We start from the raw sequence: 72,089 nt of genomic DNA on the forward strand, positions 1-72,089 counted from the left end.
TATGATTCCACTGACATCAATATTGGAAAATGGATTTGATTCTTTCATTTGTTGTAGTGTCTAAATTTACCAAATCAGGAAAGTTCCTCATCACCCAAGTTTCAATTGGACCGAAACTTGGAATCATGCAAGTTGAATAGTATAATGAATCAGAACTTTCAAGCATTGGAAAATCAAGACTAATTACTTGTTCACATGGATGTGTGAGTCAAGTGAAGGACTAAAGGGATCGAGTACACATTCTTGTGCACTAGTCATGTCCACCACAAAGCTCGTTAAGACTATTTGATTTACTAAAGTTTAGTAAATATGGTTATACTTACAAGTTTAAGTATAATTCTGAAACATTGGAAAAGTCTCAATGTATGGCAGAACGAATGGGAAGAATCAAATTAGGTAGAAAGATAAAAGTTTCTCAAATCTGAAAAGATGGGAGAGTACTTTAGTATCATGTTTGTGATCATCTTAATGATTTAGAAATCATATCACAATTAGTCCTCTAAAGGTCATCTTAGTGCATTCTTATGACTAAGAAGAGGAGTCATGAATTGTTGAAATGGTTAGATCAGGAAGATGAGTCATACTTCGTTCCAAAACAATTCTTAGAGTCATACTCCAAGATTGTAACTTGAGTGACATATCTTAAAGAAAGGTTTAAAACACTTGTCAAATGTAAGAGTAAAAGTGTCCTACTCTTGTACATTTGAAATTGGTAAGTTGTGATGTTTTGGATAAAACAAAGACCAACTAAGGCCAATTGTGTGAAGTGTTTGTCTTGATAAAGAATCCGCACTATCTCTTGAATATTTGGCAAGATAGTCTTATATGTCAAGAGGATAGTGAGAGTCTAAAAGATCCTAAAAAGAATTTCAATAACTAATCAAGAATAAAACCTGAGGTTCTTCACTAGCACACGACTTGAGGTTTATAACCTATCGTGTTGACATATTCTGTGCCCATTCCAGTTAAAGTTGGCTTTACATAGGAGTTCTGAAAGTTATCAGTTGGTTGCATAACAACTTGGAAGCAATGGCAGGCCCTGTACTGCCAGGTGGCAAGAAGTTAAGATTGCATAAGTTCAGTCCATATGAGTTTGGATTTGTCATTATCCTTGTCTTGTGACTATGGTTTTGACGATTCACATGGATAAGAATACATACACCATAAAATCTAAGGGTCATAAGGTTTCTCTCCTATTCATGAAAATGATGGTGAGGAAACACTTCCACCAAGTAGATTTGAAGCAGATGGCAAAAGGTCTAAACAATTGAGACTATGATTACGGCATCCCTTTTCATAGTTCTGAAATTGTTTAGACACACATGCATGCTATCTAAGGAAAGGTGTATGATTTTGATAAAGTTTTATCAAAGCATCTCGTATCAGAAATCTGAACTTTGGTAAGAAAGTCAATAAAGTATTGATTTCTAGAAGTCCAGCTGATTTCTGAGTACATGTCAAAGCTAGTGGGAGCATAAGTGTTATTCTAATAATCATCATGTTAGTGGGAGCATGATAATTATTGTTAGTGTTGCAAGTTAGCAATGTTAATTATAGAAAACAAAAGTTTCAATTCGTGAGGCTGCAGGGATTGAAAAAGTTGTTTTGCTATAATTAAGGGAGAGGATATACTTCATTTCAGTTCTAAAGGCTTAGATTGAGACCTTAATCATCTTTAGTCAAGAATATATATATATATATATATATATATATATATATATATATATATATGAATTTCATGTTGGATTGGTTCAACTTAAGGAAATTCTATATATTGCGTTCTCAAAATTCGATTATGATTACGACATCCCTCTTCATAGTCAAATTTTGAAAACATGGCAAATAAAAATATTGTAGCAAAAGACTGGTCTAGAATCATGTCTTTATGTGAGACATCATGAATCGTGTACCATTTGCTTTGGGTACAAGATCGATTGCATGTGCTATAATATTTGTCATTTCTAAATTTTTCCAAATGCCCAGAGGCATTAAGAAGGGAAAAGGTCTAGAATTGGATATGACTAAAATGATTAAGCAATTGTCGAGGACAATCTGAGGTTTACCAAAGATTGGTTGCTCAGGGACAGTTGGAAGTATAGTGCTAATTTTGGAAGGACCATATTGACATATTCTGAAAAGAGGCATCTCTTATTCAGAAGTGATAGTCAAAATGAGAATATGGAGTTGTCTCCATAGGTGGAAGTTATCTGTGTAAGATTAGAAAACTTAATGCAAGAAGCATGTCCAAAGCAATGTACTTTGAATATGAGACTTAGTTTCCATGGAGTTGATCTCCATTGGAATACCTTATAATGACTGTTGACAAGTCTTTGTGACTTTGTACATATTCATTATAGGAGGGTCAGTGCATATAAGTTTAAAATCTAAACAGATTTCGATAAATGATAGGAATTTGAAATTCTTACATTTTTCGATAAGGATTTGGGAGTGTGAAATTAGGATCATTGAAATTATGTTCAATTGGTTTATTTCACAAAGTAAGGATCATAGACAAACATAGAGTGCATACTTGGTGTATGGCAAAGTTATTGTTTAAGAAAAACATAGTGTACATGCTTGGAGCATGGGACAGCTAGTGTTTTTAATTCAAGTATAAAGTTGATAAAACCGAAACAATGAATAATGAGTAATCAGTATGGTGATAAATAAAAGTGTTTATTTATATTCATAGGGTTTGATACCATATTTGATTCATTTATTCTTGTGTTTCACTTTGCATGTTTTGACTTCCAGAATAACTAAGTCGCTCTTCCTGAATGATTAAGTTATTCAAACCATCCACAGTCGGTCATATGTTGGAAGTAGATATGAATCAAGACTGTCATGGGTTGGTTTGTAGAGGTCCAAGTTGGTGGACAAAGTGGTGCTACAACACTCATGAGTGCTCATAAGTTCTGAGTATTGGATTCAACCCGCGCTCATTTGAATCACTTCATGGATTTTATCACGAGTGATCATGAGACGATAATATCTTATATTCTTCAAACCTAGAGATATTAGTTGTTACTATGAGTTGGTTATACATTGATTGCACGAAAAAGCATTTGGTTACTCGATGTTATAAAACGTGCCTTTGTGTATGATTCAAAAAGTAGTAGAACAAGCCATATGAGTCGAAGTTTATCCATTCCTTTTACCTTCGGGATAAAAGCGATATCTGTGGGCCCCTCGATGATTTAGCGATGACACATGTGAGTGCTTGGCCAAACCAGGACTGATTTGATTTGTTCAATCAGTCAGTCATCATAAATCGAAAATCGGGAAACAACAAATGGACAGAGAGAATGATTATAATCCATGTCTCAGTCCATATGATATCTAGAATGGAGGAATATATGATCCCTTATCTAATGGACAAGTCATTGACAAGGTCAGAGTTCGACAGCGGCTTTAAGAGCTACGATTGCCAGTTAGGTTTTGAAGCCATACCCAATAATAGTTTTAGACTTATCCAAGTGGGAGACAGTTGGATTAATGTCTAAGTCTAGAACTATATTTGGTATGTACTTAACCCGACCCGACATGGTCCATTCGGGTTGCACTTCACCGGCACAATTTATATGGATAGTCTTTTGAGAATAGTATATTTATGATTTATATTAATATATTATAAGTTCTAATATATTAATATGGAATCATATTATTTAATTAGTATTGATCAAGAATTAATTTAGAATTAATTAAGTGATCAAAAAGAACTAATTAAATATGGACTCTTAGATATATGGAATGGGCCAAGTTCATTTAGGTTGGGCTAAGCTTTCATGGATGGTCCATGGAGCTTTTAACCCATGGATCCTATGTAAATGAAAGGTCATGGGTATTAGGGTTTACATGGATGTAACCCTAATCCTCCATAATATATAAAGGGGTCCTTGGCTCACAAAATTGGCACAAGTGTGTGAAAATAAGAGTGGGCCGATTTTAGTGTGCATACATATTCTCTCAAGTTCTTCCAAGGTGTTTTGGTGATTTGTGATTCCATTTGAGGCTTCCACACTATTGGGGCTAAGCTCTTAAAGCTTGAAGACATCAAGCTACATCAGAAGGTATGTCATCTAACTAGAACTTTGTAGTATAGGTGCTTCATAATATGCTAGTTAGGATGAAACCTTGGAATAGTTAATATTTGCATGTATAATAGAGAAAACATAGATCCAAGGTTTATAGGGTTGCATGTACACCATAGGAGTGTTAGAATGCTCAAAACCCAATAGTATTCCCCCCTAAAAGTATTTAAAACAGTTAAAAGATTGATTATAGGTGTATGAACTCACCTTATGTGGGTGATTCAATTGCAGCTTCTCGTAAGGATGAGATGTTCCACGAATGAAGTCCCGAGACATAAATGAATCCTTACTGACATATAATGACATATATTGGCATGAATATAGGGTTTAGAAGCAACTACACGCAAGGAAACACCCTCCGGGACTAGGAAACACTTGGATTAAGTGTTAGAATCACATGTGATTCATGTAAGGGGAGTTTACGACTACAAAATGGAGTGTGCGGCCATGGGTGTACGGCCACACATGATAGGGAAGCTTGTGGGACTATTGCTCACCAAGTATTGAAGCTAGATTTGCATTTTGGAGGCCCTTTTGGGGTGTTTTGAGGGGTGTACGACCACACATGAGTGTACGGCCGAACACTCCTTTTGATCTTGAGTTTTGGTCATTTTTAGGGTGTTAAACAAGTGTATCTAACATGTACTAAGCATAGGGAAAGAGTACTTACACTATGGAGGCTCAAAAGGGTGTTCACAACCACCAAGAACAAGTGTGTGTTCTTGGTGAAAGATGAAGATCTTGAAGATATACCCAAAAAGATGATTTCCATGGATGAAATGAAAGGGTGATACATAATTAAGAAGGATAACCACACAAGGATGTAAGAATCACTTACGTTTATGAAGATCTAGGATGAAGAACTCGATGATACTTGAGAGAGAATCCCATTTCTTGAGTAAGGAGTGTGAGAAATGACTAGAAATGAAGAAATACCCTATATATGTGGGTGGGTGTACGGTCATGATGGGTGTACGGCCGTACACCCATGTGTACGGCCATACACTCCCTTTGATAGAGTGTTCGGCTCGATTTTAACTCGAATAACTTTTGCAACTTAATCCTATACCCAATGCTTGAATGTACTGAGCTTAGAACCCTTAAACAGACTCTAAACAATGCTAATTGATAGTAGAAACGAGTCTGACTCACGGTTGAATTGAATGGCTGGACTTACGAGGCAAAAAATTTCGGGATGTCACACTCTTCCGGTGCTCTTCCTTCATAGCCTCAATCTGTGCTTCTCGAATCTGTTGTAAAACTGGAGTAATCACTGTCGTCCTCAGACAAATATTCCTGATCAGAGTCGTGACCAGCTTACGGATAAGGGCATCGACCGCCATATTGGCCTTCCCCGTATGGTAAAGGATCTCACAATCATAATCCTTCACCACATCCAACCACCGACGCTACCTCATATTCAGATTCAGCTGATCCATCAAGTACCTCAGGCTCTTGTGATCCGTGTAAATAGTACAATAGACCCCATAAAGGTAATGTCTCCAAATCTTGCGGGCAAAAACCACAACACCCAACTCCAAATCATGTGTCAGATAGTTTGCCTTATGAGGCTTCAGCTACCTCGAAGCGTAAGGACTAACACGACCCCTCTGCATCAACACCATGCTAATCCCGTGATAGACACGTCACAATAAACCACAAAATCCTCAACACCCTCAGGAAGGGTCAGTATCGGTGCCTCACACAATCTCTGTCTTAGGGTCTCAAACGCTGCTTGCTGCTCAGGCCCCCAACAAAAAGTGGCAGTCTTCTTCGTCAGTCGGGTCAGGGGAACCGCTATCTTGGAGAAATCCTGAAAGAATCTCTGGTGATATCCTGCCAACCCAAGGAAGCTCCAAATCTCAGATGGAGACCTCGGAACCTCCCACCTCATCACGACCTCCACCTTGGCCGGATCGAACAGAATACCATGCTGGTTGACAATATGCCCAGAAACTGCACCTGGCACAACCAGACCTCGCACTTGGAGAACTTCGCATAACATATCTACCTCCTCAGGGTCTCCAACACCTCTCGTAAGTGCTCCTCATGCTGCTACTGGGTCTTGGAAAAGACCAAGATGTCATCGATGAATTCAATCACAGACCAATGCAACATTGGTCCGCACATGCAGTTCATGAGGTCCATGAACACGACTGGAGCATTGGTAAGCCCGAAGGGCATCACCACCAACTCGTAATGACCATAACGATTCCAAATAGCCATCTTCTACACGTTGTCCTCTCAGACCCTCATCTGATGATAACCCGAGCATAGATCAAACCAAGACGCACCATGAAGCTGGTCAAACAAATCATCAATCCTCGGGATTGGATAACGGTTCTTGATCGTTTAGCTTATTTAGCTCCCGGTAATCAATGCACATCCGATGCGGCCCATCCTTCTTCTTCGCAAACAGGAACGGTGCACCCCAAGGCGCGCTACTTGGTTGGATGAATCCCTTGTCTAACATCTCCTACAGCTGTGTAGACAACTACTGCATCTCTGGTGGAGCTAACCGATATGGTGCTTTGGCTAGCGGGGCCGCACCAGGAACCAAGTCAATGCAGAACTCCACCTACCTCTCTAGAGGCACCACGGAAAAATCCAACGAAAACACATCCAGGCACTCCTACACAATCGACACATCATCAACCGACGCCTTATCCTTCTCCCGCGTATCTATAACATAGGCGACGAAACCCGAACAACCCTAATGAAGATAGCGCCTGGACCTAATGGCTGAGCATCATACCAGCCCACGCTAAGCAGCCTCTCCATGGACCACCAACTCTCCCCCACTTGGGGTACGAACACGTACCATCTGGCGCTCACAATCGATCACTGGTCCATTGGGGCTCAACCAATCCATCCCCACTATGGCCTTGTTCCCTCGTAAAGGAATAGGAACCAAGTCGATCGGATACCGCTCGCTGAAAATCTGTAGAACACAATCCCAAAGAACCCTCGATACTCGAACGGATAGATCATCTGCAATCTCAACCTTTAATGGATGATCCAGCTCAGCCGGAGCTCCAACAAACCCCTTGCTAAGCGAAGAGACTTGAAAGATTGGGTAGCCCCAAAATTAAATAATATCAATGCAGAGATACCGTTCACAAGGAACGATCCTAAAACAAAACACAAAATATCAGCAGAGAAATCAACATAAATAAAGAGTTAAAGAGAAAATACGTACCCATCACCACATCTGGTGCAACACGCGCCTCCTCGACAGTCAGTTGACAGGCTCTGCTCCTCACAACAGGCGCATCCGCTTTGTCTTAGCGACTATCTGTAATTTGTAGGGTCGCTGGAGTAGGTGCTACTACTAGTCCTCCTAAGGCTAGACTCAGGCAGTTGGCCTTCTTGTGACCCCTCTTATTGTAATGAAAGAAAATTAAGTCTGATGTCTATGTGGTGGTGATAGTAGCAGTACAATCCTTGCTAAAGTGCTCTGACTTGCCGTACTTGTAGTAGCCCGAACCACCCGTTCTGCAAACCCCATCATGCGACCTGCTGCATTTACCACAGCAGCTCGGGCACTGCTGGCCCTTCAACCTAGATTCGAAACCATTGGGTTTCTTCTATGAAACCCCAACTATCTGCCCAGGCTCCACCTTCCTCTTCCCTATGTGCTCCATATCAAACTATCGCTCCCGTACCCTGGATATCATGTCATCCAAAGTCAGGCAGGCATAAAAAGTAATGAACTCCCTGATGTCAGATCTCAGCATATCATGGTATCAGGTCTTCCTCATCTCAACATAACGAACTCCCAACCATTCCCTCTCTCTTAACATGCGGTGATCTCTGTCACAGTCTCAGTCGCCTGCCTCATGTCAAGAAACTCATTGGCTAACTGCTGCACCTCTATAGCTAGTGCAAACTTTGCTCGAAGCCAGGTCACAAAATCTGGCCAGGTCATGGACTCAATGGCCGGGGATCCCAAAGCATAGCCGACCTCCTCCCACCAATCTCGAGATCGCTCCCTCAAACATCCTGCAACGAACCTGACCTTTGACCCTTTGGGCCAGAAGCTCGTCATCTGAGCACACTCACTGTTAGCTATCTAAAGCCTGGCTACGATGGGGCCCTTCACCCTAGAGAAATCTGGTGCCCCACATCCCCTGAAATCCTTAAAGGAGAATGTACGGGTCCCAGACTGGCTAGCGGCCATATTGGCCATAAAAATGCAAAGTCTATCCTCCATCAGCTCCATGATACCTTCCTTGATCGACCCATACATCACAGGGGTCGCATCAATGATGCCTCTAGTAATCTCATACGCAATGAACTTTCGTATGCCCTCATCAATTGGTTCGAAGCCCATGCCCGAACTAGATCCAAATCCTGAATCATTCGCTCCATGACATGTCATCACCGTACTAAAACATAACCACATATACAATTAACATACACACGAGAAGGTACACACTCTCGAGCTCCCTAGATTCACAGTGATCTTCCTGGTCTCGGATATAAATCCTGTGCTTTCAGTAGTGTCGGCTCAATACTACCTTGCGCACCTATTTATACCCTTACCAAGGACTACCCCGACTCCTCCAAGTCACTCTTCCCAACTGATACATTTCTCAAACTATAAGGCGCCCTATGCACCAAAGCATCTCATAGGGACTCCCTAATATTTCCTTCCTCACCCCTCTATGTTATCAGCTGCGGAAGGAACTTCTACAAATACTGCCTAACTATTGCATGAACACAATTACATACTACTAGTACTAGATAATTCTTCGAATGATAGGTCCCACACTACAATGGTTGGACTCAAACAAGAGCTACACAATAGAGTTAAACCTATCCTTCTAAAATTATTCAATCGCAATAATATATAACCCAACTTCTTGATCCATAAATTAGCTAGTACCAACAGAATTTCCTAAAGCACAAAACATGCATCATTCGAGCATCAGGCAATTCAACTCAAAACATACCCTATATAGGCCATCCTAACAAGTAACTGATTTGATACTAGCATCCAAATCTAAAAGCTCATGCAGACAGGCAAATAAAGGCATCTCTCCTAAAAAAACATAACTTATAAATCCTTGAATATTTTCAATTACACATAATATGTACTCACATCCTATTTTTTTGGTTGATATGCATATGAGTTTGAATGTTTTCTATATCATCATACACTTAAAAGTGTTCTATATCAATGGTATTTATTTCCGTCGTTTTAAATTTATATATAACAAATTCGATTCCTTAAAATATTTTGTACGCGTCCGTTAATTATGTCGAATGTGATGAGCTCAAACATTTTTAATGAAATTCAATTTTGATACAAGGATTTCTTTGAAGTGTTGTTTAAAGTTCCGCGATTAATTGTTTTGGATTCGATAGATTTTCACGACTTTCATTTTCTCGATATTAAAAATGTCATAAAAATGAAATAAAATAATATACCATAGTCTGAATTCAAACATATGCTCAAAAATAGTTTATGAGGTTCGTAGTTATTCCAAACGAAGCAGTGCTCTGTTTGTTTAAGGAAAATCAACTGATTCTATAACTTAAAATGGGCGTAACTTGTTCATACGATTTCCGTTTTGGACGTTCTTTATATCTAAAGAAATCAGGAGAACGTAATCTCTTCAAATTTCTTATCCATAACTCTCAAATATATGTAATGTAAAAATTTATTTTTAACGTCACAAATATAATTTAATTTTTGGTGATTTTCGATTCGATCTTCAAGGATAGATGGTTTGAGCAGTTTGAGATGTTCTACAAGTAATTATGAATATTATATCTTTAATATACTTTATAAATATAAAATCACACACAATTACTCTTTAATACATAATGATTCGCGGTGGTTTGACCACCAGACTCTAACAAAATTTTACCAATTGTTACATTATTGACAGCTGGTTATTGGTCATCTTAAATAAACACATGCTATATGCTGCGAGAGATGCGAAAATAACCACTATCAGTGATATTGCTAACAGTGGAAGAGGTAGATTGAATTAGTCCTTGTATTGGAGATTAATGAGTTTCCCATGAAGATTCCTTTGCTAGCTTTAGCTTGAAACTTTATCAATTAATCTATCTAGTTTAGCATAAAACAAGGACAACCAAAAATACAAAAATAAGATATGTTTATGTATAATAGGTAGTATTGACTGCTTCAGCCTAGAACTGCATGAGTATATTAGCTTCATCTAACATAGTTCTTCTAGCTTCAATGAGATTCATATTTTTCCTCTTAATAACATCATTTTTCTCAGGGTTCTAACTACTGAGAAGTTTTGAGACATCCCATTTTTATTTCACAAAATTCTTCTAGGGTGACATTTCTAAATTATGTTTCATGATCACTTCTTAATTGCCTTACCTTTTTTTTCCGTAAATACTTCAGTAGATTTGATGAATGAAATGATTTCATCAGCAACATCATTTTTGTGTCTGGGGAACATTCCCCATGTATACCTTTAGAATTCATCGGCTATGACTAGTGAGAATCTTTTACCAGCTTGAGTTTGAACACGGACAGGACCAAATAAATCTTATGAAGAAGTGGAAGAGGATAATCAATTGAGGGGCGTTGCTTTGACTTGAAGGAACTTTGTGTTGTTTTCCCAACTCACAACACTCACATAGTTTGTATTTGACGAAGTTGATTTTAGGAATGCTCCTAACTGATTCTTGATTTGCCAACTTGGATATTGCTTTAAAGTTGAGATGGAAGAGTCTCTTGTGCCATAGCTAGTTAAGATTAGACTGAAACCTTGAAACAAAAACACATCTTTAAAAATTTATCTATAAAAAACAAATATAAAATATAGATTTCTTCTTTCCTGTTAGCACTGAGAAACACATGTTTGTTATTGTCAATCACAAAACCTTCTTTTTGTTCAAATGAACTGCATAATCAGCATCATATAAATGGTTGATAGAAATAAGATTATAGTTGAACTACTTAACATAAGAAACATTATAAAATTGAAAAGAATTGCATTTGAGGGTGCCATGTCCTTTTGTGAAACATTTGTTGTTGTCTCTAAAGGTGACACTGGGACCATCTTCTTTGACAAAACCCTCTAGAAGAGATTTGAAATCGGTCATATGTCTTGAACAACCACTGTTAAGATACCAAATATGGTCATGTACCTGGCACCACAAACAACTAATTAGTTTCTTTTTTTAACCTATTTAGAAATGGGTTTGGTTAAGGCACATTTAAGAGATAGACAAATGTTATGGCATTATAAAGGAAGACAATTTTGTGAGTAATCTTTCTTGATCCATTTACCATAACTAAGCATGGTATTATCATTTCTCTTAGAACCTTTTACATCAAGACAATCATGAGTTCATGACTTCTATTACCATATTTATAATATTTTCTAGCCCATGCCTTTCTTTTAGGTTTTGAAGGTTTAACTTCAGATTTTTGATGTAGACTTTCAAATTTGTTTTCTTTTTAAAAATTCAGGGTTAGAAGGGACATCATCGTTCTTTGGACGATAATGGTTTTGGTAACGATCACCAGCAGATACTGAGTCGGTAGAAAATATATTAGATGTCACTGAATTGATATCCCTTGATGAGTCATACGCATTAGAAGCGTTAATTGACACAATAATGATAAGATTGCCAATTATTTCATTTAATGCACAATGTTTTCACTATTTGTAACTATAAACTTAATAACCTTTTCTCCACCAACTTTGAAGTTTTCTTGAAAAATACATTTCATTGATGGATCAATAGAATATATTCATTCTTTAAGAAAAGTTTTTCAAGAGTTTTCAGGTTTAAAATATTTATTAACATGATCTAGAACGCTAGTATCAACTGATTTAACAAAATAAGTCTTACAACCTTGAATTAGCTCATTATTTGTTGGAAATTTAGGTTCATCTTTGATTTATTCAGAAAAATTAACAGCCTCTTGGAACTTTTCTCCAATGATTATATGAGCCTGAAAAGAGATTTGATCATTTACAATTTATGTGACTCTTGATTTTCAAATTATAAAACAATCTCATCATTATAAAACAATCTCATCATTTTCTTTAAGATAATCTTGATTAAAGAACTCTAAAATTTTAAGTTATTTTTTCAAGTCTTGCCAATTTAAGGTGTTTTTTATTTATTTATTTATTTATTTATTACTAAATCTCCTTTAAAGAAAGTTGATATTTGTTATGGAATTTTTTTTTAAAACTGAAATTTTTCTAAACCAAGACAGAGGTACTCAAACGGATTAGATTTTTCATTATCAAGATAACTTATAGAATTTTCATCCTAATAAAGGGAAAAGTGATCCCAGTTCTGATTTCCATACTTTTTTGTAGCTTGATCAAGTTTTGCTTCAAAGGAAGTTGAGCTGGTGCTTTTACTAATCATCCCAACCTTAGACATTAAGCACATAATATCTTCCTTAATCTTTTCTTCATCAGTGGAAGGATCTTCCACTTCCCACTTCTCTTCTTCAGCTAACAAAACTTTGCATTTAAGAATTTGCATATTTACACTAGCGACCAATATTTTGTATTTAACCTTATAAGACTTACTTTTATCATCAGCTGTATTGGTCGTGCAGTCTATGGGAAAGTGTCTGGTGTTAGCACACTTTTAGAACTTATCAAGGGATGAGCTCTTGTCATTATTTGAAGATGAATAAGCAGTAGAACTCTTCAGTCTGAAGGACCCTTGAACTGTTTCACAATCAAAATTACTTAGAGCAGTTGACTTGTCCTTCTTGATATCTTTCATCTCTTTGATACTCTCTTGTCTCTGAGCCTTACTTTGCTTATGATTTCTAAGATGTCCAAACATACTTGGAAGATCCATAGTCTTTATCTTCTCACTATTCTTTAAAATATCAACATGATCTTGCTAACTCTCACTAAGAGAATCAAGAAACTTGTGAACCAATACATCATTTTCCTTTGTGATCTAAAACTTTCTTAAATCATTAACTAAGCAGTAAAATCTATTGAAAGTGTTAGTGAGAGACCCATTCTTATAAGCAAAAAATACTCATACTTATGTATGAGGGAGTTCTTCACATTGTTCTTCACCTCATCAGTGCCTTCATATGTGACCTTGAGAGTCATAATGATCTCCTTTGCAGAAACATAGTTTTCTACCACACAGTAGACGTTGTATGGTAGAGCAACACCTATGTTCGCCCTAGCACAGAAATCAAGATTGACTTTCTTCTTTTCTTTTTCGGTCTACTGATGGATTGGGGCTCTTAGAGTAAATGGTTCTTTTTTTGTCTCAATGATAGGCCTGAGAGGAACGTAAGGACTATCCTTCAAGATGTTCATCATGAAAAAAATCCATGGTTTCAAGAACAATTGGTTCTTTGCTTAACCACATTCAAAAGTTGTTTTCATCGAAGGTAGGAGACTTATTCAAATAATTACATTTATAGGAGGATGATAAGGAAGATAAACTTGATGAATCCTCCAAGAGGATCGTATAGATGATCTAAAAACTGGTATGGTACCAGTTGTTGGACCTAAACCAACAAATTCAACAAGTGATTAATACGAATAAGAACGGTAACAAGAAAGGATAATGAAATCAAACTATATTTATTAAAAAGTTTCAATAACCAACAAATAATCAGATAACAGACTCTGATTATAAACACACACTTGATCGATAACATTTTATACAATAGTGTGTGTGTGTATATATATATATATATATATATATATATATATATATATATATATATATATATATATATATATATATATATATATATATATATATATATAACAGAAGACCTAAAGTTCTATCTTAACATACAAGATAGATAAACATGAAACACAATCTCATACATAGTGGAAGTCTTCTTATGGAAAGCTAATCTTCAAAACAATCCTTAATACATAAGGATGTTATATGCATTCTTTAGGGTTGAATAACTACACTGTCACACCCCCAAACCGGAACGGCAGAAACGTTCGGGGGCGGAGGAGGTCATGTACAATATCACAACAATTGTATAATAGTAATCAAAGCAACAAAAACCATCGTATTAATAATATAAAGTTTACATTATGTTCAAAACATTTCATGATTTACATTAAAACTATAACAAAAGATACGATGTAATGCTACTATGCTCCGTTTTCGCAACACCTGAGAAGGTACCTGTCTACTAACATTCCAGAGAATACAAGTGGTTTGTAAAAGTGTCAACATTAAAGTTGGTGAGTTTATAAGTATTTTTGTTATAAAAAGTATACTTTTTGTTCTTCGGAAAAGTTCGTCTGTTCCTCCAGAAAATCCTATATTTTCTTAATGAGTAATATGATCGTACTCGTTCCTTCTACGATTACTTAGTGAATACAAATTATATATGATTCAGATCGAATAGACAGTTGAATGTGTGGATCTGCCCTAAGCCCACAACCAAACAAGGAACAGGAAGTAAGGCGGAAGTCACACATTCCACTGCCCATCAGATCTTTATTATATATAATTCTAACATATTCACTAAGTAATCACAAAATTAACATTAATGATTCTTTTAAATATGATGAATATGTTTCTTTCAGAAAATCCTATATTTTCTTCTATAACTGATAAGTAGTTTTAATGCCATAAAACCAAACTGTACAAGTGTTGTTGTTGTACTATATAATAGAATACCTAATTTTAGTTCATAATAAAACAATAAAAGAATTGTTTTATATATTGTTATGTTTTCCTTTATTTTAAACCGATATGTTGTATTTTTACCCATTGAGTGCCAGCAGTGGGCAGCCGCTGCCCTCCTCCAGTGAAGACGCGACCTGTATTCCCCACTGCGACCACTCCGTTCGCTTCCCGTCTTCATACCGTTCCACCGCCGGAAGCTCTCGGTAAACCCTATATTTCATCCTTGTGTGCGCGAGGTGGTCGTCGTTTTTTCTGCCGGCCTCGGCCGGCGTTTCTGTTAACCTCAGTGGTGTCAGCCACCAAGTGGGTGGTTGAGAGTAGTCATTTCATGTTGAGTTTTTACAAGTGTTGTTGCTAGAACCCGTGAAGGGTGTTGGCCGGAGGTGAGGCGAAGCACCATGGCAGCCAACCATGGTGGCTACCGTTTTTGCCTCCCATTTTCGCCACCAGCCACCATGGGAGGTGGTTGTATGTGTACTATCTGTGTGTTTTAATGGTAAATGCTATATCGGTTTTCTTGGTCAAAAGTGCAGAAGATCACCACCACCACCACCACGGGATGGTGGCCGCCGTCGTGAGCCGCCATTGACCACCACTACCCGAGGTGGTAGTAGGTGGTACCCGACCTAGTGGAACCCTAATGGACCTAAAAACTTAATCTTGGACTTGGTTGGCTTGTGTTTGGGTTGGAAACCCTAATTATGGTTTAGAAAACCCTAATTTTGGAAGATGTTAGTTTTGGATTGTCGGGACCCGCGTTTGGACCAGTAGATAGATGTATGGCTTATGACTAATTACATTATATGATTGACCTAGTAGATTGATGGACTTAATGGATTAAGTCCTTAATGGGTTAAGTGTCTCTAATTAACCGTAATCGTCATTTTATGTGAAAACCCTAGTTTTGTTGGGTTTTGAGTTGGGCCTTTTCTGTTGGGCCTAGATGTTTGGACTATTGATGGGCCATCCAAGAACAAGTATAAGGACTAGAATATTGAATTGGACTTTACGATAAGACCCATTGGGAAGGCTTGGGCCCAATTTGGAAAATTGGGCCATAGATGGGCCGTAACTAGGCCTTGATGATTACGAGATATTGGACCATTGGAATGCCAAGTGTTTGGACCAGAATAAATGGTTGAGCCCTAGTCCCTTCCTAAGCCTTGGATACAAGTCTAGATCACTTCCATGAAGAGTATAGGACCTTAAACAACAAAAGAATCAAGAACACTTGGAGTTTACGGCCAAGATAATCACCTTGGGCCGTAAACTCTAAAAAGTGGTGCAATTGTGCCACTATTACTTCCTAAGGCTTGTACTTGATCATAGGAAACTTAATCATGACTTGTAAGACCTTATATCACAAAATGGTACAAAATACCATGAGTTTACGGCCGTAAACTTATAGGGAAATTACCATGGGCCGTAAACTCAAGTGATACACCCATATGGGCCATAAACTCCAATGAGAGGCCATACTTCCTTTAGATGCAACCCTTTGGTACTTCTAGCACTTGAGATAAAGTGTTTTCCATGTCCTAGGGTGTCTTTACTTGATTAATTAGTTGTTAATTGACTAATTGGATACATATATGTGTCATTATATGTTAAATAGGATCCGTGTGTGTACTTAAGTCTTCACTTGACACTTAGCATCCTATACCATCCGTTAATCCAAACCACTCACTACAAGTGAGTTCATACCCCTTAATCTACCTTTTAAATGATTTTAAATGCTTTTATGGGGGGGGGGGGGAATACAAGTTTAACTATTATAGTTATTATATCAATCACATGTGATTAATAACTACCAAACAAGTGCATTTCTTACTTTTCAAACTATGTTATCAAACTACTTCAAATCGTTTTACAAACTTTTTTACATGTTAAATACTTTCAATTCAAACTCTTTTAAACTTATATTTCGTCAAAAGCGTATCTATATAGATATAGTTATATAAGTAGGATTCAAAGGACTTAGGACTGATAGCTCGCCTTGCTTCCTGTTCCTTGTTTGGTTGTGGACTTAGGGTATCGGTTATTTGTCCGAAGGTCGTTTGAATCTTAGTTATATATTATGTATATGTGTATAGATATAAAAAGTTCCTTCATTCAGTTTAGTGCCTTTGGGTAGCAAAGGTACACCATCATGTTCATACATACAAACAACATTACTAGTAAAGTATAATAGGTATAGTTTAGGAAGTTACTAATACTATTATGTCACACCCCGAAACCGAAGGCGGAAGCGTTCCGGGGCGGAGGACGTCATGCGTAGTATCACAATAATCGTATCATAGCAATCAAAGTAAACACAACCATTACATTGCAATATGATTATTTACATCTGTATGAAAACATAGTTTGTACATATCATTATATTCAAAAATAACAAAAGATAAAGACTGGACTTCAGGATGCTCCGTCTTCTCCAAAAGTGAGCGAAAGTACCTGTCTATCGTTGCCCTGAGAATACAAGCGGTTTTGAAAATGTATCAGCATAAAGCTGGTGAGTTCATAAGCATGTTTTTATATTGGAAACTAGTCACTGAATTTGTAAAATTTATTACTTTTCATTATAAGTAAATATCGTTTGTGTCGAAAACCTTCATTATTGAGTTCCGAAATATGTATGCATGCTTCCCAAGAAAATCCAATATTTTCTAACAATGTTTCGTTGAGTTCTGAATGAAAAGTATATTTCGTTTGAAAACCCTGGTTACCACCAGTAAGTAAGATTCGTTTCGTTGGAAAACCCTGGTTACCACCAGTAAGTAAGATTCATTTCGTTGGAAAACCCTGGTTACCACCAGTAAGTAGTTTTATTATTCAAATAAAACCATGAGTTAGGTCGCTGGAATACCCTCCAGTAAGTAGATAGGTAGTTTTATTATTTAAAGTAAAACTATTGAAGAAGAAATCCCGTAAACAAAGGTTAGTTTATACTTATTGTGAGTCGGATAACCATGCTAATATGACACGTGACCTCCTTGACGCTTCTTCAGACGTCGTATGATTACAAAATTTGTCACCCCAGGCGTGCCCGCCTAACTGTAGCTAACAGTTCAGGTGTGGAATGGTCAGTCCCGAATAGATCTATTCACAAATTTCACGCTCTCCCTCCAGGAGACTCTGGTTATACTTCCGGAGAGGATTTATTGGTACCCAGAAGGGCATAACGAAGATTAGTCTCACAATCCTGTATTAACTAGTTTATGTGTAGTTTAGTTGTTCTCAAGTTCGAAATCGTTGGTAAACAATGTAGAGTATAATAATTATACAAAATAATTATTTTGAATGATACTCTCGTTATTCGTATGGATAAACTAAATCTGTCATAGTTTATATGGTTGACTTTGCATGGAGTTTGACTTTGTAAAACCGGTAATGAAATCCCCAAACTATACCTATTATAGTTTGATTGATCAGTTATGTTCATGTACTATTCGGAAAAACTGTGCAATTATGTATAGAAAACGTCCCTTATGCTCCGCATATTACAAAAGGGATAAAGTATCTAAATGTTTAACGTAAAACCATTGTAATTGCATCAGTTTTTAAGTTGTGAAAACCTTTATGTTTGGCTTGTATTCCCCCTGTGAAAATGTTATAAAAACTTATAAAAGCCTAGGGGTATGAACTCACAATTTATCGTAAGATCCGAAAGCACAATTTGTTACGAGTGTTGAGTGTCAACCGATGTTTCGTACGCAAGTGGATCCTATTACATATAGTAACACATATATGTATTAGATTAAGGTATTCCTTGACAAAACATGACGGAAAACCACCCTAAGGACTTGGAAATGTTTGGAACAAAGTGTCGGAGCCATAAATGAGCGAATGTGTGCGACCAGGGTGTGTAGCCAGACTGTGTGTGTGGTTGCACACAGGAGTGTGCGGCCGTACAGAGGGGGTGTGCGGCCGTACACATGGGTGTGCAACCGTACACTCCTCATTTGTGCCCGAAATGTTGATTTTGAGGTGTTCTAGTGCTAATACCAAGTCCAACTAGTAAATGGAGGCCAAACTCTTCACTTTGGAGAGTCGTTAAGGTGTGTACGTCTACCTTATGAAGGTGTGCGGCCATACACCTTCAAAGGATGAAGAACACGAAGAGCACTATGAGTTTTAGGCTTAGATTCAAGTGTCTTACCAATAAACAAGCTGAATGATGAAGTAGTTCACGTTTTTGAGGCCTTTAGAGTGTTCTTGGATGAAGTTTTTAGAGGGAGAAAGTAGTGAGAGAAAGCCAAAGGAAAGAAATGAGTGAAGGGGTATCCTCCTTTATATAGAGGAGAGTGGATGGTTGGAGGGTGGGTGTGCGGCCGCACACTCATGTGTACGGCCGTACACTTCTCCTGAGAGAGTGTATGGCCCGAATGTTGTACTACGACTTGGTATTATTCGACCTAGAACTCAACCTTTGATTGTACGAGGCTTAGGAAGTATCATTACATCCTTAAATGGTGTTAAATGATGATAAAATCGAGTTTAATATTGATAACATTAACTGATCTTACAAGCTAGAAGTTTCGGGTTGTCACATCATCCCCCCGTTAGAGGGAATTTCGTCCCGAAATTCGAATATAGAATACAAATCATGAATTAGGGAAAGAGATGCGGATACTTCTGTTTCATCTGATCTTCACGCTCCCAAGTGAATTCAGGTCCCCGCTTGGCATTCCAGCGAACCTTCACTATCGGGATGCGACTTTGTTTTGTTCGTTTGATCTCTCTATCCATGATTTCGATTAGTTCTTCCACAAAGTTTAGATTCTCGTTGATTTCAATCTCATCGAGAGGAATAGTAAGAGTCTCGTCGCATAAACACTTTTTAAGGTTCGAGACGTGGAAGATGGGATGAATGTTACTAAGCTCTTGAGGTAAACAGAGTTTGTAGGCTACAGGATCGATCCTGGCGAGGATCTCGAACGGTCCTATGAATATTGGATTCATCTTTCCACGCTTTCCGAAGCGTATCATGCCTTTCCAGGGCGAGACCTTCAACAGAACACGGTCTCCTACCTGAAATTCCAAGGGTTTTCGTCGTTTATCGGCGTAGCTCTTTTGTCTATCTCGTGAGGCTTTCAGTCATTCTTGGATTTGTACAATCTTTTTTGTGGTTTCGCGAATGATTTCTGGACCAGTGAGAGTGCTGTCAGGGACTTTTCCCTTGGCTAGCTGCGTGTCGCCCACCTCAGCCCAGCACAGAGGGGATCTGCACTTGCGACCATAGAGTGCTTCGAAAGGCGCAACCTTAATGCTGGTATGGTAACTGTTGTTGTAGGAAAACTCAACAAAGGGTAAATGGGTGTCCCACGACTTACCGAAATCGATGACACACGCTACCAACATGTCTTCCAAGGTCTGAATGGTTCTCTTACTCTGCCCATCTGTCTGAGGATGATAAGCTGTACTCATGTCCAACTTAGTTCCAAGAGCTTTCTGCAGGGACTGCCAGAATCTCGAAGTGAAGCTGCTATCTCGATCAGAGATAATGGACACATGCACACCGTGCAGTCGGACTATATCTTGGATGTAGATTCGTGTGAGTCTCTCCATTTTGAAGTTTTCCTTGATCGGTAGGAAGTGAGCGGATTTAGTTAGTCGGTCGACTATTACCCAGATGGCGTCGTACCCACTCGGAGATTTGGGTAATTTGGTGATGAAATCCATAGTAATCCTCTCCCACTTCCATTCAGGTATTTCCGGCTGTTGGAGTAGACTTGAGGGCTTCTGATATTCGATTTTTACTTTGGCGCAAGTCAGACACTTGCCCACAAATGTAGCGATCTCCGCTTTCATGTTTGGCCACCAATATAGTTTCTTGAGATCGAGGTACATCTTATCCGAACCTGGATGAACGGAGTATCTCGTCTTGTGAGCTTCGTTCATGACGACTTCTCTGTAACCCCCGAACTTTGGGGTCCAGATCCGGTCCATGAAATAATAGAATCCGTCTCCCTTGATCTCTAGGTTCTTATCCATTCCTCTCAAGGCCTCATCCGTGACGTTCTCTGGTTTTATGGCTTCCAGCTGAGCCTCTTTGATTTGCGCGGATAAGTGGGAATGGATAGTCATAGTTAGTACTTTCGCACTGCGACTTGTGTACTCTTTGCGGCTAAGAGCATCCGCCACCACATTGGCTTTGCTTGGATGGTAGCGTATTTCGCACTCGTAATCGCTGAGTAGCTCAACCCAACGCCGTTGTCGCATGTTCAACTCCTTCTGATCGAAAATGTGCTGCAGGCTCTTATGGTCAGTGAAGATGGTACACTTGGTTTCGTAAAGATAATGTCTCCATATCTTCAATGCAAAGACCACTGCTCCCAACTCTAGGTCGTGCGTTGTGTAGTTGACTGCGTGTACTTTCAGCTGTCTCGAGGAATAAGCAATAACTTTTCCCCTCTGCATGAGCACACAACCTAAGCCCTGATTGGATGCATCGCAGTAGACAACGAAATCCTCCGTCCCTTCGGGCAGTGACAGGACAGGTGCGCTGCATAGGGCCTGCTTCAATGTTTGGAACGCAGTGTCTTGCTTTTCGCTCCAACAAAAGGGTACACCTTTCTGAGTCAGAGTGGTTAAGGTTTTGGCAATCCTGGAGAAATTTTGAATAAATCTGCGATAATAGCCAGCGAGACCCAAGAATTGACGAATTTATGTGGGTGTCTTCGGTGCTGACTAGCTCTCTATCACTTTGATTTTAGAAGGGTCCACGTGAATACCTTCCTCGCTTACCACGTGACCTAGGAAGGTTACTTTTTGAATCCAGAATTCGCACTTGGAGAACTTCGCGTAAAACTTCTCCGCCCTTAGAGTTTCCAGCACCAATCTCAAGTGCTGTTTGTGATCTTCCTCGCTTATGGAATAGACAAGTATATCGTCGATAAATACGATGACGAACTTGTCCAGGAAAGGACGACACACCCGGTTCATCAGATCCATGAACACTGCCGGTGCGTTAGTTAGACCGAAGGGCATTACTACGAACTCGTAGTGACCATATCGAGTCCGAAATGCTGTTTTAGGAACATCACCTACATGGACTCGTAGCTGATGGTACCCTGATTTGAGATCTATTTTCGAGAAGTAGCTGGCTCCTTGGAGTTGGTCGAAGAGGTCATCAATTCGAGGAAGAGGGTAACGGTTTTTGACAGTGAGCTTGTTCAGCTCTCGATAATCGATACACATCCGAAAAGATCCATCCTTCTTTTTCACGAACAAGATCGGGGCTCCCCAGGGTGAGGAACTCGATCTGATGAATCCTTTGCTGAGCAGCTCATTGAGCTGACTGGATAGCTCCTGCATTTCTGGTGGCGCTAGGCGATATGGAGATTTAGCTACGGGGGTAGCTTCAGGGACTAAGTCGATACGAAACTCAACTTGGCGTTCAGGAGGGATTCCCGGAAGCTCTTCGGGAAAGACATCAGGAAAGTCACAGACTTCGGGAATGCTCTCAAGGTCTTTAACTTTCTGTTTTTCGTTAACAACATGGGCTAGGAATGCATGACATTCGTTTCGTATAAGTTTTTGAGCTTTGATGCACGAGATGATACGGAGGTTTGAACTGAGTTTATCGCCGTAAATTATGAGTGCTTCACCAGAAGGAAGGTTGAGACGAACATCTTTTTCAAAACAAAGGATATCAGCACGATCGGGGCTCAACCAATCCATGCCAATAATGACATCAAAGCTTTTTATGGAGACTGGCATAAGATCGATGGGAAATGAATGATCATTCAGGGTAAGAGTACAACCGCGGATTATGTCATTAGCGCTTTCCTTCTCACCGTTAGCCATCTCGACAGTAAATGTTTCAGTTAAGGGTTGAGGTTTATGTTTAAGAAAATGCTTGAATGCATGACTAACAAAACTTATTTCAGCACCAGAATCGAAAATAATGCATGCATAAGAGTTATCAAGGAGGAACGTACCCGTCACAACGGTAGGTTCAGCCACGGCCTCCTCTTGCCCCATAGATAGTACTCTCCCGGTGTTGCCAGTTGTTGCTGCCTTGGGGCAGTTTCTCTTGAAATGCCTGACTTCCCCACAGCCGTAATAGGCTTGACCAACACCTACTCCAGAGGCCTGATCGGTTGGTTGGACTGGGTTTCTGCAGCCTCGAGCCAGATGGCCCTTTTTACCACAGTTGTTGCAGAGCATCTCACGACATGGACCAGGGATGCGGTGATGATAACTGCACTTATTGCACCAAGGGAGTGTACCAGTATACCTACTGGTAGGTGCTTGGGTTGCAGGAGCAACGACAGGGGTAGTAGCAGCGTGAACTGCTACCGTATGTTGCTTCTTTGAGGGCTCCTGCGAAGACTGACCCTTTCTCTGTGTCCAAAGTTTTCTTTTCTCACCACTTCCTTTAGCCGGTTCAGGAGTGGCTGTCACTTCATCGAGATCGACTCCATGATCGTTCAGAGTCTGCGCCAGGCACTTGGCGCTATCAAATGTAGCTGGCCGAGCAGGCAAGACATTTCCTTTGGTTGGCTGGGTCAGTCCCCAAATGTATCTTTCAACCTTTTTTCTTTCCGGAGTGACCATCCCCGGACAGAGAAGTGCTAGGTCTTCAAACCTAGATGTATAAGCAGCAATGTCGGAACCCTTCATCTTTAGGTTCCAGAGTTCGTGCTCCAGTTTCTGCATTTCGCCCCGTGAGCAGTACTCAGCAAGCATGAGCTCTTTCAAGCTCTCCCAACCCATAGCATTTGCTATCGGCAGGGTTAGGGATTTGACCCGACCATTCCACCAGGTCAATGCTTTGTTGGTGAAAGTTCAAGCGGCGAATTTCACCTTGTTAGCTTCAGAACAAGAGCAGATTTCGAAGATGGACTTGATCTTTTCGAACCATCGAGTCAGGGCAATAACACCTCCAGTGCCGTCGAAGGATGTGGGTTTTGCGTTCATGAAGTCTTTATAGGAGAACTCCTTCTGGTGCCCTTAACTCCCTTCAGGACGAGTACCACCTCCCGGCCCGCCAGATCCACCAGGATTTATCTGTGACATCGCAGCAGCCACCGCAGCAGTAACAGCCGCCTGAAACATAGTGGGATCGAACTGAGGAGGTGGAGGAGATGGATCCGTTGGAGGATCATTGTTCTTTCTGTTGGGTCTTTTGTTTGGAGGCATCTTGTTCTCAAATGAACAGGAAGAAGAGGGTGGTAAGTCCTCTGAATCGAATCAAGAGATATGAAGCAAGAATATATATCTCATTATGATAGTTAGAGTGTTCTACTAAGCGATAAGCAAGGAAGGAGTACCAATGCAATTTAGTTATCGCTAAAAGGAATGAGTAGCAACACTTGGAAGTGAATTTCTACAATGAACTTGACTCTAGCAAAATACTCCTATAGTATTTTAGGTTTTGTTCTTTCGATGTCTTGTTGTATGGATACTTGGTAAGTTTTAGGCTTGTTGCAACACCACCATCACTCCCAAGCACATGTTGGTCATGTCTCGAATGAATATAGTTGATCAGGCTATATTGACCCTAGACATGATCACATAACTGCCCAGGTTTAACCGTAGTGTTCAACATCTAAATACTTTTGTTTTGTTCTACTCATGAGACTATTTTGGTACGTAGGTATACTTGTATACTTTTGTAAAAATACTTATATTTTGAAAGTATACTTTTAGTTCAGAGCACTTTAGTCCCTTTAGTGTTTATAGTTGTATACCATGTAAGGTTCGGCATACTTAGTTCACTATAAACAATAGCTCTGATACCAATCTGTCACACCCCGAAACCGAAGGCGGAAGCGTTCCGGGGCGGAGGACGTCATGCGTAGTATCACAACAATCGTATCATAACAATCAAAGTAAACACAACCATTACATTGCAATATGAATATTTACACCTGTATGAAAACATAGTTTGTACATATCATTATATTCAAAAATAACAAAAGATAACGACTGGACTTCAGGATGCTATGTCTTCTCCAAAAGTGAGCGAAAGTACCTGTCTATCGTTGCCCTGAGAATACAAGCGGTTTTGAAAATGTATCAGCATAAAGCTGGTGAGTTCATAAGCATGTTTTTGTATTGCAAACTAGTCACTGAATTTGGAAAATTTATTACTTTTCATTATAAGTAAATATCGTTTGTGTCGCAAACCTTCGTTATTGAGTTTCGAAATATGTATGCATGCTTCCCAAGAAAATCCAATATTTTCTAACAATGTTTCGTTGAGTTCTGAATGAAAAGTATATTTCGTTTGAAAACCCTGGTTACCACCAGTAAGTAAGATTCGTTTCGTTGGAAAACCCTGGTTACCACCAGTAAGTAAGATTCGTTTCGTTGGAAAACCCTGGTTACCACTAGTAAGTAGTTTTATTATTCAAATAAAACCATGAGTTAGGTCGCTGGAATACCCTCCAGTAAGTAGATAGGTAGTTTTATTATTTAAAGTAAAACTATTGAAGAAGAAATCCCGTAAACAAAGGTTAGTTTATACTTATTGTGAGTCGGATAACCATGCTAATATGACACATGACCTCCTTGACGCTTCTTCAGACGTCGTACGATTACAAAATTTGTCACCCCAGGCGTGCCCGCCTAACTGTAGTGAACAGTTCAGGTGTGGGATTGTCAGTCCCGAATAGATCTATTCACAAATTTCATGCTCTCCCTCCAGGAGACTCTGGTTATACTTCCGGAGAGGATTTATTGGTACCCAGAAGGGCATAACGAAGATTAGTCTCACAATCCTGTATTAACTAGTTTATGTGTAGTTTAGTTGTTCTCAAGTTCGAAATCGTTGGTAAACAATGTAGAGTATAATAATTATACAAAATAATTATTTAGAATGATACTCTCGTTATTCGTATGGATAAACTAAATCTGTCATAGTTTATATGGTTGACTTTGCATGGAGTTTGATTTGGTAAAACCGGTAATGAAATCCCCAAACTATACCTATTATAGTTTGATTGATCAGTTATGTTCATGTACTATTCGGAAAAACTATGCAATTATGTATAGAAAACGTCCCTTATGCTCCGCATATTACAAAAGGGATAAAGTATCTAAATGTTTAACGTAAAACCATTGTAATTGCATCAGTTTTTAAGTTGTGAAAACCTTTATGTTTGGCTTGTATTCCCCCTGAAAACGTTATAAAAACTTATAAAAGCCTAGGGGTATGAACTTACAGTTTATCGTAAGATCCGAAAGCACAATTTGTTACGAGTGTTGAGTGTCAACCGATGTTTCGTACGCAAGTGGATCCTATTACATATAGTAACACATATATGTATCAGATTAAGGTATTCCATGACAAAACATGAGGGAAAACCACCCTAAGGACTTGGAAATGTTTGGAACTAAGTGTCGGAGCCATAAATGAGCGAATAAGGGAGATGTATGGTCATTAGGGTGTGTGTGCGGCCAGGGTGTGTAGCCAGACCGTGTGTGTGGTTGCACACAGGAGTGTGCGGCCGTACAGAGGGGGTGTGCGGCCGTACATAGGGGTGTGCAACCGTACACTCCTAATTTGTGCCCGAAATATCGATTTTGAGGTGTTCTAGTGCTAATACCAAGTCCAACTAGTAAATGGAGGCCAAACTCTTCACTTTGGAGAGTCTTTAAGGTGTGTAGGGCCACCTTATGAAGGTGTGCAGCTGTACACCTTCAAAGGATGAAGAACACGAAGAACACTATGAGTTTTAGGCTTAGATTCAAGTGTCTTACCAATAAACAAGCTGAATGATGAAGTAGTTCACGTTTTTGAGGCCTTTAGAGTGTTCTTGGATGAAGTTTTTAGAGGGAGAAAGTAGTGAGAGAAAGCCAAAGGAAAGAAATGAGTGAAGGGGTCTCCTCCTTTATATAGAGGAGAGTGTACGGTTGGAGGGTGGGTGTGCGGCCGCACACTCATGTGTACGGCCGTACACTTCTCCTGAGAGAGTGTATGGCCCGAATGTTGTTTCTACGACTTGGTATTATTCGACCTAGAACTCATCCTTTGATTGTACGAGGCTTAGGAAGTATCATTACACCCTTAAATGGTGTTAAATGATGATAAAATCGAGTTTATTATTGATAACATTAACTGATCTTACAAGCTAGAAGTTTCGGGTTGTCACATATTACTAGAATAATGAAACATACAATGAGTCAGTCATACATGAGTCAATACATACTATGATGAGAAACAAATAATAACATACAGATAGAGAATACTATGATGAGAAACAAACAATAACATACAGATAGAGAATACTATGATGAGAAACAAACATAACATACTAGACAGAGAGAACATACATTACACTAGTACATATAATACATATACAAGAACATTACAACAGTTATGTGAGCCACGTAACGGGGCATGGCATCACCTGTCATGGCTCGTTTTTTATCCAGAGTCTCCTAGAAGGAGAGCGTTGAATTTGTGTATAGATCTATACTGGATTGACTATCCTACACCTTGCTGCTCGCTACAGTGGGAATTGAAAGTCTACGAGTGCCAAATGTCATTTCTTCCGACGTCTTTCATAGTCGTGTTTTTAGTCGGTAGTATGGTACAAACATATCACATGTTACTTTAAATAACAATTGGTTTAAGGTAATTAGTACAACAGTAGTTACTTAATACAACACTACAGTACTTTATTATTTCCCCATTGCATTCACATTGTGAACTTTTCAATAAAAGATAATGTAAAACTATATTTTTGGTTAATGATAGTCATACTTGGGAAAATACACACTTTTACAAGAAACAAACATACAGGACATTTGATGTCTTGGTAGAAGGCTACGTTTAGTAGAAAATATAGGATTTTCTAGGAGATACAAACATTTACAAACATTTACAAACTTATACATGAAGTACTTACAAACACTTTCATACAAACAATGACACTAAAATACTTATGATCTCACCAGCTTTAAAGCTGATAAACTCTTTCAAAATAACTTGTATTCTCAAGTCATCAGTAGACAGGTACCGGTGCCAGGTTTTGAGAAGATGGAGCTCGTTGAAGACTCATCTTTTATTTTGATTTACATTTTTGGTGTCTTATAAAATTCACAAGAACACACTTGTATTAAACTATATTATTAATGCAATGGATGATGTTGTTGCTTGTTTACTACTATGCATTGTTGTGATACTGTACATGACGTCCTCCACCCCCGAACGTTTCCGCCGTTCTGGTTTTGGGGTGTGACAGGTGCAATCACAGAAGAGTAACTCTCCTTTGGGTTCTCTAGTTCAACCCACTGGCTTGAAAAAAGAAGAAACCAACTAATAAATCAAAGGTATGTTTTCTATATATAGATTTCTAATAAGTTACATAGATTAGTTAGTTTAGATACTCCAGATTTCGTGTTTAGATCATATTATTTTGTCATTTCCACTTCCCTATGTTTGATCTAATGAGGCTCGAAACCCATCAGTGGTATCAGAGCATGGTCAACTCAAGTCTATTGCACTTAGAATTTGTCGTTTGACTATGTTAGGGTTTGTATGTGTAGTGTTTCTATTTAAATTGCTTTGAAAGACTAGAAATTTGCTTTGATTGAAATTGAATCTATTTATGCTCGAAAATTGACGTTTAAGTCGATCTGCCTCTTCGACACGACGTGGCTAGTCCTTCACCATGTCATGGTATATGCATGGATCATAGTTGTCTTCGTTCCCATGTCGTGATCAACTCTTGATCACCCTGTGCTTTGTTGCTGAGAACCCAAAATATAAATTTAATTAAATCATATATTTTCTATGTTCCACGACGTGGCAGATCTTTCCCCACTTCGTTGAACCTGAACTTCCAGATTCTTCTAATTTCATTTTTATTTATGGTTGCTCATCTTTTTCAATTTTAATCACATGCAAACTAACCTTTATACTAAAAGATAAAGTTAAGTTTGATTAATTGTAAGATTAATTAAAGGAAAAAATATTAGAACTTTTATAATTTAATTGTTGACTTTTAGTCAAAAGAATTAAAAGACACATAAACCTCAATTATGTTATATATGTAGTAAAATATTATTTATATGTATAACACTAAAATAAACATTGTGTTCTCACATGTTTTATCCTGATGTGCATTGTTAATCTTACCACGACTGGGCTCATCCACTTTATTGCTATAAGGGAGGTTTTTGAGGTAAGTCTCTTTGATTCCTAATGAGGTTCGATTTTAAGAGTTATTCATTGTTTGCCACTCTCACTTCCTTCTTGCTCTTGAAGTGGAGTTACTAAATGGGTTTGATAAGCCAATTGTGAAAAGTTAAATGTATTAGCTTATTAAGTAATAAAACAAAATCCTGTTATGTATATATATATATATATATATATATATATATATATATATATATATATATATATATATATATATATATATATAATCAGAATCTTATGCTTCCCATGGAAATTACACCTTATGGTATGTTCTTGTTTACGTAAGCGTCTGTTGTTTACCAGCTCGTCAAAAGAAGAAACAAGTCAAAGACAGGTATATGGTGATCGCGATTCTCAAGCGTTACATGAGTTGAATCTCATTGTAACTTATCATGGTGAATTTGTTGGATAAGGTGTCTAAGTCCATAACTATATTTGAGGTGTACTTGACCCGACCCGACATGGTCCATTTAGGTTGCACTTCACCCGAACAATTTATATGGATAATCTTTTGAGAAGAGTATAAGTTATGATTTATTAATATGTTATAAGTTCTAATATATTAATATGAAATCATATTATTTAAATGGTATTGATCTAAAATTAATTTAGAATTAATTTGGTATGGGCTAATGCTTATTTAGAATGGGCTAGGCTTGCATGGTGAGTCCATGGATAGTCCATGGAGCTTTAACCCATGGATCTCATGGAAATGAAAGGCCATGGGTATTAGGGTTTACATGGATGTAACCCTAATCCACCACACTATATAAAGGAGTCATTGGTACTTGAAATTGCACTAGTTTGTGTGTGAGAACTAAGGGTGGCCGATTTCTAGAAGTGTTCTACTATTCTCTCAAGTTTCCAAGGTTTGTGGTGATTTGTGAATTCCATTTGAGGCATCCACATTATTGGTGCTAGGCTCTCAAACTCCAAGCAATCAACCACTACTAAAAGGCATGTAACTCTACTAGCTTATTATGTTTCAAAGTTCCTCATGCCATGCTAGGTAGGTTAAGAACCTTGGAAAAACAAATTTGCATGTATCTTAGTAAAACATAGATCCAAGGTTTCTAGGGTTGCATATACACCTTAGGAGTGTTAGAATGCTCAAAACCCTTCAGTGGTATCAGAGCCTAGGCTTGTTTTCTTGATACTTGATGCAAATTGTTAAAAAAAATCGAAAAATATGCATTCTGCTGAAGGAACTCACCGAGTCCATGGGGGGACTCGACGAGTCCATGTGTAAAATCATCCTACTCGTCGAGTAGGTTCATGCACTCGAAGAGTAGAATGCCCAGAGTGCAGTTTTTCGAGTTTTGCTGCTGGAAATGGACTAGAAACATTACCCTAAACTGTTTTGGTCTTATAAAACTTGTTTTAGATGATGTAATGGTTATGCTAATCCATTTTCAATAGCTATTATCAAAATTTCAAGTGTTATATGTGTTTTTTATGATTCTTGAAATTGTTGATATGAATATTCATATACTTATGAGTTTAGAAGATCATAGGAATTATTTGCAAATTGCTTGTTAGTTTAATTATTGGTCACTATGTGTTTTAATGGAATCCATAGTTTGTCCTCAAGTTATGGATTACCAAAATTCACTCTTTTAAAGTCCATTAAAGAAACACATAGGTTACATAAAATGAAAAGTCTCTCATTTTAATAAACGATTAACTCATAAGTTATGAAAGATGAAAAGTTCTGAAAGTTACAAAACTTGCCCTCATTTTTTGGAACATGTAAAGTCTCACACATTTTAGTAAACTTTAGTTCCAACCTTTAGAATTATAAAAGTTAAAATTCAACCCTTATACTTTATAATATTATAAGTTAATATATATATATATATATATATATATATATATATATATATATATATATATATATGTATAAGAACAAGTCGTTTTACCGTTAGTAGGCCTCATTCACGAAGCCGGTCTATAAGGGGGGGGGGTATAAGGTTGTTGTCTATAAAATGACATCTTAATGGGTGTCCACTCTCACCCACCGCTTCCTTGACTGGTGGAGGGTCGTTATCCGAACGGGTAGGACAATGACTCTAGTCCTCATTAAAAGTATGATAAATGTAAAGTAACTAAATGTTTCTATAAATTCCCAATCTTAGTTAATTTAGGAAAATGTGAATAAGGTGCTAACCCGCTAAAATTACACTTTGCACTTTGTTTAAGTCGTTAGTCGAGCGTGTGTGGTTAACCGGCATACTAACCTGGACTTAACAAGGTAGGCAAAGGGTGGCTTAAGGTTTATCATAGGTCGGTGGAGCGCGTGTGGTTAACCGACACATCGATTGAGTGATAAACATTAAAATCATCTCCTCCATGATAACAACCCGAATGAAGGATGGTGAATCCATCACGGGCCACATGCAGAAAATGCAAAGGTATGTGGACCATTTGCTGAAACTGAATGTGAACTTCCCAGAGGAGTTGGCAATTGATATCATTCTGCACTCCTTACCTTCGTGTTATGATTAATTCCGAATGACATACCACATGAACAAGGAGGAAGTTACACTCAGCAAGCTTCAAGGACTTTTGAAGACCGCAGAAAGTGGTCTTAAAGGTAAGTCGGTTGTTACTACACCTACTCCTACCGTGGCCCCTGTCTTGGCAATTTGGAAGGCAAAGGAAAGAAGAGGAAGAGCCCTTCGAAGGGTACCAAGGGAAAGTTCCTTGATGGATCCTCTTCAAGTGGAACCAAGAAAGGTTTTGTCACTCCTTCTGCTAACCCTAAAGAGGCTGAATGCTTCTATTGACATGAAAAGTCGCACTGGAAGCGAAACTGCCTAAAGTACTTGCAAGATATTAAGGATGGGAAAGTGAAACCCAACCATGCAGGTATTTACACTATATTGTCTAACAACTCACCCTATTCTAATTCTTGGCTCATTGATACCGGTTGTGGTATTCATATATGTTCTGATTTTCAGGGACTAAGAAGTGAGAATGTGGAGCATGGGAAGATAAAGTTGATCATGGGGAATAGGAAAGTTACACCTGTCACGAAGATTGGAGTTTATTCTTTGTTGCTAAGTAGTGGGTTAACATTAGATTTGAATAAATGTTTTTACTCCTCTGAAATGGAGAGAAATATTATTTCCTTTCATGGTTTGTACAAACAAGGTTTTACCTCACTACTAGAAAAACAGCCTTTTACGACGCGCAATGCGTGTCGTAAAACGCTCAGACGATGCGCAAATGCGCGTCAAGGAAGACCCTGTCATAACGAGAGACGACACACTTTTGTGTGTCGTCTATAGACGACGCACATTTACGACATACAGTTACGACACACATTTACGACGCTCATTTACAATACGCAATGTGTATCAAGGAAGGCCTTGTCATAAAGGAAGACGACACTCATTTGCGTGTCGTAACCTTACGACTCGCATTGCGTATCATTAAAACCCCTGTCAAGAAAGGACATGTCATAAACGAAGATGACACACCTTTTTGCGTATCGTAATTTTAAATGTTAAAAAAAAAATATTATTTATAGATTTACTAATTTTCAAATTAAATTTGAATTTAATGTCTCATAATATAAAATAAAATATCATATACAAAAAATAGAATCCATTACATAAAATTTAATGTCATACAAATAATCATTCCATGGAAAGATAAAATAAATCAATAGAAGTTGTAACAGAAATTTACAAACTAATAGTTCTAATAACCTAATGTGTGCCTCACTGTAAACAAGATTTGTGCTGATTTTTTTAAATGTGTGCCTGACTTGTCTCCACTCTTCCTTAGTAACACCACTCAAGGACTCTAAATCTATGAACTTGCTCACAGTATCTATATTGCCTGCAAAAAAAACATAACTACAAAATAAGTGTTGTCTAGGATCAACAATGTTGCTAAACTAGTAAGCATAATACAAGTATAAATATAAAATACAACAAAAAGTTGAGTAATTTTACAAAACAATCCTTCGAGCTGTTATAAAGAATAATGACTTTACCTGACCAATAGCATCTATTGTTGAAGATGCAACAGGAAGCATAGGATTTGTATAGTCCCTGAATAAATATAAAGCTTATTAGGTTAGGGGCATAACCGTCATAAAAAGAAATCAAGTCGGAAAGATATAGTATTATCTTATACCTGCTACGATGACTTTGGAATTTTACACTCAAATCTGTGTGTGCAGAATATGTTATCTTAAGAGAACATGGTCCAAGCTTTGGAATCAAATACCTGCAAATCCATAGGGACAAAAACATCAATTTAAACATTAAAGGGCTCTTCTTGAGACAAAAGAACACGAGGTTCCACAACCACTGGAGCAAGAGTGGGCCCCACAATGGATATATGTGTAAGACAAGGTTCAAGATCAATTGTCCCACCACCTTTCTGAATTTTTTTAAAAAAAATTGTGGATGATAGCATACTTACCTGATGGAAGCCTACTCTTATCATATGTTCTGTGGTTCTTTGTATGAAAAAAAATTGTGGATGATAGCGGGTTGTGAAAGCTTTCCCAAGCTCCGTCTCATGGTTGACTATATGCAGATCCTAAAACAAGTTTGAAATACACGGATTCAACAATAATACCAAAAAAGTTGCTAATAAACCAAAATATCAAGATTCTCACTCTTGATATGTGTGTATCTTGTTACAGGCTTGATTAATCTTGTGACTCGGCTATTACCATGTTTTTCCATAATAAAATGAACTTAGTACACTTTGTTGGATGTATCATGAGCTATCTAATTCTTCTTTACAACTGTTTTAGTTGCAATGGATATACACCTAAACTTATATTATGCATTTGCAGTGACTTCATCTACTTCATTCATGCTTTCTGAATTTGTTTATTTACCAGATATTTACCAGTTAGCTCGGATACGTAGATGTTATAAAATGAACATTACATCTAGAAGCACAAATGATATCTAATTTTGGACAGCATTATCAAACAAAAGATATGAATGATCAATAAGGTTAACATCTGGGTAGAGAAATACAAGTAACGGGGAGGTTACATGTATTAATATGCACTTTATCTTATTTATTTAACCCATTAATATGTATAGAAAAATAAAAAAAAGGCCATTTTCGTGTAGGAAATCAGCAATAAGTCTTGCTTTTCCGTATGCTTGACCAAGGAACTTTTCTGGTACATCCATTTTCATGGGCAATCTTTTAAATTCCTGCTTTAATGAGTCTAGAACAGAAGAATGAAGGTTAACAAGTTGTACTACAGAAGGAAGGGAAATAAAGTAATTTCCATACCAGATACAATCGTGTTCCCTGTTTCTCTTTTGTTATAAAGAAATTTCCCAAGGGCGAGGAACAGGGAGAGAGTTTCATCTCTGTCACATGATAAAGAACACCCATCATCCAAAAAATTGGGATTTACGGAAATACCCTTGGAATTTGATTTTCAGATTGAAGTACTATAAAGATGTGATTGTGTTTCTGATATCACCTCCACTTGATTTAGCTATAACATAAATTTGTTCAGCTTTTATTTTAAGTTTTTCTTCCCTACAGATTCTTGAAAGCATTTTTGTGATGGAGTTTGCTGTAATTAGATTGAAAGCAACCTTAAAAGCTCCTATATTTTGAAGAGATGTCTGAAGTTCTTCCTAGCGTCTTGAGGTGTAATCAACTATGTCTGATCTACCATAGTCTATGATTAATATAACTGTTGCAACACAAACATATTGGATAAGAAGATGGAGACTACGTTGTAGTCTACCATAAGAAATCTTTCCATTTGTAACTGGAAGATCATCAATCAAGATAACAAAGGGTTTCTTTTGTGGTTCTTTAGTCACTGAAGAAGAAATTAATCTGTATTTTCTTATTTTCTCAACAAAATTCTCAAATTCATCTAACTTTGACATGTAACGCAGCCCTGCATTGGTTGTATGAATGTGTTATTGCCAAATTATGGGAGTAGGTGTGTTCCATTCGTATACTGTGACTCCAAGATAGGAGGCAATTGCTTCAACAGTTACAGATTTTCCAACTCCAGGAAGTCCAGTTATAACAAGAACATGATTCTAATGATTGTTATTTTTGGTTTTGATTATTTCTTCTAGCCACATTTTAACCTCTTCAACCTTCTGTTTGTGAACAGATAAGTCTAGAAAATAGCAAGGCTTATACTTGTCTACCCATAGTTCTTTGTTGTCTTGTTTATGACCTGAATCAGGATATGTAATCATATCAAATATGGAAGGATGAGAATGAGAAGGAGAAGGAAAAATATATAAACATTCAGTTTCATTTGCAGGGCCAGAATAGTACTGGTTTACATTGTTAGGATAATAGTATTGCCCAATGGTTGGTTGTTAAGTGTGAATGCATAAAAATTGTAAGCATTGTGATGAGAACCAAAAGAGAAACTAAAAAAAAGCAAAATATACAAGTTTTTTAGTACCTGTTATTATCTTGAGGATTCAGAGAATTTCTTTACCATCATCTTCATTTGAACGATGTTCTAAACTTCTCATATTCTCTTTATCTTCTAAATTCAGAGCACTTTCTTTACCATTATCTTTATTTGAATGATCTTTTATACTTCCCATATTCTTTTTATCTTCTAAATTTGGCAACGAGTTAATTTCAGCTTTAGAAGTATTTGGTTGTCTTTAGATTTGGTACACTTTGACAGGAGTTAGGATTTGCAAGACACTTTTTGTTCCTTGGAGTTGTCATATACTTGGCAGCAAGTTGTCTCGTCTTGGCCACAGGGGTAGAACCGACTTTTGAACAAGGTTTGATATTGCTTTGTTGGTCACATACTATCAATACAAGTAGAAAGTAAAGAGACCACAATAACATAGAAAAATACCTGCTTTCACGATCACGATCAGGTTCTCTAATTTCGCTTTCTTTTTCTTTTTCTTTTTCTTTATCTTTAACCTCTCTATCACGACTCTTTTCCCTGTCCCTTTCACTCCCATGTCTTTCTGATCTGCTTCCACTTCGATGTGGTCTTTCATGTTCTTTCTCTTTCCCTTGATCTCTCTCTTCCCTTTCTTTCTCAGGCTCACGTTCATGTTCCCTTTTTACCCTCACCCTGTCCTTCTCCTTATCCCTGTCACCACCTCTGTCTCTTTCTCTTTCTCTTTCTCTATCTTTATCTCTACCCTTTCCATTTCTGTCCTCCCTGCTCCTATCTTTATCCCTATCCCTTTCTCTAGTTTCACGCGTACCCCTTTGTTTGTGTCTATCACTCCTATCCCCATCTTTTGGAGATGAACGATGGTGAGAAGAGCGTCTCAACATCCTCTTCTAATGGAGCGTTCTTCATCACGTGCGGTCTCTTCCAGACAAGCAGGTAACTTTCTTTCATTCTCTCAATCCCTTCTCTTGTCTACTAAGTTAGTTTTTTGTTTTTTCTGTTTGTAGATAATGGTCGTGATGGGCACACTGAAAGAAATTTAGAGTCATCCTCGTCGCGGTTAGATTCGATTTTCAGGTCCTTAAGGAATGGCCGCCATGGACAGCATGGGCACCGTTTTAGCATGTCGAATGATGACCAGAAAAGTGGTGGATCTAATGCATCCAGCATCCCTGTAGGCCTTGAAGATTTGTCAGTTTCTCATTTGAGGCGTCCAACTCTTGAGAAGGCCTCTGCCTCTGATCAAGAAAAAGTGGAGGAGGGTCAGCAGACTAAAAATGAGTCCCAAGAATCAGATGGGATGGTGCCTAAAACTGAAACAGCTGGTGAAAGCAGCAGTGGTACTGGTAATGATGATCAAGTTCCTCCTTCTATTCCTTTGAAAGGCTCTGGAGGCACGCATGCAGTAGATGATGAATCTTAAGGGGGCACATATGCAACTTTAGGACAGCCTCATGATATGCAGTTTGAGAGCATTGATAATGGTTTGAGGGATATTGATGCTTTGAGCCAAGAAAGTAGTGGAAGTGGAGCTACATTAGGAGAAAGCCTTCGGAGTTTGGATGTTGAAATTGGAAGTGCTGATGGCCATGACGATGGTCCCACAAGGAGAACAAATGTTGTTTGGATCAGAAGTTTAGGAACTTAGCTCCACACATCCCACTTCTGCTTTAAAGTCCAAACCTGTGATACTCGTCTTCCCAATATTAACTGCATATTTTTAAGGTGCTCATTATTCATTAACAACTGAGAAACACAAATCCCAGTGAGTTTGAACTAGATATGCTTACCAACAACATCCAATCCAGTTAATTTGGGCATGAACTGCCTAATATGCCCTTCTGCTACTTCATCGGCTTTAAGCGTTTCACACTTAAAAGAAATTGTAATCTTCATATTCTCTTGCTTCTTGGCAACTAAACTAACCACATCCTTCTCCCATCTGTGAAGAAATGGAAAAATTCATGAGTTTATTTGAATATTTACAATGTAAATAATGTCTAAAAGGATTCTTAATTTACATAATTAATACCCACCCATGTGCATGATCAATGTTACATAAGCGTTCAACATCATGGCCTCTTCGTTCAACCACTATATCCCTTTCTTTCTTGCTCTGTAACAACATGTAAAAACTGATTACAAAAGCTTATATAAGTGCTTAAAACATTGAGCAAGCTAAAGATTAAACTTATATTGAAGTCTATTATAGTCAGTTTGACCAAACGGTAGTCTTCACCCCTGCTACATTCCCTTTCACATGCTATCTCTGTTTTCATGGAAACACATTTATTACCAAAAAGCATTGCATCTTTTAAAGTTCTTTCTACATGTTTCTACACGCTTTAATACCCAAAAACATCTTCTAGAGATGGAGACAACCAAAACAGCTTCAATGGCATTTTGAAAAGGGAGGTAATGCAATAAATAATGCATCGATGGAGTTTGGAAATACCAGTGCCATGAATGTCGTAACAAACGGACTCGGGAAGATGAACAAAATGACCCGAGATTGACCCATCTGGTAACAACGCTATTGATGCCATTCCTTCCATTTTCGACTGTTCATCCTCCACTTCCTCTACTGCTACTTCTTCACCATCTTCTACATTTTCTGTATGTTACATCAAAACGGAGGTAAAACTATACAAGGGTTTTTTTTCTTTAGCATCAAATTTGACCTAATCGAGCATTACCCAGAGTAAAAGAAGTAATACTTATGAGAGTGAGATAGAAAAAATTAGGGTCGGATTTAGGAACCCTAAATCATCGGCTCAAATTGATAACTGGGAGGTAAGAACCCTAAATCCTCAGCTCATTAGGTTCGAATTAAGAGTGTAAGAACTTGTTGGAACCGAGAATTAGGTTTTTGGTGGAGGTGATTGTATTGAGGAATTGAGGAAGCTGTGGATGAAGATGAAGGCCCTACTTCGAAGAGGCGGGGAATTTTTGGGATGAATAGGTGGGGGTTAATTTTTTGGATTTCATTTTTCCCCCTAAAAACGTGTGTTTCCTAAAAAAATATAAAGCGACACAGTTACACGAAGCACAATATAAAGCGACACTAATTTTAGGGCACGCAAAAATACGTGTCCTCTATCCTTCAAATTTTGGAAAACTGACATTAATTTTTACGGCACACACAAATGTGTGTCATTAATTGCGCGTCGTAAAAGGCTATTTTTCTAGTAGTGCCTTTTCGTTTGATAATGAATGTGGTGGTATTAATGCTTTCTTTAATAATGTTCTTTGTTTTAAAGCATTACCTTGTGATGGTGTGTATGAAACTGTGTCGGTGGTAGATAACCTAGGAAATAATGTGTTGTGTATCGATTCTTCCACTAGCTTGGATAAAGCATCATTATGGCATTGTCATCTTGGACATGTAAGCAAGAAACGCATAGGCCAACTCCAAAAGGATGGAGTCTTGGAGTCATTTGACCTAAAGTCAGATGATAGTTGTGAATCTTGTTTACATGGGAAAATGAAAAAGTCACCCTTCATTGGTACTTGTGCTAGGGGTGAGGGTTTGTTGGATCTCATACATACTGATGTGTGTGGACCCTTCAGAACCGCCACAAGGGATGCTAACCGCTTCTATGCGACTTTTACTGATGATTATAGTAGATATGGATATATCTACTTAATCAAGCATAAGTCAGAAACCTTTGAAAATTTCAAAGAGTTTAAATAGGAAGTCGAGAATTAGTTGGGCAGGAACATTAAGATGCTTCGATACGATCGAGGTGGTGAGTATCTTAGTACAGAGTTCCTTGACTATCTTAAGGAATGTGGGATTATCTCACAATTGACACCTCCCAGGACACCACAGCTTAATGGTGTGGTTGAGAGGCGTAATCGAACCTTGTTGGATATGGTTCGTTCCATGATGAGTCGAGCTTCGCTACGAATCTCATTTTGGGGGTATGCCTTAGAGACTGCCGCCCACATCCTTAATCTAGTCCCTATAAAGAAGGTTGCCAAAACACCTCACGAGATGTGGACTGGAAAAGTTCCCAATCTAGACCACATCAAGATCTGGGGTTGCGAGGCTTTCGTGAGGCACGAGACTCACGATAAGCTCGAACCTCGAAGTGAGAGGTGTATTTTCATCGGCTACCCACATAGATCCTTTGCCTACCTCTTCTACAGAACCATCGATAATGTGGTCTTTGTATCAAGGAGAGGAGTCTTTCGAGAGAGAGAGTTCATAAGCCAAGGAAACAGTGGGAGGAAAATTGACCTTGAAGAAATTCAAGATTCAAGTGGTGAAGGAACCTCAAACCCTAGCAATCAATCTGAGGAGGAAACTCCTATTGATCCGACTGACGAGGCCGTACCTCTGAGGCGTTCCACGAGAGTTAGGAATGCATATGAGCATTACTATGGTTTCCATATTACTGCGGAAGGTGATATACTTATCAGTGATAGCACACTGGTAAGTCTGGATGAACCTAACAGCTACACGGAAGCCATGGAAGACCCTGATGCTGCTAAATGGAAAGAGGATATGGACATCGAGATACAGTCCATGTATGACAATCAAGTTTCGAACTTGGTTGACAATGTACCAGGTCGTCAGACAGTCGGGTGCAAATGGATCTTCAAGAAGAAGACCAACATGGATGGTAATGTACACACTTATAAGGCACGAATGGTTGCAAAGGGCTTTTCTCAAACTCAGGGAGTTGATTATGATGAGACCTTTTCACCAGTTGCAAAGATTAAGTCTATTAGGGTTATACTATCCATTGCTGCATTTCATGATTATGAAATATGGCAAATGGATGTCAAAACCGCTTTCCTTAATGGAAAGTTGACTGAAGATGTTTACATGAGTTAGCCAGAGGGTTTTGTCAGCGCAGAGTACCCTAATAGAGTGTGTAAGCTTGAGAAATCCATATGTGGATTGAAACAAGCACCTCGCAGATGAAATCTTTGTTTCGATGAGAAAGTCAAAGAGTTTGGCTTTTCGAGGAGCGAAGATGAATCTTGTGTATATGTCAAGGCTAGTGGGAGTATTTTTGGTATTGTATGTGGATGGAATACTACTCATAGGAAGTGACATCCCAACTCTGCAGGAAGTGAAGTCCTGGATTGGGAAGTGTTTCTCTATGAAGGACCTTGGAGAAGCTTCCTATATCCTAGGGATAAGGATTTTAAGAGACATAAGTAAAAGACTAATTGGACTTAGTAAGAGCAGCTATGTGGATAAAGTGTTGAAAAGGTTCAACATGCAGAACTCCAAGAAAGGTGAGTTACCGATATAGTGTAACGACAGACTGAGTAAGACTCAGAGCCCGAGTATAGAGGCTGAGATAGTAGAGATGAGTCGAGTTCCATGTGCTTCCGATGTAGGCTTGGTCATGTATGCTATGACTTGTACTCGTCCTGATGTGGCCTTTGCGTTGAGCATGGTCAGCAGATATCAGGGGAATCCTGGCAAGGATCACTGGACTGTGGTAAAGAACATTCTCAAGTACCTGGGGAGGACTAAGGACTGGGTCCTTACGCTCGGTGGGAGTGATGACTTGAGAGTAGTAGGGTATAGTGATGCTAACTTTCAGACTGATAGGGATAATTTCCGCTCTCAGTCAGACTGGGTCTTTACCGTAAATGGAGGAGCAATTTCTTGGAAAAGTTCCAAGCAGGAGACAGTGGCTAATTCAACTTGCGAATCAGAGTATATAGCGGCAAGCGAGGCAGCAAAGGAGGCTATATGGCTAAAGAACTTCATTGGAGACCTTGGAGTTGTACCAGCTATAAAGGAGCCTATGGAGATTTTCTGTGACAGCAATAGTGCGGTTGACTTAGCCAAGGAACCGAGAGATCATGGCAGATCCAGACACATTGACAAAAAATATCACTTCATCAGACATCGAATAGAAGAAGGACTCCTCATGGCAAAGAGGGTATCATCGGATGAGAACCCAGCAGATCCCCTCACGAAGGGATTGAGTAGGGTTAAGCATCTTCAGCATGCAAGGCGCATAGGGCTAAAGGATGATATTAGTTTTGGAAATTAGATAGTTTTTGAAATTTGTAAAGTGTAATTGACATTTGATGATGAATAAAAGTTGTTGTTTATTTATGAGTAAAGTGTTTCTATCTTTTGTCAATCGTTTACTATCATTTCAATTTTTGCATGTTTTGACTTCCAGAATAATTATGTTATGGTTATCATATTATTCAAACTCTCCACAGTTGGTCATATATTGGAAGTAGATATGAATCAAGACTGTCATGAGTTGGCTTGTAGATGTCTAAAATGTTGGACATAGCAAGAGTTGCTACAACACTCATGAGTGCTCATAAGTTCTGAGTATTGGATTCAACCCACACTCACTTGTATCACTTCATGGAATTTATCTCAAGTGATCATGAGACGGTAATATCATATAAGTCTTCAAACCTAGAGATATTAGTTGTTGACTATGAGTTGGTTATACATTGATTGTACGAAAACGCATTGGTAACTCAATGTCATAACACGTACCTTTGTGTATAATTCAACAAGTAGTAGAACAAGCATATGAGTCGAATTTTATCTGCTCCTTCTTGGACTAGAAGCGATATCTGGGCCCCTCGATGATTTTGTGTTGACCTATGTATCGGGCCCGGTCATAACTAAATTGATGTGTTCAATTAAGTTCTATGTCAAACAAATCGAAAATCGGGAAACAAACTGCTAAACAATAAGTAAGACATTGTTCCATGTATTTGTCCGGCTGATATCTAGAACAGAGGATTATATGATCACTTATCTAAAATGGCGCTTCATAGTTCAATAGAGTTTTAAGAGCTACGATTGTCGATCGGTTCCTGAAGTCATCCTTGCAGTTATAGTTATTAGATTTATCAAAGTGGGAGACTGTTGGATAAGGTGTCTAAGTCCATAACTATATTTGAGGTGTACTTGACCCGACCCGGCATGGTCCATTTGGGTTGCACTTCACCCGAACAATTTATATGGATAATCTTTTGAGAACAGTATAAGTTATGATTTATTAATATATTATAAGTAGTAATATATTAATATGAAATCATATTATTTAATTGGTATTGATCTAAAATTAATTTCGTGATCAAAAGTGTGACTAATTAAATATGGACTCTTGTATTTATATAGTATGGGCTAATGATTATTTAGAATGGGCTAGGCTTGCATGGTGAGTCCATGGATAGTCTATGGAGCTTTAACCCATGGATCTCATGGAAATGAAAGGTCATGGGTATTAGGGTTTACATGGATGTAACCCTAATCCACCACACTATATAAAGGAGTCCTTGGCACTTGAAATTGCACTAGTTTGTGTGTGAGAAATAAGGGTGGCCGATTTCTAGAAGTGTTCTACTATTCTCTCAAGTTTCCACGGTTTGTGGTGATTTGTGACTTCTATTTGAGGCATCCACATTATTGGTGCTGGGCTCTCAAACTCCAAGCAATCAACCACTACTAAAAGGTATGCAACTCTACTAGCTTATTATGTTTCAAAGTTCCCCATGCCATGCTAGTTAGGTTAAGAGCCTTGGAAAAACAAATTTGCATGTACCTTAGTAAAACATAGATCCAAGGTTTCTAGGGTTGCATGTACACCTTAGGAGTGTTAGAATGCTCAAAACCCTTCATAATTAACTATTTGGATTCATGCTCCTCTGCTAATCTAGTCATCAATGCTTAATAAGCATTAGAAAAGATTAACATGCTATTGACAATGGTTAATAAATCTCATTTTCACGAATCATATATAGATTGAGATCAACAATTGTTTGTCCACCTAAATAACTTCATTTCATAATTTTCGGCTAATCCGCTTTACTTTTTTAAGCCAAATCTAGGTCCTATCCTTTTGATTAATAATTTTTTATTGGGTAATTATAAAAAAAGGATTCTTGATTAAAATAATTGTGTTTCTTTTCTTAATAGATGACCAACGGCTCCGGTGCTTCCCTTCCTCCTCCTCTTGTACCAACCACTTCATCAAACTTCTCTCTACTCCAAATCCTCTCGTGAGATAAGTGATGGGTTTGAGCCAAAAGAACATCCTATGTGCTCATGCAAACCCTAATGCTTGGATCTAGGTTTATCTATTGTACATTCATTCATCCAAGTCTTTCAAACCCTAGATCTAGCATATGATATTCGAAATTAACACATGTAAACAGATCTAGATGATTACCTTGTTGTTTATTGAAGATCTTGAAGCCTTGGGAACCTTAGCACCTCAAGTGTTGTGCCTCTAATGAATCACAAACACCAATTTCAATTGGAGGAATCAAGAGATAGAGGGGAGAGGAGAATTTCGGCTCTAGGACTTCTAGGGTTCAATTGGACGAAAAATTCCTATGTCTAGGGGTCCTTTATATAGGTGTAGGAATTAGGGTTTCAATTGGTTATCCTTATCTGATTACTTCGCCACCAAGTAGCCCAAGGATAATTCTAGAGTCCCTATGGGCGAATTCATTAGGCTTTATCCCTAGAATTTGTCCACCCTATCTATTAGGGTTTCCTTGCCCTACTTTGAAACTATCACATAATTACAGTTCAGCCCCTTAAGTTCAATTAACTTGTTTTGATCACAAAACTAATTCTTAATTAATTATTGACCAATATTAATTAAACAAATATGATTTCTCTTTTAATATATTATTCTTATAATATATTAATAAACCATAATACCTCTTTCTATATTATTCCTCCAGTCAAGTTGCTTTGGTGAAGGGAACCCAAAAGGACCATGCACAACCGGGTCAAGTACATACCAAATATAGTTATGGACTAAGACACTAATCCAACAGTCTTCCACTTGGATAAGTCTAATAGCTATGAATGCAAATGCACCTTCTGAATCCGATTAGCAATCGCAGTTCTCAAAACTTTTGATCTTATCAATAACTTGTCCTTAAGATAAGGGATCGTATAATCCTCTGTTCTAGATATCGTGCGGACAAATACATGGAACATAGTCATACTTATGGTCCAGCAGTTGTTTTTCTCGATCTTTGATTCATTTGACATAGAACTTACTTGAATACATCAATTCAGTCCTGACCGGGCCCGACACATAAGTCAAATCAAATCATCGAGGGGCCCTGATATCGCTTTTACCCTCATAGGATAAAAGGAACAGATAAACTTTGACTTATATGCATTTACTATCCACTAATCAAATCATACACAACAATGCGTTTTATAACATCAAATTACTGATGCGTTTACGCATTATCAATGCACAACCAATTAGCAAACAACAAACCATATATCTAGGTTTTAAGATCATATGATATTATCGTCTTGCGATCAGTCGTGATAAATTCCATGAAGTGATTCCAACAAGCGCGGGTCTAATCCAATGCTCAAATCAAGCTCATAAGCACTCATGAACATTGAAGCTAAATTTTTCTATGTCTATACTCTTCAGATAATCTACACATTAATTAATGACAGTCTTCATACATACCTACTTCCAACATATGAACGACTGTGGACCGTTCGAATAATCTTGTTATTCAGGAAGTCAAAACATGCAAAATGAAACAATAAGTAAACAATTAACATAAGACAGTAACATAACTAATAAATAATACTCTTTTATTTAATCATCGAATGTTAATTACAATTCATCTATTACACATTTCTAAAGAATCTAATCTAAACTAATATCGTCCTTCAGCCCAATGCTCCTAGCGTGCTGCAAGTGCTTAACCCTGCTCAGTCCCTTCGTAAGCGGATCTGCTGGGTTATCCTCTGACGATACCCTCGTCACTATGAGGAGTCCTTCCTCCACTCGATATTGAATAAAGTGATATTTTCTATCGATATGTCGAGATCTTCCATGATCCCTTGGTTCCTTGGTCAAGGCAACCGCTCCTTCATTATCACAGAAAATTTCCATGGGCTCCGTTATGGCTGGCACAACTCCAAGGTCTCCAATGAAGTTCTTCAACCATATTGCCTCCTTTGACGCTTCGCTCGTTGCAATGTACTCTGATTCACACGTTGAATCAGCTACAGTCTCCTGCTTGGAACTTTTCCAAGTCACTGCTCCTCCATTAAGGGTAAAGACCCAGCCTGACTGCTAATGATAGTTGTCCCTGTCGGTCTGAAAGCTGGAATCACTATACCCTTGCACCTTTAAGTCATCACTCCCACCGAGGACTAGAAACCATTCCTTGGTCCCACGAAGGTACCTAAGAATATTATTGACTGCAGTCCAATGTGCTTTGCCAGGGTTCCCTTGATATCTATTAACCATGCTCCAAGTGAAGGCAACATCAGGGCGAGTACAAGTCATAGCATACATAATCGAGCCAACTGTTGAAGCGTATGGTACTCGGCTCATTTCTGCTATCTCGACTTCGGTACTCGGGATTTGAGTCTTAATCAACTTGGCATTACTTTGGATTGGTAACTCCCCCTTCTTTGAATTCTCCATACTAAAATGTTTTAGTACCTTGTCCAAGTAAGTATTCTGACTAAGTCCTATTAGTCTCTTACTTCTGTTTCGCACTATCCTTATTCCTAGAATATAGACAGCCTCTCCGAGGTCCTTCCTAGCGAAGCACTTCCCAAGCCAGGATTTTACTTCCTGCAGCGTCGGGATGTCGTTTCAGATGAGTAGTATGTTATCGACATACAATACGAGGAAGCTTACTATACTCCCACTGGCTTTCACATACACACATGATTCATCCTCGCTTCGTAGAAAACCAAATATTCCATCTGCGAGATGCTTGTTTTAGTCCATAAATGGACTTCTCAAGCTTACACACTCTATTGGGATGCTTCGCATTGACAAAACCCTCTGGCTGAGCCATGTAAACATCCTCAGCTAACTTCCCATTAAGTAAAGCAGTTTTGACATCCATCTGCCATATTTCATAATCATGAAATGCAGCAATGGCTAGCATCACCCTGATAGACTTTATCTTCGCAACTGGTGAGAAGGTTTCATCATAGTCAACTCCATGAGTTTGAGTGAAACCCTTCGCAACCAATCGCACCTTATAGGTGTGTACATTCCCATCCATTTCGTTCTTCTGCTTGAAGATCCACTTGCACCCGACCGTCTTACGACCTGGTACATTATCAACCAAATTCCATCGCCTCTTTCCATTTCGTAGAATCCAGGCCTGCCATGGCTTCCTTGTAGCTATTAGGTTCGTCCAAATTTATGAGTGTACTATCAATAATATACGTATCCCCTTCTGTAGTAATATGAAAACCATATAACTGGGGTTGAAACCTAACTCTTTCGGAACGTCTAAGAGGTAATGGCTCGTCAATCGGTTCAACCGGAGTTTCCTCCTCGGGTTGAGCGCCAGCGTTAGAGGTTCCTTCATCGCTCGACTCTTGAAGCTCTTCAAGATCGATTTGCCTCCCACTTCCCCCTTGGCTTATGAGTTCTCATTCTCGGAAAACCCCTCTCCTTGCAACGAAGACAACATTGTCACTTGGTCTATAGAAGAGATATCCAAAGGACTTCTGCGGGTAGCCGATGAAAATACATCGCTCACTACGAGGTTTGAGCTTGTCGTGAGTCTCTCGTCTTACGAAAGCCTCGCAACCCCAAACCTTGATATGTGCCAATGAGGGAGCTTTCCCTGTCCACATCTCGTGATGTGTTTTGGCAACCTTCTTCGTAGGGACTAAGTTAAGGATACAGGAGGCAGTCTCTAAGGAATACCCCCAGAATGAGATAGGTAGCGAAGCACGACTCATCATGGAACGAACCATGTCTAGCAAGGTTCGATTACGCCTCTCAGCCACACCATTCAACTGTGTTGTCCTAGGTGGCGTCAATTGCGAAACAATTCCGCATTCCTTGAGGTAGTCGTGGAATTCAAGACTTAGGTATTCTCCACCTCGATCAGATCGAAGCATCTTGATTTTCCTGCCCAACTGATTCTCCACTTCTTGCTTGAACTCTTTGAACTTTTCAAAGGTTTCTAACTTATGCCTGATTAAGTAGATATAACCATATCTGATATAATCATTGGTAAAAGTCACGTAGAAGCGACAGGAATCCTTTGTGGTGGATCTAAATGGTCTACATACATCTATATGTATGAGGTCCAATAAACCCTCACCCCTCGCACAAGTGCCAGTGAAGGGTGACTTGGTCATCTTTCCAAGTAAACAAAATTCGCACACGTCATCGTCCCTATGGTCGAATGACTCCAACACTCCATCCTTTTGGAGTTGGGCTATGCGCTTCTTGTTGACATGTCCAAGACGACAATGCCACAAGCATGCTTTATTCAAATCATTGGAAGAATCAATACACAACACATCATTTCCTAGTATGTTTACAACCATCACAGTTTCATATATTCCATTACAAGGCAATGCTTCAAAATATAAGACACTATTAAGATAAGCATAAATAGAACCCTTTTTATTATCAAATAAAGATCTAAATCCTTGTCTATATAAACCATGAAATGAAATGATGTTTCTTGCCATATCTGGCGAATAGCAACAATTATTTAAATCTAAACCAAATCCATTACTAAGCACCAATGAATATACTCCAATCTTGGTGACAGGAGACGATCTTATGTTTCCCATGATTAGGTTTATCCTTCCACGCTCCACATCCCTATTTCTTCTTAGTCCCTGCAAATCAGAACATATGTGAAAACCACATCCTATATCAAGAACCCAAGATATAGCATGCGATGAATCATTAGATTTAATAGTGTAAATACCTGCAAAGGACGACTTGATTTTCCATTCCTTGATAGCTTGCAGATATTCTGGGCAGCTTCTTTTCCAATGCCCTATCTTGTGGCAGTGGTGGCACTTTGCCTCCTTAGGGTTAGAGTTGGGTTTAGCAGAACCAACTTTGGTTCCACTAAAAGAGGTACCATCTTGGTACTTTCCCTTGTGTTGGCTATTTGAGGGAGACTTCCTCTTCTTACCCTTCCCTTGCCCTATTTCCAAGACTGGGGCAGCAACGGGAGTTGGAGTTGATGCAACAGACTTATGTTTGAGATTGCTCTCACCAGTCCTTAGCAAGTCTTGAAGCTTGCTCAAAGTGACCTCTTCCTTATTCATGTGGTAGGTCATGCAGAAATGGCTATAGCAGGGAGGAAAGGAATGAAGGATGATCTCAATTGCTAGCTCTTCATCAAAGTTCACATTCAACTTTAGCAGGCGATCGACATATCTCTGCATCTTTTGCAGATTAGCGGTAAGGGACTCTCCATTACCCATTTTGGTAGTCATCATCGAAGTGATGATCTCATACCTTTCTTGCCTAGCGCTCTGGTGGTACCGGTCCAACAAGTCTTGATGCATTTCATAGGCATACATGTCCTTGTAGGACTTTTGGAGTTCTGCAGTCATAGTCGCTAGCATGATGCAATGGAATTTCGTGGCATCACGCTCATGGGCCTCAAAGGCCGCGATTTCTTCACCAGAGGCAGTGTTGATGTTGATTTCCTTTAGCTTCTCGTCGAGGACATACTCTTTTTCCTCGTAGCAAGTGACCATTCGAATGTTGCGGATCCAATCATTGAAATTTAACCTGTCAAAGATCACTCTCCCACACAAGTTCATTAGTGAGAACGAGCCAGAGGAATTTGAACCAGAAGCGTTGTTGTTGACGTTCGACATTTGAAAAGGAAAAAGAACAAAGTTTGATTAGAAATGAATCCCCAATTAAACACCCAAATGAGAAATTAGGGCTAGGATCCAACAACATTATTTACAAAGTAGAACAGGGATGCCGTAATCTAACAAGTAAATAATTGAAAGGTGAGTGAATGACGATTCACTAATTCTCCATCATGAAAAACGAAAAAGAGATTAAGTTTTAAATGTATTGAAAACTCCTAGATCTTTTGAGATTCATTGAACTTTTCAATGGCATGTTTAAATCTCGTTATGCCCCTCTAGTTTATGACTGGGATACCGAGGATCACAAAGCGGGTGCGAATAACCATGCAAATATACGTGGTTCCCTCATTGTTAAAGTCACCTATTCGATGTGCCGGTTAACCACACACGCTCCATCGAACTATGACAAACAATGATTCACCCTTTGCCACCTTTTCTTAGAACCCAATTAGTGTGCCGGTTAACCACACACGCTCCACTAACGTCTTAGCAAGGGTACAAAGTGTAATTTCATGGAATTGCATCAATTCACTTTTGCCTAACGTAACTAAGATTGAGAATTTTTTGTAAAAACATTTAGTTACTTTATATAGATTCATTATACTTTTAATGAGGAAAGGTTTGCCCTATCCTACCCGTTCGGCTAACGACGCTCCACTTGTCAAGGGTGCGGTGGGTAAGAGTGGATACCCAATGGCGGTCATTTTACAGGCTGCTTCCTTAAACACCCCTTATAGACTAGCTTCGTGAATGAGGCCTACTAACGTAAGACTAGCATTTAGGTTATACAGATATATGTATTAATCTTATAATATTTTAAACTATAAGGTTGAATTTTAAACTTGAAAAAAACAAGTTTTGAACTTTTCAAAACACAAAGGATCAAATAGAAAATAATTTAAATTAAACAATTAGTTTACTGATTATCTAAATTTGACGTAATCAATTTCATTTATAATATAATTCAACAATTAATTCAAATAATCAAATATTATCAAATAAGGAATTTATTATTTAAACAATTGGTAATTATCTTTTGATTTGGTAAGTATAACCATAGAACACTAATAAAATTCGGATTTTATTAGTCAAAAACGATTTAGGTACTTTTCCTTAAGCAAAACAGCAAGAAATCCCGAAAATCTCTTTGTCTGATAGCTAAACTCGTCGAGTTCTCATTGGAACTCGTCGAGTTCTCAATGGAACTCTTCGAGTTGATCAGACAGAAAGCCAAAAAAATGATTTTAAGCATGAATGAACATACAAGGCATCAATACAACAGAAACCAACCAGGCTCTTATACCACTGATCGGTTTGAGTCAAAAGAACATCCTATGGCTCATGCAAACCCTAATGCTTGGATCTAGGTTTCTCTATTGTACATGCATTCATCCAAGTCTTTCAAACCCTAGATCTAGCATATGATATTCGAAATTAACACATGTAAACAGATCTAGATGATTACCTAGTTGTTTATTGAAGATCTTGAAGCCTTGAGAACCTTAGCACCTCAAGTGTTGTGCCTATAATGAATCACAAACACCAATTGCAATTGGAGGAAAAAATAGAGAAAGGGGAGAGGAGAATTTCGGCTCTAGGATTTCTAGGGTTCAAGTGGCCGAAATTCCTATGCCTAGGGGTCCTTTATATATGTGTAGGAATTAGGGTTTCAATTGGTTATCCTTATCTGATTACTTAGACACCAAGTAGCCCAAGGATAATTCTAGAATCCCTATGGAAGAATTCTTTAGGTTTTATCCCTAGAATTCGTCCACCCTATCTATTAGGGTTTCCTTGCCCTACTTTGCAACTATTACATAATTAAAGTTCAGCCCCTTAAGTTCAATTAACTTCTTTTGATCACAAAACTAATTCTTAATTAATTATTGACCAATATTAATTAAACAAATATGATTTCTCTTTTAATATATTATTCTTATAGTATATTAATAAACCATAATCACATCTTTCTATATTATTCCTCCAGTCAAGTTGCTTTGGTGAAGGCAACCCAAAAGGACCATGCACAACTGGGTCAAGTACATACCAAATATAGTTATGGACTTAGACACTAATCCAACAATAAGCTCATTGGTCTAAACTACCTAGATTAGATTTATAACCTAAGGATCACTTTGAGGTATGAAAATATGGAGTATGTATTGTATGAGTATCTTGAAGAGGAGTTTCCTGACAATGCTAGTAAAGAAGAAGCAACAAAACATGAAAAACATTGTTATCATTAGATTGAAGTATCATATCTAATGTTGGCGAACATGTCTTCTGAACTCCAGAAGAGTTGTGAGAACCTCGTGAAGGGTTTTATATACTACAACATCCTATGGTGCATATATAACCCTAAATACATTGGATCTATTTTTTCACTAATTATACATGCAATGATGTTTCCAAGGTATTAAGCCTATAACTAGCATACAATTGACATATACGATACAAGATACTAGTTAGAGTGACATACCTTTTATGTAGCTTGAAGTCTTGATGTATTTGGCCTTAAGAGCTTAGCCCAAATAGTGTGGAAGCCTCAAATGAAGTCACAACACATCATGACAAAGGTGGCTCTTGAGAGAGAATTCTCATGCACCAAAACACCTCCATATTTCTCTAAGAAAAGAAGCACATGTTTTGGTCATGAAGCAACCTATTTATATGGTGGATTCCAAGGGTCATGGGTATAACCTAAATACATACCCATGGGTGTTATGATCCATGGTTCATGTGGCCCAACTCTTTATGTATCCATACATAAACTTGGTCCAACATGGATCATAAGCCCAACACATATAAATATAACTAATTACCATAATTAGTCCCCATAGATTTAATTAGTCTCTTTTGATCACCAAATTAATTCTTGATCAATACCAATTAAAAGATACGATTTCATATTAATATATTATAACTTATAATATATTAATAAATCATATATATAACCTTCTCTCAAGAATCCATCTTAACAAATTGTCCTGATGATATGAAACCAAAAGGGACCATGCTACTCTCGGGTCAAGTACATACCAATAATAGTTATGGGCTTAGACATCTAATCCAACAGTCTTCCACTTGGATAAGTCTACAACTATTATTGCATGTACGACTCTAAAACCCGACTAGCAATCATAGCTCTTAAAAGCCGTTGTCGAACTCTGACCTACTCAATGATGTGTCCATTTAGACAAGGGATCTTATATTCCTCCATTCTAGATATCATATGGAATGAGACATGGATTATAATCTTTCTCTTTGTCCATCTGTTGTTTCCTGATTTTCGATTTAAGACGACCGACTAATTCAACAAATCAAATCAGTCCGGGCCCGACCGAGCACTTACGTTTGTCATCACTAAATCATCGAGGGGCCCACATATATCGCTCTGATCCCTCCAAGGGTAAAAGGAATGGATAAACTTCGACTCATATCCTTATACTAACTACTTGTTGAATCATACACAAAGGCACGTTTTATAACATCAAGTTACTGAGGCGTTTTCATACAATCAATGTACAACCAACTCATAGTCAACAACTCATATCTCTAGGTTTGAAGACTTATATGATATTACCGTCTCACGAGCACTCGAGATAAATTCCATGAAGTGATACAAGTGAGCGTGGGTTTAATCAAATACTTAGAACTTATGATCACTCATGAATGTTGCAGCAACTTTTGCTATGTCTAAACACCTTAGACATCTACAATCCCAATTCATGACAGTCTTGATTCATACCTACTTCCAAAGTATGATCGACTGTGGACGGTTTGAATAACCTAGTTATTCGAGAATTGAAAACATGCAAAGTATAATGTCTCGAATAGTGATTACTCATTATTCATTGTATAATGTCTCGAGAGTAAATAAAACACCTTTTATTTAATCACCATAGTGATTACTCATTATTCATTGTATAATGTCTCGAATAATAAACTTTATACTTGAATCAAAACAATAGTTGTCCCATGCTTCAAGCATGCAGACTATGTTTACCTATGGTCCTTTGTTTGTGGAATAGATTAATTGACAACATTTCAAATGATACTCATTTCACAATTCCAAATCCTTATCGCAAATGTAAGAATATGAGATTCTTTGGTAAACCTCAGATTTTCCTCGACAATTGCTTAATCATCTTAGTCATATCCAGTTCTAGACCTTTTCCCTCTTAATGCCCTAGGCATTTGGAAAATTTAGAACGGATGGATATTATAGCACATGTAATCGATCCTATATCCAAAGCATATGGGACACGATTCATGATGTCTCACATAAAGACATGATACTAGACCAGTATTTCGCTATAATATTTCTATTTCTATTTGCCATGTTCTCATAATTCGAATTATGAAAAGGGATTCCGTAATCATAATCGAATATTAGAACCGAAATAATGTAATCATGACTAAATTTGATTAAAGACTCACAATCTAAGCTTTTAGAATTAGAATGAAGTATAATTTCCTCTCCCTTAATTATAGCAAACCAACTTTCCAAACCTTGCAACTTTTCAAATTGACACTTTTGTTTTCTATAATTAACATTGCTAACTTGCAACACCTAACATAATAATCATGCTCCCACTAACATGATAATTATTAGCATAGCACGTATGCTCCCACTAGCTTTGACATGTATCCAGAAATCAGCTGGACTTCTAGAAAGCAATACTTATTGACTTTCTTACCAAAGTTCAGATTTCTGATACGAGATGCTTTGATAAGACTTTATAAAAATAATACACCTTACTTTAGATAGCTCACATGTGTGTCTAAACTATTACGAAGATGGATGCCGTAATCATAATGTTTAGACCTTTTGACATTCTCACTAGTCCATGTTAGTGTGTCGGTTAACCACACACGCTCCACTAACGATTTTGAGAATGCAAATATCGCAATTGCTATCTACTTAAAATCTACTTAGTGAAAGTGTTTCCTCGCCATTATTTTCATGAATCGAAGAGAAACCTTATTACACTTATATTTTTATGATGTATGTGGTCCTATCCATGTAAAATTTTCATAACCATAATCACAAGACAAGGTTAGTGACAAATCCAAACTCATATGGACTGAACATGTTTAATCTAGGTTTTCTTGCCACCCAGCAGCGCAAGGGCCTACCATTGCTTCCAGGTTGTTACGCAAACAATTGAGAACTGATAGAACCCATATGCATAGTCAACATTAACTGGAATGGGCACAGAAACAAGAATATGTCAACATGATAGGTTACAAACCTCAAGTCGCGTGCTAGTGATAAACAACATGTTTTATTCTTGATTAGTTATTAAACTTTTTCAAGATCTTTAAAACTCCCACTGACCTCTTGACATATATGTTTCTCATGTCAAGAACCATTTCTTGACAAAAAAAATATTCAAGAGTTAGTGGTGATTCTTATCAAGAAAAAACACTTCACACAATTGGTCTTAGTTGGTCTTTGTCTTATCTAAGACATGACAACTTACCAATTTCAAATGTACAAGAGTAGAAAAGAGTTTACTCTACATTTGATAATTGTTTTAAACCTTTCTTGAGATTATGTCACTCGAGTTACAATCTTGGAGTATTACTCTAAGACTCAATTTTGGAACGAAGTATGATTCATCTTTTGATTTAACCATTTCAACAATTCACGATTCCTCTTCTTAGTCAAACAAATACACTAAGATGTCCTTAAAGGATCAATTGTGATATGGTTTTTCATAATCATTAGGATGATCATAAAACATGATACTGAAGTACTCTCCCATCTATTCAGATTGAAGAAACTTTTATCTTTCTGCCTAATTTGATTCTTCTCATTCGTCCTGCCATACATTGAAACTTTTCCAATGTTTCAGAATTATACTTAAACTTGTAAGCACAACCATATTTACTAAACTTTAGCAAATCATGACGAATAGCCTTATCGTTCTTTGTGGTGGACCTGATCAGCGCACAACCAAGTGTACCCGATCTCCTAGTCCTTCACTTGACTCACATATACATGTGAACAAGGAATTAGTCTTAATTTCCCAAAGATGAAAATTCTCATTCATCATACAATACAATTTGCATGATTCCAAGTTTTTATCCAACTGAAACTTGGGTGATGAAAATCTTTCCTTATTTGGTAAATTATGACACTACCACAAACAAAAGAATCAAATCCATTTTCCAATATTGCTATCAATGGAATCATATAAACAACAATTTTCACAAATGCCATTGTAAGGATACTTAAAGTAAATAAAATCAAAAAATTTTCTTTTATTTTAAAAAATTGTGGAAAAACTTATCCTTACAATGCACATACATATGAAAACTATGTTGTTATCTATTCCTAAGCAATCTATCGTAACGCTTAAGCAGCAGCTCAAAATTCTGATCATCGAATCATGCGATCAAAATCCATCTATTCACGATCAGAATCAACTTACTTTTCTTTTAATTTTCCTTTCATTTCTTCGATTCTACAAAACATCAAAATGAGACCTAGTCACATCATGTATTAAGAATCTCCAAATCGGAACTTAATAGAGTTATATAGTGGACTTTCCTGAAGTAGAGTCATACACTCTGACCTTACCATCCTTATGATCTTTCAGGTAAACAGGGCAGCTTCGCAACCAATGTCCCTTCCTTTAGCAATAAAACATATGGACTCTTTAGTAATGGTACATGGGACTATCTCCGACTTAGACTTTCTCTTTACCATTGGGTCAACCGGGTTGAGTATGGCCGATCCCTTTCCATTGGGAAGAAAAGACTTTTCTGGACTTCCAATGTTTCCATTGTCAATGTCCATGAAAGTTTGGGAAGTAGATCTTCCAATCAAATTTGCTTTACCAGTGCTCCAAATCATTGATGATTCAGCAGCAACAAGCAAATAGATAAGTTCGATAAGGGTCATGCCATGGTCTGTCAAATAGTAGTCATTTAAAGAATCCTCTATATGACTTAGGAAGTGACTGAAGAACCCAGTCAACAGCCAACTTCGTTGAGACTTCAACACCCAACTCTCCCAACTTGTCAATATGTGAATTCATCTCCAAGATGTGAGCACATATAGACATTACTTGCCAATAAGGATTGAGTGACCTTGCACTTTTCAAGAACTTGTGGGTTAGGGAGAATAATTGGAGGAGGTGGAGGAAGTGAAGTATGATTTCTAGTCCTATTAATGCGCAACAAAGGGATTAATCTTTCACCTTGATTTCCATTTGGGATATCATCTTCATTAGGAATGCTTTATCCTAAAGTATAAGGAAGACCATAGTTGTCATAACTAGACATCTATGAGGCAGAAATTCAAGTTTAGTTGATTTAAGTCCTTAATATAACACCCAATTTGAAATATTAAGGCTAGGACCCAACAGAATATTTTATAACTTGGAAGAGGGATGACGTAATCCAAGCTACAAAATATTTGAAGGTAGGTAAATGACGATTTACCAACTTCCACCATGAAAAACAAAATTTAACATTAGGTTTTAAATGAATTGAAACTCCTAGACCTTTTGAGATTCATTGAACTATTCAATGTCATGTTTAAATCTCGATTGTGCCCTTCAAGTTTGTGACTGGGATGCCGAGGATCACAAACAAGGAGTGAATAACCATGCAAATTAACTTGGTACACTTAATGTTACAACTACCTAATCAATGTGCCGATTAACCACACACACTCCATTGATCTATGATTAACATCAAGCTACCCTTTGCCACACATTGTCAGTCCCATATTAGTGTGTCGGTTAACCACACACGCTCCACTAACGACTTAACAAGGTGCAAAGTGCAATTTCATGGGTTAGCACCAAATTCAAATTTTCCTAAGTAACTAAGATTGGGAATTTATAAGTGTTTAGTTACTTAGTATTTATCATTATACTTTTAATGAAGAGAGAATTAATGTCATGTCCTACCCGTTCGGCTAACGACCCTCCACCAGTCAAGGAAGCGGTGGGTGAGAGTGGACACCCATTAAACTGTCATTTTATAGGCAGTAACCTTATACCCCCCTCATAGACTGACTTCGTGAATGAGGCCTACTAACGGTAAGACTGACTTACTCTTATACATATATATACATATTAAACCTATAATATTATAATAGTATAAGGGTTGAATTTTAAACTATTAAAATTCTAAGGGTTGGAATTAAAGTATACATGGAGGGTGACTTTACAAATTACAAAACTTGACGGAAAGTTCTGAACAATCCAAAAACTTTTTGTTTTCCATAAATTATGAGTTTAAAGCAGTTTAATGAAAAACTCTTCAAGTTCCATAACTTGAGGACAAGTTTAGGAAGACTTTAAAAACATTTAAAAAAATGAGACTCTTCATTTTCATAACTTATGGAAATTTTATGAGTTTTAAAATTCATAAATGCGACCTTTCATATAACTTGAGGACAAGTTACAAAAACACATATTATGAACAACGTTTAGATCAATTTGGATCGAAAACAACTATCACATAATTTTTCTATTAATCTAAACTAACTCATAAGAACAAGAGAATTCATATCATCAATCTTCAAGAAATTAGCATATTCATATAAACTAATACAAAACTTTAAATTATGACAATTATCTTTTATTTGGATGAGAATAAACATTACCATAACATCAAAATAAAATTTTATGAACAAAAACACTTTGTAGTAATAATTCTAATCCAAAACAGACCAAAAAACTCTAATATATGCTGTCAGGGGCTCCAACTCGCCGAGTACATGAACCAACTCGACGAGTTGGATGAGTTTACACATGGACTCATCGAGTCCCTCAATGGACTTATCGAGTCCCCTGTCCAGACAGCAAAAAATTCGATCTTTTCAGCTTTTTTCAACAAGTACCATCAAGTATAATTTGAAAACAACCCATGGCTCTGATATAACTGAAGGGTTTTATATACTACAACATCCTATGGTGAATATACAACCCTAAATACCTTGGATCTATGTTTTCACTAATTATACATCCAATGATGTTTCCAAGGTATTAAGCGTATAACTAGCATGCAATTGACATATACCATACAAGATACTAGTTAGGGTAACATACCTTTATGTAGCTTGAAGTCTTGATTTATTTGGCCTTAAGAGCTTAGCCCAAATAGTGTGGAAGCCTCAAATGAAGTCACAACACATCATGAACAAAGGTGGCTCTTGAGAGAGAATTCCCATGCACCAAAACACCTCCATATTTCTCTAAGAAAAGAAGCACACGTTTTGGTCATGAAGCAACCTATTTATATGGTGGTTTCCAAGGGTCATGGGTATAAACTAAATCCATACCCATGGGTGTTATGATCCATGGTTCATGTGGCCTAACTCTTTATGTATCCATACATAAACTTGGTCCAACATGGATCATAAGCCCAACACATATAAATATAAGTAATTACCATAATTAGTCCCCATAGATTTAATTAGTCTCTTTTGATCACCAAATTAATTCCAAATTAATTCTTGACCAATACTAATTAAAACATATGATTTCATATTAATATATTATAACTTATAATATATTAATAAATCATATATATGACCTTCTCTCAAGAATCCATCTTAAAAAATTGTCCTGATGATATGCAACCCAAATGGACCATGCTACTCTCGAGTCAAGTACATACCAATAATAGTTATAGGCTTAGACATCTAATCCAACACCTTGAAGTGTACGACATGAATGAGCAGCTCAAAGACATGTTTCAAGAGGAAGCTCAAACAGAGATATTCAAGGTGGTGCAATATATTCAAGGTTGCAAGCAACATAAGAGTGGTTTCGTGAGTGCCCATGTGTTAAAACTGAAAGGGAACTTTGACAGAACTAAACGTCTTAGCTTCCCATTTACTCAATAAATGGATATTGATGTCATTCTTAATTCTTTGACAAGTGCATATAAGTAGTTCACTATAAACTACCATATGAATGACTTGGAGAAGAGTATCATGGAGCTACATGGGATTCTCAAGACAACTGAAGAAAGAATTATTCCACCTAGGAACACAAGTTTAACCACTCATGTGATGGCTATTAGTGAAGTTGGTGTCTAGAAAAAGAGGTCCTCTCATCCCAATATCAAGGGAAAAGGGAAAGGAGAGGTGGGTGCTCCCAATTCCAACCCTAGAAAGGATGTTTATGACATACCACCAGTGAATGAACCTAAGGAAACCATTTTCCACCACTTCCAAGAGAAGGGCCATTAGAAACATAGATGCCATAAGTATTTGGAGGATCTTAAGAAGAAAAAGGCCAAGGTTGCTGGCACTTTACAGACTAAGTCGAAGATGGAAGCTAAGGCATAGAGAGTTTGACTTGATCATGGGGAACAAGAGCAAAATGACTGTTACCAAAATTAGAGATTACAAGCTTTCATTACCTTCTATTTTTTCAGTTGTTTTAAAAGATTGTTGCTATTCACTTTAAATGGCAAGAACCATTATTTCATTTTATGCATTATGGATAGATGGTTTTACTTTTGGATTTGATAATAATGACGCTTTTATTCTAGTTTACAAATATAATGATCTTTATTTTAAAGCAACTCCTGGCAATGACATATATGAATTTGTGGTGGGTGTAAGTAGAAACAATAATTTAATGTTAAATGTTAATTCAACTTCTTTGGATAAATTATGCATATGGTGTTGTCGCCTTGGCCATATAAACAAGAAGAGAATCGTCAAGCTCCAGTCGGATGGAATCTTGGATCCATTTAACCCAGAGTTTGATGGAAATTTCAAATCTTGCTTACTTGGGAAGGTGACAAAGTCTCCTTTCATACGAAACTGTGAGATACGAGTAAATCTATTGGACATACTCCATTCGGATGTATGTGGTCCGTTCAAACACATCACTAGACATGGTGAAAGATACTTTATCACATTTACTGATGATTTATGGACATGTTTATTTGATTAAACATAAGTCTGATACATTTGAAATATTCAAGAAATTCCAAAGTGAAGTGGAGAATTAACTGGGCAAGAAAATCAAGATACTTCATTCTGAAAAGGGCGGAGAGTATCTTAGTGACGAATTCTATGATTATCGTAGAAGTTGTGGGATAATATCACAATTATCTCCACTATGAAAACCACAACTAATGGTGTGTCTAAAAGGAGAGATCGAACCTTTCTTGAGATGGTTCATTCTATGACCTGTTTTACACTTCCAAGTAGTTTATGGAGTTATGCTCCAGAAACGACCATTTATATTCTAAACCTCGTACCAACTAACAAGCTTGAGAAAACACCATTCCAAATATGGAAAAGGACTCATCCCTCTCTTGCATGAATCAAGGTCTGGGGTTATGAGGCTTTCATTCATCGAGAAGCTAGACAAACTTGAACCCAAATCTGAAAGGTGTTACTTCATTGGTTATCCCAAAGATTCTTTTGGATACTTGTTTTACAAGCCTACTGAGAACATGGTCTTTGTTGCTCGTAGGTCAGTCTTTCATGAGAGAGAGCTGATATCTCGAGAAACTAGTAGGAACCCAATTGATCTCGATGAGATTTAAGAATCAACCAATGACGAAACTAAAGTTGACGCTAGACCTCAACAAGAGGTTGAGCAACCTGTTGATGAATCTAATGTACCTCCACCTCCACCTCGTTCATCTGATAGAGCACATCGTCAACCTATGTTTTATGGATTTCATATTACTCATGATGATGGAAACCTGGTAGGCGATAGTGAGCCACACAACTACCAGGAAGCCATGTCGATCCTAGAGGCTGGAAAATGGAACGAGGCGATTCAAAATGAGATTTAGTCCATGTATGATAACTAAGTATGGAACTTGGGTGATCCTACACCTAGTCTTAAAACCATTAGGTGTAAATGGGTCTTCAAGAAGAAGACTGACATGAATAGGAACATGTAGACTTATAAAGATCGACTGGATGCGAAAGGTTATACTTAGACTCAATGATTTGATTATGAGGAAACCTTCTCACCAGTAGCTATGATTAAGTCGATTGGGATACTACTTTCCATAGCCGCATTTCATGATTATGAGATATGGAAAATGGATGTAAAAATTGCATTGCTTAACGGGAAAATGAATAAGGATGTTTACATGGCTCAACCAGAAATTTTTTTTACATTCCAAGTCTCCTAATATGGTATGTAAGCTTGCGAAGTCCATTTACGGACTTAAACAAGCACCTCGTAGGTGGAGCATCTGTTTTAATGAGAAAATCAAGGAGTTTGATTTTTTGCGTAATGAAGTTAAACATTGTGTGTATGTTAGATCTAGTAGGAAAGTAGTCGTCTTTCTTGTCTTGTATGTCGATGACATTCTACTAATATGAAATGATATCCGTACACTTAATAGTATAAAAGCATGGCTTGGGAAAAGTGTCGCTATGAAGGACTTGGGAGAAGTTGCCTACATACTTGGTATCAAGATCTATAGGGATAGATCTACACATCTAATCGGACTTTTCCAAAACACATACTTAAATAAAATTTTGATGAACTTCAAGATGGTAGATTCTAAGAATGGATTTGTACCAATGCAACGTGGCATGGTTTTGAGTAAAACATAATGTCCTAGTACTAGTGAAGAACTGTACATAATGAGTCGAGTCCCATATGCTTCTTCTATATGATCGATCATGTATGTTGTGATATGTACAAGGCCAGACGTCTCATACACCATTAATATGTCGAGTTGTTATCAGGACAATCCTGGTGACAATCATTGGACTGTAGTCAAGAACATTCTAAAGTATCTTAGGAGGACTAAAGATATGTTATTGGTTTTTGCTGGTAAAGATGAGCTAAGCGTCAAAGGACATGTGGATGGAAGTTTGCAAACTAATAGAGATAAATCAAGATTTCATTCTGGTTTTGTGTTCACAATGAATGGTTGGAGAAGTTCCAAGCAAGAGAAAATTTTTGGTTCAACTACAGATTCATAGTACATTGTAGTAAATCAAGCGGTTAAAGAAGTAGTGTGGCTAAAGAAGTTCATCGACAATTTAGGTGTTGTTCCAAGCATAGCTAAACCGGTTGAGATATTCTCTGATAATGAGGGTGCAGTTGCCTTAACTAATGAACCTAGAGATTATAAGTGCACAAGGGATATTAAGACAAAGTTCAATCTTATAAGGAAGCTTGTTGAAGATGGAGACATTATTGTGATTCGGGTTCCATCTAAAGACAATCCAACAAATCCTCTCACCAAACCATTGTTAAAGATTTGTAGTTTGATCTTTTGGGAACTTTTTGGATATTTTTAATTTGGTAATTATTAATAATAAGTTACTACGTTTGTTCATATTATATTTGTTTCTACTTTTGCATGTTTAGAACTACTTCCAGAATAATTTATTATTCGAACATTCCACACTTAATCCTAACCTTGGAAGATAGTAGTGAATTAAGATTTTCATAGTATTGTTAGATTTTTCATAGGCATAAACATAGAAAATCCGTGTGACCAATCCTAACGAGTACTTGAAAAATGGAGATTTGAAGTATTGGAGTAGCCACGCTTAAAGATTACTCCATTGATCATGTCATGAGTAAATTAAAATGACTATTATTCATATTCTTCAAATAGAGATACATGAGGTTTTGTTCTAAAGTCTGTTGTATCTTGGTTTTTCTCCAACATTGTCAACAACTGGCATCTATACAGGGTTTGACTAGGTATTGCATGATGAATAGTACTAACCTATATAGTCAAAGTTTATTTGATCCTTCTGCTAGAAATGGTGAAGTGGATATCTCTGGGACCCATGTTGATTTAGTGTTGTTATTAAAAAATTGGCCAAGCTGAGACCGAGTTGAATAGATTTGACATTCGGTATGAAAGGTCAACACAAGTCAATATCGAGAATCATAATCTTGAAAAATGAGATTGACCGTTGATCCATGTCTCTACTTTATAATAAGATATCATAAAGATCAAAGGAATTTGAATTTATTAGTCGTATGGTTGTTTATAGTAACTTTGTTACAAGTATAGTAGTTGCATTGGACTGGCACTCACTTTTGTTCCTAATAAGTATTAGATCGGTCAACTGTTGATGTCTAAGTGTAAGTAGGAGCTGATGGAGATTAGTTCCCATAGCCATAACAAAGACTGATAATATTACTATATATAACAGTGTCCTTTTGGGTTACATGCAAGAACAAAAAGAAGTAGATCTGAACAGATATTTATTTGAGGGTCCTGTTTTGTTAATTAATTAATAGTTTAATTAATTAATAGTAAATAAATGGAATACAGAATATTACAGAATGATTTGAATACCATAGATAATTACCATTATATTTGGTATTTATCTTTAGGGTTTAAAATCACCTCCCTATAAATAGAGGGTTCTAAATCTGGTTTTGACACTTGATAAATATACCTCTAAGCTAGGAAAGGTTAGAATCCTCAAAACCCTAAACAATCCCAAATCCTCGATCCCATGTGTGGTCATCTGATCCCTACGTTGCGATCAAAGAAAAAAATCGAAATTTCGATTCTGTTTGAGCTTGAAGTTCGAGGATTAGTAGGATATGTTTCATGTTTGCGTCTTGGTTGCGATCACAAAAGATGAACTCTCCTTTGGGTTCTCTAGTTCAATCCACTGGCTCGAAAAAAAGAGGAAACTAACTAAGAAATCAAAGGTATGTTCTCTATCTATACAGTTCTAATAAGTTGCATAAATTAGGGAGTTTAGATCCTTCAGATTTTGAGTTTGTATCAGATTTATTTTTCATTTACGCTGCTTTTCGTTTGACCTAATGAGGCTCGAAACCCAACATAAATCACTGCCATGTTCAGAGAGGGGGGGGGGGGATAAAAAGAGAGATCACTACTTAGCCCTCAATATATAGCTTCGGAGGAAATGAGGATGACTCGCTACCATGACAAGTTTAGGGAAAAGATCCAGGAGCACGTGAGTATCTCGAGTCATAAGACACTTTCCGTTTTGGTATGCGCAACCATGGAAAGAGAGCTGGAGTTGGAGACCCAACAACAAAAGAGGAAGCAGGATCAGATTCATGTATCATTAGAAATAGTCAATAAGGACAGGGTGATTGAGATTAGGCCATGATATCAAGAAACTCACGGATTTTGTGGTAGTCGTAGTTTTGCTCATCGGGGTACTTGTTGTTGGATTAGGTGTCTAAGCCCATAACTATAATTGGTATGTACTTGATTTGATTGTAGCGTGGTCCTTTTGGGTTGCCTTCACCATAACAACTAGACAATATGAGTTTTGGAGTAAGAGGTTATTTAATTATTTATTAATATATTATAAGAATAATATCTTAATTCAGAAATCATATTATTTAATTAGTATTGATCAAAAATTAATTTGGAATTAATTTAGTGATCAAAGGAACTGATTAAAAGTAAGGGGACTGGTTTTGCAAATCATTGATAGTTACAATATGGGCTGTTGGATCACCTTGGAAGGGTTGGACGAAATCTATGGGAAGCCCATAGAAGATTTCGTCCAAGGGGGCCTTCTGGAAGGTTTCCATGGGCAGCTTAAGGGTTAAGCAATCAGATTAGGGTTTCCACCGAAAACTCTAGCAACCACAAGTATATAAGGACCCCTTAGCCTCTAGAAATCGTCCACTTGATTCCTAAGAAGAAACCCTAGCCGATTTCATACTCCTTCTCCCTCATTCTTTGCTTGTGGTGTTTGTGACTCCATTAGAGGTGCAATGCTTGGGGCACTAGGCTTTCGAAGGTCAAGGAAATGAAATGAGGATTGGTTGTTACTACTAGCTAACAAGAAAAGTATGATCCAAACCCTAATATGATTAGATTTCGATTTTATATCTTAGAATTAGGGTTCTTGCTTTGGAAAATTAATTTGTATGTATAACTTGAGAAAAACCTAGATCCAAAGCAAATAGGGTTGCATGTGCACATAGGAATGTTTTAATGCTCAAAACCTATCAGTGGTATCAGAGCTTAGGGTGTTTTTCTATTATATATGATGCAATTGTAATTTGTTCAAAGCTGAATCAAAATCGTTTTGCTCACTGTCTGCTGAACTTGAAGAGTTGGACCAACTCGACAAGTCCATGCACTGACTCGACGAGTTGGTTCGTCTGTCGGCAGATTTTTCGGATTTCAGGGCTAAATTAGGTAAGGACCATTACCTTAAATTGTTTTAACTGTTTAAAATCGAATTTTTTGATATGGTAATGGATATCCTCATCTAATTAAAAGATAATGGTCAAGTTTTAAGATAATGTTCAAAATTATGTGATTACTTTAATTATTTAAAATTTGATCTAGAAGTTTTGAAAAGTTTCAAAATTTGCGCTTATTGTTTGGAATTTCAAATTTGATTAAAATTTTTAATTTTGAAATATTAAATTCTAAAACCCTAGTGTTTTAAAAGTTTAAAATACAACCCTTATACTGTTATAATATTAAAAGATTAATATGTATATATATGTATAAGATGAGTCAGTCTTACCGTTAGTAGGCCTCATTCACGAAGCTGGTCTATAAGGGGTGTTTAAGGAAGCGGCGTATAATATGACCGGCATTGGGTATCCACTCTTACCCGCCGCACTCTTGACTAGTGGATGGTCATTAGCTGAACGAGTATGATAGGACATTAATTCTATCATTAATAAGTATAATGATAATAATAAAGTAACTAAACGTTTTTATGAATTACCAATCGTAGTTACTTTAGGAAAAATGTGAAAATGATACTAGTCCATTAAAATTGCACTTTTCACATTGCCAAGTCGTTAGTGGAGAGTGTGTGGTTAACTGACACACTAAGTTGTACAAACAAGTGTGGTAAAGGGTAGCTCAAGAATAACCGTAGATCAATGGAGCGTGTGTAGTTAACCGAAACATTGATTAGGTGGTAAATAACATCGAGAGTGCCAATCTAACTTACATGGTTATTCACACCTTGTTTGTGATCCTCGATATCCCAGTCACAAACTTGAAGGGCATAATCGAGGTTAAACATGGCATTGAAAAGTTCAATGAATCTAAAAAGAATCTAGGAATTTCATTTCATTTAAAACCAAATTCTTCATTTTGTTTTTCGTGGTGGAATTGGTAAATCGTCATTTACCTACCTTCAAATAATTTGCAATTGGATTACGACATCCCTCTTCCGAATTGTGAATTATTGTGTTGGGTCCTAGCCTTAATATTTTATTTGGGTGTTATATTAAGGATTATTTATCTAATCAAAACTTTGTTCTTTTTCTTTTTCAGATGTCTGGCTCGAACTCCAACTCCTCAAGCTCCTTTTCTCTTATGAAAAATTGTGTGAGGATCACATTCGATGGATCCAATTTCAATGATTGGATTCGCAACATTCAAATGGCCTTGTGATACGAGGAGAAAGAATACGTCCTTGACAAAGAACTCAAAGAGATAGATGAAACCAAATCTACTGCTGAACAAATAGTCGAGTATAGGGCTCACGAAAAGGACGCGACAAAAGTGTCTTGTATTATGGTAGCGACTATGACTATTGAGCTGCAGCGGTTCTATGAGGACTACTGGCCTTACGAGATGTGCCAAAATTTGATGGAAAAGGACCATCAAAGTGTGCATCAAGAAAGGTACAAGATTGTCGCCTCGCTGATAACAACCAAGATGAAAGATGGAGAGTCCATCACGAGCCACTTGCAAAGGATGGAAACATATTTGGATCATTTGCTCAAGTTGAATGTCAATTTTGACGAAGAGCTGGCCTATGCTATTATCCTCCACTCTTTACCTCCTTGTTATGATCAGTTCAAGATGACTTATCATATGAACAAGGAGGAAGTCACTTTGAGCAAGCTTCAAGGTCTGTTGAGAACTGCTGAAAGTGGACTTAAAGGCAAAGTTGTCGAGTCCACTCCTACTGCTACTGCCCTGGTTCTTGCTACAGGACATGGAAAAGGGAAAAAGAGGAAAGCTCCCTCTAAGAACCACAAGGGAAAGTCCCATGATGGATCATCTTCAAATGCATCCAAAGGTAAAACCAGTTCTGCCACTCCCTCATCCGATCCTAAAGAAGCAACGTGCTTCTACTGTCACGAGAAGGGGAATTGGAAACGAAGTTGCCCGAAATACTTGTAGGACATCAAGGATGGGAAGATAAAGCCCTCCTTCGCAGGTATTTATACTATTCAATCTAATAACTCATCACATGCTAGTTCTTGGGTCCTCGATACAAGATGTGGTTTTCATATTTGTTCTAATTTGTAGGGGCTAAGAAAAAGTAGGGATTTGGGGCATGGGAAGATGAAACTGATAATCGGGAATAGGAAATCGTCGCCTGTCACCAATATCGGGATTTACTCTTTATTTCTTAGTAGTGGGTTAGGATTAGACTTGAATGATTGTTGCTACTCGTCAGAAATGACAAGGAATATTATTTCTTTTCATGGTTTGTATAGACAAGGTTTTACATTTTGATTTAACAATGAAGCTAGTTCTATTAATGCTTTCTATAATGGTACTTTTTATTTTGAAGCATTGCCTTGTAATGGTGTATATGAAACTGTGATGATTGTAGATAACTTAGGAAATAATGTGTTGCATATCGATTCGTCTAATCGTTTAGACAAGGCATGCTTGTGGCATTGTCGTCTTAGACATGTCAACAAGAAGCGCATAGCCCAACTCCAAAAGGATGGAGTCTTGGAATCATTTGACCTAAAGTCAGATGACACGTGTGAATCTTGTTTACTTGGAAAGATGACTAAATCACCTTTCACTGGTACTTGTGAAAGAGGTGAGGGATTGTTGGATCTCATACACACAGATGTGTGTGGGCCCTTCAGATCCACCAGAAGGGATGCTAACCGCTTTTATGTAACATTCACCGACGATTATAGCAGATATGGATACATCTACATAATCAAGCACAAGTCGGAAACCTTTGAAAAGTTCAAAGAGTTTAAGCAACAAGTGGAGAATCAATTAGGCAGGAAGATAAAGATGCTCAGATCGGATAGGGGTGGTGAGTATCTTAGTATCGAGTTCCACGACTACCTTTAGGAATGTGGAATTGTTTCACAATTGACGCCTCCTAGAACACCGCAGCTCAATGGTGTGTCTGAGAGGCGCAATCGAACCTTGTTGGACATGGTTCGTTCCATGATGAGTCGAGCTTCGTTACCTATCTTATTCTGGGGGTATTCCTTAGAGACTGCTGCCCATATCCTTAATCTAGTCCAAACTAAGAAGGTTGCCAAAACACCTCACGAGATGTGGACAATGGAGGTTCCCTCCTTGGCACATATCAAGGTTTGGGGTTGTGAGGCTTTCATAAGATGAGAGACTCACGAAAAGCTTGAACCTCGTAGTGAGTGGTGTATTTTCATCAGCTACCCACAAAAATCTTTTGGATATCTTTTCTACAGACCTAGTGACAACGTGGTCTTCGTAGCAAGGAGAGGGGTTTTCCGCGAGAGAGAACTCATATGCCAAGAGGACAGTGGGAGGAAAATTGATCTTGAAGAGCTTTAAGAGTCAAGAGGTGAAGGAACCTCTAACACTAGCACTTAACCTGGGGAAGATATTCCTGTTGAACCAGTTGACGAGTCCTTACCTCTGAGACGTTTCAGTAGAGTTATTGTTCCACCTGTGTTGTATGGTTTCCATATAACTGCTGAAGGTGATATGTTTATCATTGATAGTACACTAATAATTTTGGATGAACCTAAAACTACAAGGAAGCCATGGCGGGCCCGGAGTCTGCAAAGTGAAGGAGGAAATAGACAGTGAGATTCAGTCCATGTATGAAAATCAAGTTTGGAACTCGGTTGACAATGTGCCAGGTTGTAAGACGGTCGGGCGCAAGTGGATCTTCCAGACGAAGTCCGAAATGGATGGGAAATTACACACGTTTAAAGCAAGAGTGGTTGCGAAGGGCTTTACTCAAACCCCGGGGGTTAACTATGATGAGACCTTCTCACCAGTGGCCAATATCAAGTCTATAAGGGTTATGCTGGCCATAGTTACGTTTCATGATTATGAAATATGATAGATAAATGTCAAAACTGTTTTCCTTAATGGGAAGTTGGCTGAAGATGTTTACTTGTGTCAGCCATAGGGTTTTGTAGATGCGAAGTACCCTAATAGAGTGTGAAAGCTTGAGAAATCCATTTATGGATTAAAGCAAGCGTCTCGTAGATTAAATCTTTGTATCGATGAGAAAGTAAATTAGTTTGGATTTTCAAGAAGCGAGGATGAGTCTTGTGTTTATGCCAAGGCTAGTGGGAGTATGGTTAGCTTTCTAATTTTGTATGTTGATGACATACTACTCATAGGAAACGACATCCCGACCTTGCAGGAGATTCATTCCTGGCTTGGGAAGTGTTTCACTATGAAGGATCTAGGAGAAGCTGCTTACATTCTGAGGATAAGGATTTTGAGAAATAGGAATAGAAGACTAATAGGACTTAGTCAAAGTAATTACTTGGACAAGGTGTTGAAACATTTTAGCTTGGAAAATTCCAAGAAATGGGAACTACCAATCCAAAGCTATACCAAGCTGAGTAAGACTCAGAGTCCAAGTACCGATGCCGAGATAGCGGAAATGAGTTGAGTGCCATATACTTCCGCCGTTGGCTTGATCATGTACGCTATGACATGTATGTTGGATAAGGTTTCTAAGTCCATAACATATTTGGTATATACTTGACCCGACCCGGCATGGTCCATTTGGGTTGCACTTCACCCGAACTATTTATATGGATAATGTTATGAGAATAGTATGTTTATGACTTATTAATATATTATAAGTTATAATATATTAATGTGAAATCATATTATTTAATTAGTATTGATCTTAAATTAATTATGAATTAATTTAGTGATCAAAACTTGACTAATTAAATATGGGCTATTATATTTATATGGTGTGGGATAATACTCATTAAGAAATGGGCTAAGCTTGCATGGGAGTCCATGGATGATCCATGGAGCTTTTAATCCATGGATCCTTGGAAAAGGAAAAGACATGGGTTATTAGGGTTTACATGGTTCATAACCCTAATCATCTACACTATATAAAGAGGCTTGTGGTTCTTGAAATGACACTATGTGTGTGTGCATAAGAGTGACTGATTTCTAGAAGCTAATATAATATCTCATAAAGTTTTCCAAGTTTGTGGTGTTTTGTGATTTCCATTTGAGGCATTCACATTAATGGTGCTAGGCTCTCAAAATCCTAAGGAATCAACTCACTACTAAAGGTATGTAACTCTTCTAGTAAATTTTATGTTTAAAAGTACCCCAAGCCATGCTAGATAGGTTATGAACCTTGGAAAATTATTTTGTATGTATTTTAGTCAAACATAGATCCAAGGTTTCTAGGTTTGCATGAACACCTTAGGAGTGTTAGAATGCTCAAAACCCAACAGTGGTATCAGAGCCTAGGCTTGGTTGTTGATACTTGATGCAAACTAGCTGAAAAAGTCGAAGTATTTGCTGTCTGCATAGGGGACTCGCCGAGTCCATGGGGGACTCGACGAGTCCAAGCGAAACTTCAACCAACTCGGCGAGTCAGTTCATGCACTCGACGAGTTGGCTAGGCAGAGTGCAGTTTTTCGACTTTTGCTGCTGGAAATGGACTAGAAACATTATGCTAAACTGTTTTGGTGTTTTAAAACTTGTTTTAGATGGTGTAATGTTTGTGCTAATCCATTTACAATGGCCAATATCAAAATTCCATGTTTATATGTGTTCATATGTTCTTGAAAATTTGATATGATATTCATGTTCTTATGAATTATTTTTAGATCATAGGAATTATTTGCTAAATTGTTTATTAATTAATTCTTGATCATTTATGTGTTTTAATGGAGTCTATAATTTGTCCTCAAGTTATGGATTTCCAAAGGTCACTTTCTTTTATGCACATTTAAAACACATAAGTTACATGAAAATGAAGAGTCTTTATTTTTTATGAACCTTTAATTCATAAGTTATGAAATGAAAAGTTTTGAATAGTTTCAAAACTTGTCCTCAGGTTTTGGAATTTGTAAAGTTGCATACACTTTAATATACTTTAATTCCAACCCTTATAGTTTTAAAAGTTAAAATTCAACCCTTATACTATTTATAACTTTAATGGTTAATAATTATATATATGTATAAGATTAAGTAGTTTTACCGTTAGTAGGCCTCATTCACGAAGTCGGTCTATAAGGGGGGTATAAGGTTGTTGCCTATAAAATGGCAGCTTAATGGGTGTCCATTCTCACCCACCGCTTCTTTGATCGGTGGAGGGTCGTTAGCCGAACGGGTAGGACGATGACTTTAGTTATCATTAAAAGTATAATGATTATTATAAAGTAACTAAATGTTTTTATAAATTCTCAATCTTAGTTACTTTAGGAAAATGTGAATATGGTGCTAACCCATGAAATTCACACTTTGTACCTTACCAAGTCGTTGGTGGAGCGTGTGTGGTTAACCGGCACAGTAACTTGGACTAGTAAGGATCATAAAGGGTGACTTAATGTTTATCATAGATCGGTGGAGCGCGTGTGGTTAACCGGCACATTGATTAGGTGATAATATTAAGGGTACCAAGTGAATTTGCATGGTTATGCACACCTTGTTTTGTGATCCTCGGCTTCCCAGTCACAAAACTTGAAGGGCACAATCGAGATTGAAACATGCAATTGAAAAGTTCAATGAATCTCAAAAGAATCTAGGAATTTCTGAACCAATTAAAACCTAATAATTTATTTCGTTTTCATGGTGGAAATTAGTGAATCGTCATTCACCTACCTTCAAATATGTTATAGCTTAGATTACGGCATCCCTCTTCTAAGTTATAATATATTGTGTTGGATCCTAGCCTTAACATTACATTTGGGTGTCTTATTAAGGACTCTATTTATATGTAATCTAAACTTGTTTTCTTCTTTTCAGATGTCTTCCAACAACAATGCTTCGGGCTCTAACCCTACTGACTCCTTCTCTCTCATGAACCTTTATGGGAGAGTCATCTTTGATGGTATGTGATTGGACATGTGGCTCCTTCAAATAATCTCTTCCATGATAACAACCTGTATGAAGGATAGCGAACTAATCACGGGCCACATCCATAAAATGCAAAGGTATGTGGACCGTTTACTGAAACTGAATGTGAACTTCCCAGAGGAGTTGGAAATTGATATCATTTTG

The 72,089-nt window shown here is 37.6% G+C and overlaps 2 protein-coding genes, 1 long non-coding RNA gene and 1 pseudogene across 3 annotated transcripts; 1 reads left to right on the forward strand and 3 right to left on the reverse strand.

Annotated features, from left to right (window-relative positions):
- Positions 1 to 32,499: 32,499 nt before the first annotated feature.
- LOC145169030 (uncharacterized) lies at positions 32,500 to 33,104 on the reverse strand. Its single transcript, XR_013742252.1, has 3 exons — positions 33,052 to 33,104; positions 32,909 to 32,966; positions 32,500 to 32,751 (listed from the first exon to the last, which is right to left on the reverse strand). It is a non-coding gene; the product is annotated as an uncharacterized LOC145169030 (long non-coding RNA).
- Positions 33,105 to 33,962: 858 nt separating this feature from the next.
- Positions 33,963 to 35,960, reverse strand: LOC145105548 (cell cycle checkpoint protein RAD17-like; annotated as a pseudogene).
- Positions 35,961 to 36,135: 175 nt separating this feature from the next.
- Positions 36,136 to 37,253, forward strand: LOC145168710 (uncharacterized). The gene is made up of 2 exons (XM_079087440.1): positions 36,136 to 36,241; positions 36,313 to 37,253. The coding sequence occupies exons 1-2, from the start codon at positions 36,166 to 36,168 to the stop codon at positions 36,726 to 36,728; spliced, it is 492 nt and encodes a 163-aa protein (XP_078943566.1). The 5' UTR covers positions 36,136 to 36,165; the 3' UTR covers positions 36,729 to 37,253.
- Positions 36,942 to 59,148, reverse strand: LOC145105549 (uncharacterized). The gene is made up of 6 exons (XM_079042633.1): positions 59,118 to 59,148; positions 37,761 to 37,919; positions 37,503 to 37,574; positions 37,342 to 37,423; positions 37,096 to 37,247; positions 36,942 to 37,015 (listed from the first exon to the last, which is right to left on the reverse strand). Exons 1-6 carry the CDS (start codon positions 59,146 to 59,148, stop codon positions 36,942 to 36,944), a joined length of 570 nt encoding a protein of 189 aa, XP_078898759.1.
- Between the last annotated feature and the right edge of the window lie 12,941 nt (positions 59,149 to 72,089).

Source organism: Lactuca virosa, chromosome 4 (genome assembly GCF_052849685.1).
Source record: "Lactuca virosa cultivar CGN04683 chromosome 4, Lactuca_virosa_CGN04683_v6, whole genome shotgun sequence".
Classification (NCBI taxonomy): Eukaryota; Viridiplantae; Streptophyta; class Magnoliopsida; order Asterales; family Asteraceae; genus Lactuca; species Lactuca virosa.

Excerpts from the sequence above, each read along its gene's own strand:
- LOC145168710 (XM_079087440.1), top strand. The coding sequence starts at position 36,166 with ATGGTGAGAAGAGCGTCTCAACATCCTCTTCTAATGGAGCGTTCTTCA. Across the intron at positions 36,242-36,312 it reads GGTCTCTTCCAGACAAGCAG|ATAATGGTCGTGATGGGCAC; the intron begins GTAACTTTCTTT and ends TTCTGTTTGTAG.
- LOC145105549 (XM_079042633.1), bottom strand. The coding sequence starts at position 59,148 with ATGGCCCTTCTCTTGGAAGTGGTGGAAAATG. Across the intron at positions 37,248-37,341 it reads AACATTGATCATGCACATGG|ATGGGAGAAGGATGTGGTTA; the intron begins GTGGGTATTAAT and ends ATTTCTTCACAG. Across the intron at positions 37,016-37,095 it reads AACTGGATTGGATGTTGTTG|TTAATATTGGGAAGACGAGT; the intron begins GTAAGCATATCT and ends AAAAATATGCAG.